Here is a 55,098-nt window from a genome sequence, read left to right as displayed (position 1 = left end):
CCAACCAAAAATATGATGAATTACTCCAGTGTGAGTTTTAAAACGTTCAGAGAACTACTAATTATATATCTCAAATGAATCAGAAATCTAACAAAACCCCTGCCACTGCTATCATAAATTAAAGGTGTACTAATAGCCGATGATTCTTTTGTGAGGTATTACTCCACAAATCACAGTACTTTGCGAATTGGTCTGCGTTTTGTGCAGTGTCGCCCCCTATCGATGAGATACACAGCGACGCGAGGGACATACGAAGGATGACATGGCTTCGTTATTGAGTCTTCTCCTGCGTTATTAAAAGTGAACTTGACCGATTCAGCACACTCCCAGTGTTCAAACACAGAGGTTTAAATATAGTTAGAGTTTTTATTCTTGTCGACGACACCTTGATTTGTCTAAAACGTCCATGACCTAAGTTGTATGAAAGTTTGTACTGCAACCAACGGCACCCAAAGTCCCATCAACTGTTTTGTGTTCTACTGAATTATTTGATTATTTTATGTAGGCTTTTAACAGACCACATTACTGTATTTCTACACAGAAGGTTTGTTCTTTGGACAATAAAAATATATATCTATAAAAAAAACAATTACCCCATATTTACAAAATAAAATATATTTTTATAATGCTAATTTTAAATAATTTCTTTAGCTGACACTGGAGGATAAGCCTGACAAAAGAGTGGCCGCAGACATTCCAGAAGTGACATAAGTTACCACAATCCAAATCCACAAAACACGTCCGTATACAAGCAGGAATTCTTCCCCGTCTCCACCCGGCACTCCCACTATTTGGGCGCATTCGCATGTTACACAATAGACCCGCTGAATCTGCAACGTGTGCAGTGCCATTTAATGGACAGTTACATTTGTGCCGTCGCACATGCTAAACATAGAGCCATGTCTGATGTGATGAGTATAGATGCAACCTTGTATTTCACTAACAGCACCCCTGGGTGTCAAAACTCACTTCTGCATGCAACTTTTGCACAGGCACGTCCAGTGACAGGGCCGACATTGTGTAATATACTGTCATTAGTTTTCAATGTTTTGATTGCTGCAGTTCAGTAAAGGGACTTTTATGGAATGGCAAAAGGACATCTGGAATACTCATTTGTGCAGAACACAATACGCAAGACTTAAAGCCTCAGACCCAGCCCACGTAGACATGTGAACCAGTCACTAAGTTTAGTAACCCCTACCATGTGCCTACGCTCACTAGCCACTGTATTAGGCACACACATATCTTACAGGTGCATTGAGAACAAGAGAACAATTACAAGCTATAGTCCATGTCATCTCAGCATACACATCAGCCACCCTCAGGTTCATCAGTGGACAGTTTCAGACTACTGCTGAGCAGGTATTTGGATGGTGGGCCAGCATATCATTACCACCGACACAGAGGAGACATAGTTGTGGGTGTAAGGCTGGTGCAAGGTTATCAGGCACGGCAATAAAGCCGAGGTTGTTCCACATCATCACTGGATGAGAGTGATCTAGCACCTAAAAATATCCAGCAAACAGCAGTTTAGTGGTCAGAAAATGACCACGGATGACATGCTGGAGCATGACTAACATAAGCTGGGTAGGGTTAAACCTACAGACCCCTATTGTATATGTAGACTATTTGTGAAGTTTTGTGAAATTAAATTAAGGTGCATGTCCCAACAACCAGGTGAATGAGTTGAGTAGCAAAAGAAGCATGACATAAAAACCACAAACCCAGACTCAAACAAGGTGAAAGCTGAAGTGAATGCTCACGGTAGCATCAGAACACCACCAGCCACGCTTCTTAACACAGCAAACCAGTCATTTCCCAGGAGAATGACTGATCCCAGAACAGTGCATAACTCTGACAACTGCATCTATTAGGGTTATTTCAAACAGGAGGGAAGCAATGCTACTTTGTGTTCAGAAAGGCAAAAACGTCATCTAACTGTAAAGACGTCTCTACAATAAAGTGACAGACAGACCTACATCCTACCTAATGTTTAATGTTACATAAATCTTTTATATACTCCAGTACCACTGACAGGATAAGATTTTATGGCAAAATGAACATCTTTCAAAATGTTTTAATGAAGTCCACATGACACGTGAACAGAAATGGCAAAATAAAGGGTTAGCAATCTGCTGCAAATAGGTGAGACTGAATTTCACCCTTCTGTGGCACTGGCCCAGATTTGACTGCCTTTAATACGTTCTGCCTCTGGCAACAGTCGGCTTATCATGACAGCGATCTTGGCACTGATCCTCCTCTAAAACACACAGAATGTACAGAGATGCTGGACTGTCAAAAGGTAGGCCTAGGGGCCCCAGTAAAGACAGGGCATGTGCTTTACAAAATAGCCGAGTGCAGGTAACACGGAGACGCTGATAGAGAGTTTCAACTAATGTGATCTGACACACACATCTAATCCCATTCACACATAAGTAACTAGCACAATAAAGCTCCTAAGGAAGGAATTTGGCTTGGCACCACATTCCATACCTACAGCCTGCAGTGCCCAGTGGGGAAAGAGACTCAAGAGTCCTACTGTAATATTATTTCTTGTCAGACAGCATTAAGATAAAGTATATAAGTAAAACACACAACATAAAAGAAATGTGCTCTCACAGGTACCCAAGTTAAGCCCCTACACTCTCCCTAAACCATTCAAGACTTGTTAAGAAGCATATTGTGGGTAGCAGATTTCATTTTAAAGCGGTTAGATGACAAAAGGCTATAGAAGGGCAGACGTGGCCACTCGCCGTGCGGGAAGCATTTCCCATGTGCAGTCACATTTCCAGTGAACACTTAATAGGAAAATATCAACCTGCAATTCACAACACTAGTACCATATCATCAGGTCTATAATCCGCACATTACAACGTTACGTTACAACACCAACATACTGCGTGCGAGGAAGTAAAGCAAAAAGGAACCTGCTACCGCAAAACATGGTGCATGGTAGAATTACCTGCTTATTTGAGTAAACAAAAAATACAATAAAACATTCATCTGACATACTTGTGTGTGTGTGTGTGTGTGTGTGTATTAATAGGTAAACCTATTTTGCTATACAGCTCATTATATATTCTTAGAACTAAAATCTTTTGTTGTAAAATCTGTCTCCACCTGCAAAAAACAAAACAAAAAAAGCTTTTAGAAAAGAAATATAAGCAGAAAAAAATGTCGGTTTCAGATTTCTATAGCTAGTTATAACAATGAGGTGGTATAAAAATGACTTAGATATCAGCGTAAGGTAATGGAATTTAGCCGTACTATAAATATACCTCAAACCAAAATGCACCCACTTCATCAGGGGCAAATATGAGCAGTCCAATAATTTGTCTCCATTCGAATGATTGTGTGTGGGCTAAAACAAAAATTAATGGTAAATTCTCTCATACATTTTAAATAGTAGGATCCTAGTTGGAGTACTGGAAGAGTAATGGCCTCATCTCTCGCCGCCATCTCTGGTGTCAGCTCTCATGAGTTAATAGTGGAGATGAGAGTGGAAAGAAAAAAAAATATCTGCACTTTTCTGACAGGGAAGAAAAGAGTGCTTTCACAGGTCCATGTATCATTAAGCAATTGAGAAAGCTAATTAGAAACGGTGGTGGGGGTGGAGAATAGATCTTGCGCCTAATAATTGCCATAGCAACGGCATCTCTCAGGTTTAAAGACGTGCCACTCTACTGGAGCAGCGAAACCTTATAATGGAGTGAGAGAGCCACCTAGTGTCAAAGAGTGAGATTACACAAACATCATAATGCGAACACCTCGACACCCTAATTCCACTCAACTTAATACAAGAACTTTCAATGCCCAGTAATGCAAAAGTAATTAAGAAAAATCATTTATTTTGAAGATAAGCAAACACTTTCAAGTACTTTTATGTCCGCTTGTAATCCAACAGCAAGTTTCTACTGTTTCTTTGTCATGTAAAAAAGATTGTTCGTAAAAAACAGGCTCCAGTTTGGCAAGAAGGGCATTTCACTGCATGACATGTAGATTGTTAAAATGTAAATGAAACACTGCTCTGTTTAACTCAAGGTCTGAAAAAAGGTCTTGATTTCTTTTCTCCATTTGATTTACTTGCTACTATGTAACAATGAGGGATCAGCTTGTTACTATGAGTGGCAGACATACAGGCTTTTACATTTTGAACAATTATAAATAGATATTGTGTAGTCTTAATCTAATTTCTGGACTGGTTCGGTTCAGTGGTGATTCTGGTGTTCACATGAGTCTTTTAGGATCAATCTTCTCCAGGTGCACCAGTGGCTTGAGCTGCTCTGCAAAGCTGCGCATATCCTCAGATACCATGTCCTGTCCAGCTGGTGCCAACACACTCAGCTCCACTAGGTAGGATAGAGACAGCGGTTCTGTGTTGTCCGTGTTGCCGGGCACAAGAACACGAGATAGCTTGCTTACCACCACCTTGAGTGCACCTTTGCGGAAAATATGACCTTTCGCCACAAACTCGTGGTCCATTCGAAAACCCATCTCATTAAGGAAGTCCGGGAGGCTGTGGGAAGCTGCCACGTCCACGCAGTTCCGTACCAGGGCATGACGGCTCTTATCACCCACCTCAGGCTGCCCAAGGTACCGTAGGTGCCAGGGTGCAGTGGGGTGGGCAAGAGAGCGCCTGGCTCTCAGGATGAAAGGGTTTCCCTGCTGTCCTTTAAGGAGGTACACTAGTTCGTGGTCGGCAAAGCTTTCAGGTTCCATGTTGTCACACAGCCCTCTTAGACGATGGAGCAGACTGTCCAAGGATTGGTCCAGCACACTGCCTGCGCAAACACGATTATGTAATGAATGTGTGCAGACTTTATGATTTATGTGTGTAAATATTACGACTGGCATGCTCTGTAGCTTGAAAACAAATGCATTTACCTTGCAACAAATACTCCATCATGTTAATCGTCCCGCCTGTAACTGGCATTACGGTGACCGGCGGCGCTTCCATCGCTCAATTATCAAAAAACAAACGCTACAGAACTTCTGCGAAGGTAAAATAACATCATTACAGCAGCTAGATTAAAAAAACTGACTACAGAATAAAAGCCAGGTTAGCTGTCGTAGCTAATTAGCTATCTAGTTAGCTAACGTTAGCTTCTGTGCTGAAAAAAGGAAACCTAACAGTAGTGTTATGTAGCGAAAAAAAGCGCACTTACTCCTAAACAATATTTTTATGTACTTTTGCAGTTCAGTTTCCAGAATCGGTCGTATCGTACTGGCTATGCCTGAATCTACCAACCTGTATGGCAGCACGACGACGTCCCACTCCGCTAAACGCTCAAGGCCGCACCGACTACAAAGTAATACGGGTCGACCACCTGCTAGCTAACTGTAACCTATCAATATTGTTGTTAACACATGTAACTGTGACATATGAATATTATTCTCATTTACTGATTTAAATACTCTGTCTCAGTAACTTCTAACTAAGCAGGCTGGCTATTATATAGACGACCGTGCGACGTGCTCCATACGTATAATGTCGGCGTTTGAATATGCCTAAGTACGGTTTCTTCAAAATAAAAGTTTGAATGTAGTTATTTATTTGTTTACATTTTAAGTGATTTTCACATTTGCGTATTTTTTTAGAGTTTTGTTTGTTTATTTAGTACCCACCTAACAAGTGTGTACTAAATATTATTGTGTTTTCTCCGGTTGATGGGTAAGACCACACGTTATTGCTATAGACCAGGGATGTCAAAGTCAAATACACAGAGGGCCAAAAAAACAAATTTGCTACAAGCCGAGGGCCGGACTGGTTCAATGTTTATTAAAACATATTAAAATGACTGCACATAGCCTATTGAACCAAGACCTAACACAGTGTATATTATTTAATGCTTAAATGAATAAAGCAATATTTTCTTATGGATCTGTCAGTAATTTCAAGTGAAAACATTTTTCAACAAGCAAACAGATAAAAACAAACTTCCTTCAAAGAAAATAAATATGAATAAAGTAATAAAAGGTTTGAAAAGTGCTGGAATTTAAGCGAAAGTACTTGAAAATGCTTGAAATTGTAACTACTTCGTTTCACAACAAATAGCTATCTGACTGAACAGTTCTCTTATATTACGTTAACAAATACGAGCCTCTTGTAATTCCAGGACGAAACATGAGAGAACGTGAAGACGTTAATATTGGGCGTTTTGAAAATAAACAACCATTAAATAATGTGAATAAAAAGCGAATTATTTCGAATCATTTCGAATATATGTATAAATATTTAACTTAATTAAGTTTAACGTGCTGGGAAATATTGAAATGGACCTTGAAAGTGACGTACAAGTGCTTGAATTCCACCTTGTAAAGGTGTATGAACCCTGCAAACATGACTTTGTTCATTGCGCTGAGGCGCGGCGCGCGCAAAGTACAAAATTCGAGAGATGCACGACCTCGCGAATCAACAGCGCGCGAGACACTCGCGCACGAGCTGAGGCACTGCGATTACGTCATTTTCGCCGCGCTGACCCTCGCCGCTTGTGCGCGCTGGTTCTGGGCGGGCTACCGTTGCATTGTGGGGAATTTAATGTTTGTGCGTGCAAAACACCAGCGGGCGGCTGTGGCCTGCGGGCCGGTACTAATAGTAATTAAATATCATCCAGGGGGCCATAGATAATCAATTCGCGGGCCGGATCTGGCCCGCAGGCCTTGACTTTGACATATGTGCTATAGACCATAGAATGAGCATTAAAGTATTTTATTCTGTATCCCAATGAGTTTGGGAGTTTATTCTATATTTAATACATCTAAAAATAAATCTAAAATGTATTAGATTTCAAGCTGAGTCTATATAAAACAGTTTGTTTTAAAAGGAGGCACATATTTGCATTAATAGCTTCAGCAATTCATAGGCCACTAAAATTCTTCCAACGACTAAAGATAGCAATTGAGAATGTGTGGTGTTGTGTCAAAGATATATGCTGTCAAACATGGCTGAAGTTTTTTTTCCATACCTCATGACTAATGCATGGTGAGAGCAGCAAAACCACAGAATGCAAAGCGGTTTCAGTGTCTCGAGTGACTTCAAATAGATCTAAATCACTCATTGGTTCACAAACATCTGAAAAGCAGTAAATGATGTGGATTGGAAAGTACCTGAATCACAATTACCTGATATATATATATATATATATATATATATATATATATATATATATATATATATATATATATATATATATATATATATATATACCTGATTATACACACACACACACACACACACACACATATATATATATAAACATACATGTTATATTCTATATATATTCTATATCTGTACCTATTAGGCTGCAAAAATATTTTTTTCCTTTTGCATATTAGTTGTATTTTACATCTTTTTTACATATTCTTTCTTTGATTATCTAGTTTTGACCAAAGAACCAGGTATGTCAAAGATACATCTGTACATGTAAAAATAGAATGTAATTGTATCAAAATAACTAGATAAATATAGTCAAACATAGCTAAGGCCCTAAGTAACTGAGCAATTTGTTTAGTGATGTCACAAACAACAAGTTATTTTTAAGATTATATGTGCCTAACAAGAGATTGTTTAGTTATGTTACAAAGACAAAGTTCTCTTTTAAGATTAAATGTTAAATGTAGGAAACTTCAAGGACAAAATATTTACTCATTTGATATGTTGCAAAATTCTGGAAAAAACTAAAACTGATGCAGTCTTGAAATGTGCTTCAGAGATGTGTTCATTTAAAATACAACAGTCAAGAAAAATATGGAACCTATTATGAAAAAATTACATCACTGTGTTTTAAGACATGCTGGTATTACGTAACTGCTATCAAAATGTAGATTGAGAACATGACATGATACAATAGAGACGGGAAGATACTGACATATCTGGGGTGGCTTTACAAAACACACAAAGAGTTGCTGATACTGTAGCTAGAGGAAAATTGTTGCGTACAGTAACTGCACAGTAACTGTGATGTTCACAAAAGGTCAAAGCACACATAAAATTACATCAAATGCAATGTCTCCCTCACTTTGTTTAGCTACTTCTGTTCAAAAAGTTACAGCCAGCTAGCTGTATAAATAGCAAAACGTAAAGGTCAGCAGCTTCTTCAGTTCAGAATAAAATTTAAATCTGTTATACAATACAATGCAAGTATTACATTTCCTGATGTGGCAAGATCATGTCAAACAATGCAAATGCAAATTCTGAAAGTTTTCCCCTTCTAGAGGTGTCAAGTATCAAGAGTCAAGTAGAGGTGTAAAGCATTGCACTCGTCAATTCTCATTTTACAGGGCAATTGGATTTAGCATTTTTGCTTATTTTCCCTGAAATTAGAATTGCTTTTTGGTTGCAAAATATTTCATGAGTACCAATGCACAATAAACACATAACATTTATATCAATCATGTTTTCTTAAAATACAATACAGAAATGGTCTCATGGATCCTGTGCTTTAACTTGACTATACACACATTCATTTTCAGGTGTTATGACATTCTGATGTTGATATCGTCGAACTTCCAGAGTAGAATAAACCAAATGAGACTGATTTTCACCCTTTACAGATAGGAATAAGCAAAATAATAAAAGGAGTCTTAGAGTTAATGGTAACAGACATTATCAGAGCTGTTATAATCTTATATTTGGATGCAGAAAATGATTCAAAAGCAATATTATACAGACTGTTTAACATAATTACCTCTGAAGACCTGGCTGCTTGATGTATACCAGAGTTTTTGTCTGCAAAATAATACAAAACAACAATTATGCATACACATACAAACCAACATACAGTGATGTCAGTAACGCGTTACTTAGTAACGCATTACTCTAATCTTACCACTTTTTTCGGTAACGAGTAATATAACGCGCTACTATTTTCAGTCCAGTAATCAGATTAAAGTTACTTATCCAAATAACTGTGCGTTACTATTTTTATTTTCCCTAGTAAAAATATATATATTTGCTTTCTTCTTGGCTCGCGTTATCAATAAAGTTTCCCTCCTCGGGATTTTTGGATTAAGCAGTTTCTGCCTCGGTTACCGAACCTGCTTCAATACATTGTTACTCTTAAAAATGCACTTCCAATAAAGTGAGTATTGGAAAAATTTATTTTGCTGCTGAATGTAACTACTAAAGTAACTTGTAATCTAACGTAGTTACTTTTAAAATCAAGTAATCAGTAACGTAACTAAGGTACTTTTAAAAAGAGTAATCAGTAATCGGATTACATTTTCAAGGTAACTTAGCCATCACTGCCAACATACATGGTTTGAATAATATCATGTTCCTCTCACCTGCATTTGCTCTTTGTTGTAAAACCCATAAACATATGATAACTATAATGATGAGGATGAAAAATACAGCTGAAGCCATGCTTATGAATATAGCTTTTTGTGAATGGGTGCTGTATGCATCATCCACTGTAATGCCTGCAGTGATATCTGAAATTCAATTAAATACAGGTCAATAAATAAATCTCATTCATCTTGACCAAAATCCATTAGATTACAAAGGAGATGAGACATGTCAGTTAACGTCCAACATTAGGTGATTTAATTAAAAAGCATTAACCAATCCTAATTACCAAGAGTAGTTACCTGATTGTATTGTAACATGGGCCTTCTCAAAACTAGATCTGTTAGTCTCCATATTGTTACGATGCAAGTTGCAGTTCACAGAGTGCTTTGAATTGTTTACAGTCCCAGTAACTGAAATGTTCCATTTATTCGTCACATAAATTACTGGGCTTCCCTTTGCTGCATCAATGTCCATGTCACAGTGAACAGTACAAATCTGGGGTGAATCACTCAGCTCCATATCTGTGACTGTGAAAAGCATCAAACAACTGTACCTCTCACAGAGACACCATGAAGACATATTAACTTATATTTTTATTGATTCTGACTGCAAATTGTAGCTATGTAAAAACACCAAAATACAGTAAAAATATATTAATTGTATGAACTTGTTTTTTTCTATAATTCAGAGCAGCAAGAATTGATTTGATACATGTTTTTTCTGTTTAGTTCTTATTGCCAGTGAGGCACTTTGTAACATTAATACCATTGTTGAGAGCTCCACATATTTCAACTTAATATGTCATCTAATAACATCTAATACATTTGTAGCGATACAATCGAAGACATGCTTCACTGAGTAATCCATAGCTAGCGATTTTGAAATTGTTAGCTAAGTGGCTAGTCAGCTAATATTAGCTCTCAGTTAGCTTTCTGTTTAGCTCATATCAACATTACAGTTGATAAATGTTATGGTTTGTGATGTTCATGCACAAATGTATTGAAATATGTAATGGATTTCTGTAGTATACCTGTAGTCCTACTTGCTATTTAGCTAATTTAGCTAGTTAGCTGAAATACTATTGAGGAAATATACTATCACTTTAAAGCATAAATGTAAGTGACATAAGTGGTAAACTGTTAGTTTCCTGTCAATTGTTCTTGTGTGTTTGTATTTGTAACTGGCAGCAGTACCATGCAAGTAATGCAAGTAAAGATATAACTGTTCATAAAATCTTCAGTCTAGTTTTGTTTAATCTTATTTGTTGTTAAGTGACTAACTGATGATGTTACAACAGCTCTCAATATGAATAAACACAGATGGACTTTCAGCGTAAAAAAGTATTATTGTGAGTGTTAAGTTAATTTAAAAAAACCTTACCCTTAAAAAAAACACAAGTTACATGGACCTAGCACTTAATTTTGACTTTATTAGTATATAGTATAACCTAAGCCTATTCCACATAAATACATAAATATAATGCGTTGATTGTTTTTTTTTTCAAGTTGTGATTTTAGTACTTGAGATATAGTGTTTACACAGAAAGACATAAAATGGAGTTCAGATATAAACATTAAAAAGCTAATAATTGTAAATACTTTAATTAATTATCTATGCTGATTAGACTACTGGATCCAATCACAAAACTTAACAATGTTAAGTTGAGACTCAGAATATCCAGTTATACCAGAAACAGAAATTCTCTTTAAGTGTTTTGCTATAACTGATGGCAGAATAATTTTGCACATAAAATGTGATTTTTGTCTTATATTAAAGTTATGTCAACAAATTCTACAATTAGTTTCCCTAAAATACTATTTTAGCAACTGTGTTAAGTATTTTTGAAAGCACTGACTTAAGTTTGATCTACATTTGCAGAAATATTGTAAATTGACAATAAAATTTACATTTATTACATTTAGGACCTGACATTACATAGTTTCACATTATATACTGATGTATTTGAAAGAATAAAGTTTTAAAAGCTGTATTATGACATTCAATACACCTGAGCATCTGTAGGATGAAACTAGGGCTTGGTCCTAAATAAGGATGCAACTTGTTGACTGTTGGCAAACAGTAAATTAAGACTCTAAAGCATTTGTGTAAAAACCTTTATGCAAAATCGAATGCAATTAAAATGTGGAACATGTTCAGTTTCAAATGATGAAAATTGAAATAAAAACAACATAGATATGCTACATAAAAGTATATTTAATAATTCCAAAAAAAATTCCATCCTTATTTGCATAATAATTTGATTGCCTCTAACCAGAATACGTAAGTCTTAATATTCTAAACAAAATTCATTATTTCTTCATTTAATACTGAGTGAATTCATAAATGATATTTGGCAGTGTATAAGGTGATAATGATGCTTACCTGTAAGTACACACAGAAACACGGAGCAAACTCTGTGCTGTTGCCCAGTGGATGTCTCTCTCCAGCAGGTATACTCACCTGCAGCAGATGGCTGAACATCCAACATGAATAAGAAACTTGCGTTTGTCAGTTCACGTTTTACAGGAGTGACAGTGCTTTGACCATGTGCTTTAAATTTCCAGTTTAACTTCAGACCCATATCATGGAGACAACTAAAGCTAAAACTATGACCTTTAATGATGAATTGTCTTCTTGCTGATGGACAAAATGTGTCTGAAAATGAAGAAAAGGTCAGTGCTCTCTAAAGCACAATTTTCATCTTATAGAACACATTTTAGGGTTGATTTCTACTTACCATATTGAGTTATCAAGGATATTTGTTTAATGTAAGTATATTGCTTTCTGCAAACTTCACAATAATATGTCCCTTCATTGAGATGTGAGAAGTTATTGATTTGTAAAGTAAAGTTTCTGAGAATATTTGTCCCAGATTGTTTAATCAGTTCATTGTAATAGATTTTGTTTGTAACTATCTTAACAAGAGATTCAATCTTATCTTCTCTTTTGTACATCCATCTGACATCTAGGTTACCAGCATAACCCTCACAAGGTATCGTTATTGTGCTTCCAAAAGGCACATGTTTGACAGAGCCTACAGACAACAAAGACAAAGAAAAAGTGTACCATGTCAATACCTTTTCAAATAAGACAATATTATAAAAATGTATATTCTGATTGAGATTCCTTTTTTGAGGTTTTAAAAATTAAAGTCAATGTTGAAGTTATAATAAACATTGCTAGTACAAATTAACAGTCAATAAAAGGAAGCTATAATAAAAGTCTTAGCCTGATATTCAAACACATAATTAAGAATTCTTGTAATAAAATTTGTTCAAATCTGAACTTGCCTGCTATCAGTACTGGAAAGTAATTTCAGTGATTGGAGCTGATGCAGTTTGCAAACCATGATTAGAAAATTGAAATAATTAAGAGAAGTATACTACATAAATAAATCAAAACATCTGCAGAATAAAACATTGGTATGGTAAATGATAAAATCAAATTCTAATAATAATGTTCTGATAAAGTATCACTTAAGAACTTTAATCAATAATTGAAGACTTTATTCTCTGTAGTATTTCTAATCTAACCTTGTCAAATGCTTTAGTTAAAATATTGTGGAAATCTGGAAATATAGGGTTTTAATTTTTGTTTATTTACTGCCAACATTCTAAAGATGTATTTGCAAAACTGATATCATGCTCACAGAAATTAATCCACTGAGATTGTTTGAGTCTAATGAAATCTAAGTCTAGATCTATAGTTTAAATCTAGACTTACTGGTTTTATTTGGTTCTGAATTAAAGTCTAACTCAGACTTTCCAGTGGGTTAAATTCTCTGTAAAAATATTTTAAAATATATAGTATTAAATAGCATAAAGTATGGCAAAGAAGTTGAACATTTGAATTATAATGTAAAAGTACTGATATCAGACTTACAAAATCATAATTATGAAGTTTAATAATGATAAAATTTAGGGGTGAAACACTTGTCTTACATGTATGTACATTATGAGGTACAGTTTGATCAATTCATATTGAAATTACACCAAATAAAAGAATATCAACTTTCTCATCTTTAGAAATTAGAAAAAAAAATTATTTGCATAGTTTTAATTTTAGCATCTTCACTTGAATTGCTGATCTTGCAAAGTCTGTAGTTCAACATTATTCATCTGAATTTGGTCAGAATGAATTGAACATTTGAGCTTCAGTAACAAAGCAAATTTAAAATAAGGGAAAGATTTACTTTATCATTCTTGACAAGTGACTCTCAAATCACTTGAAATATAATAATTAGCTATAATTATGGAAATTGTGCATAGAAAAATATATTCATATTAAGCAGTATGATGCAGATATAAACACTGTGTTTAATAAACACATTTGTTTATGTTTTTCATTAGCTTTATCCCATGTTAACTGCAATTAAACATGACCTGTCAGCACTTATGGTGAGATTTGAAATAGAATTAAAGATGGGATCTCAGCGATGGGTTATATGAAGTGTTTCTTACCTGTCACTGAGTCAGCTGAATACATTTTGATAGTAGGTAAGAAAAATATAAAATAGAGGATTTTTCTCATATTTAAAGCAGTCTGTTTAACATGCAAACACAAAGCACTAATACCACACAATAGCTGAGGATCTGAATGCTTCCTGAGATGTATTTCACAGAAGGTCAGTGCTGTGCAAAAATAAAAAATGGTTTCCACTCCAACCACCCGGGTGTGACTGTTTATATCGTGTCAGACGCGAAAACCACAGAATGAGATGGTGCTAATGTTTACAACTGCATTCACTCTTTGTGTGGCTTAACTAATTGCAAGGGTAGTAGAGGAAAAGGTAAAGAGGAAAATACCCAGTGCTGAAGAAAGTATTTGCAATAATGCACAAATTCTGCTTACTGATTTTTTCAGCATAGCCTGCATCAGCAAATAATGATGTTGAATTATGTGTGTATGTATGCCTGTTGCTGCATTATATAAATGTATGTGAAAGAATATGACTAAAAATTGTGCTGAGCAATCATCAGCGTCAAAGCTAACGAGTTGTTAAATTCATTACCATAAACATCAACATAGTATACACTGACATTAGTTCCACTTAGATGAAGATCTTGCTATATAGTTGACCAAATTATTAGATTTACATTCATCTGATATCATGGTCTGGTAGTTAGGGAACCGGTCTTGTGACCAGAGGGTCATGGGTTTCATTCCCAGCTAGGCCCAGCTGCTTAACCCCAGCCACTCCCCTGGGTGCTGGGTGTAGGGTTGCCCACTGCCCTGGGCACATGTGCACCACAGCCCCCTAGTGATCACTTGTGTGTGTGTGTTCTCACTGCACAGATGGGTAAATGCAGAAGACAAATTCCAATTGGGGTGTAAATCACAATTGGCAACTTAACATGAAAAAGATACGAGAAGTTCTAAATAATTTTGTTGTTTAACAACCTCCTGAAATTCCAACAAATTAAACATTTACCTAAACATTTAAACTCATGTCTGGTAATGTAACAAAAACGTTAGCTCAAGTAGAGATTTATAAATTTGAGTTTATTACCCATTCAGATGATTACTTTTAACATTTGTCTAATCTAAAAGTTAAAAATGACACTACGATCATATTAATATGCAATACCAAATGCATGCAACCAAATTCTAAAGTTAACAATGTTTATTTCCTTGGATTTTAATACGGCTAATTCTTTCAAAAATACAACTAATTTTACAGTTTGGGCTAAAATCTGGCAACCATTACAAAATCATTGACAGTCAAAGAACAATACTTATTTAAAATTGTGTTATTTGATTCAATACAAGGGATTTTACTTATTCTTTTGTCCCCAGTGTACACAGTGGAGCTAAGATTTGTTATATTTGGTGCTGAAATATATTTCACATAAAATAAATTTTAGACTATAAAATCACCTTTTTGCAGTCTCATGTAATAGCTAGATTAGAGCTAGCTAAATTTTGGTTTATTACAAAAACAATATCATTGTATATATTTCCTGTGATGGGCAGGGTGAGCAACTAAAAAGGAAGAGATCACGCCAAGTCTCAGGGGAAAAGGATGGTTTAATAGAAAGTGCGCAATCCAAAAACCTGTGCAATAGTCCAAATTAAGGATATAATGACCAGCGGTCAACTGGTACAAAGACAAGACATATATAGGCAAACAAACGACCCTCAGGTGAGACGGATCACGGGCTCCGCCCACCTGAGGGACGCACACGACGTCACAAAACAACAACAACAGCCGCTGTGGATGGAGGCGACCGGTAGGGGGCCGCCTCACCATGACATTTCCTCTATATTTAACTGAAACAAAATTTGATGAACATGTCAAATTGGATAAACATGCTATGGGTTCTAGTAAACATTTAAACATTATGAATTACTAACTAAAGCTCTTTAAACACTGAAAACTAATCTGAGTTCATTGATTCAAATTTATTATTCAAGATCCATCATTATAAACTTAGACCCACCTTATCATTTGTCTTCCTTTGTAAAGGAATGACTGGACATTTGTTTATGCACATCCCTTTTCCCCAGGTCCACGTTTACCTCATTATTTAATATATTTTATTCAATTATTTGGTTGCCACAGATGTTACAGAAACAGAACGTGACTGAGTGCATCTGTTTTTAATGTTCACAAACACCACAGAACATCAGTTTCCTTTGGGGGTGAGATGGAACAAAGGTAAAAAATTATTTCCTCAGCCCACTGTACACCATAACTGGTTCTGAGTCAATTTTTATGTAACACGTTTAGAGTAAAATGAAAGCACGACCACTTTTGCACTGGCAGTCAAGCCTTGCAACACACTCCTAGCACTCATGACTCGGTTTTAGCATTTTAACTGTGAGTCATTTCACGTTTGACACAGACATGGCTGTGGGGTTTTTACATGAATATATCATCACCTTGAAATTAAAACTATGGTTGGTAAACATCTGAAAACTAAGCTAGACAAAAAGTCAGGGATGTTATAAGTCAGGGGGCTGTAGTGCACATGTGCCCAGAGCGGTGGCAGCCCTACACCCAGCACCCAGGGGAGCAGCTGGGGTTAAGTGTCTTGCTCATTAAGTCATGGTGGGGAGGCCGGCCCGCCACCAGAGTGGCGGGTGTAGATTGTTGACGTGGGGGGGGGTGTCGAGTGTAGATTGTTGGAGGGGGGGACAAAAAATAAGTATTATATCGTGATCTATCGATCGCCAGTAGTTGGCGAATTAGTAACTCGTGTGAGCGTGTGAAGACAGTCAAATGCGTGTTTTCCACTACGCCAGTATGTAGCAGTGTAGCAGTGTGTCGCCCTCAGAGCTGATGAGGTAACCGGGCCACGACACAGACCGTTTGTGCCGGTGAGCATGCAGACCGACTGGGGAGCCGCATGAAACCAGGCAAAGAGCCACAGGTTGGCCACTCCTGGAGTATAGGAAAGGTTAATACACATTATTTTGGTTAGAATTCTAACAAATCCTGGAATTTGCTTATAGGCTACGTCTGTTTTATTGTTACGTCTCTATACTGGGAGACATACTATTCCATTTAGAGTCATGGTTATACATTATCTTTGCTGTAGTGCACAGGTTTTCAACGTGGTCCATGGCCCCTTGATGGTCCGCGGCAGGCATGCCAGTGGTCCGTCACATGCTATTGAAAATACTTTCTGAAATTGTTTTCATTTTGTTTAAAAATCTATTTTAAATTAAAATGTAATAGAATTTACTTGCAGAAATTTAATAGGCCAACTTGTAGCCATTCATTGTGAAAATCTGAAACGCTATTAACTGCATGATGATGAATGGAGAGATTTAATTAAATATTGGGAACATTTCAGCTAATGCTAAATAATTCAAAGTAGTTGAATTTGTTGACACAATGTGGTATATGCGATGTAATTACTTCAAAAGAAAATAGGCTACTAGACTAATAATACACATAAACGCAAATGTTGTAATGCCATGCTTAAAACCAGCTCGAGTGAAAGTAGTTAAGAAGTATTAGTGAGTTACTGTCACGTAGGGCTACGCCTCCCTCTTTTAGCTGTCACTCCAGTGTCTCCGTTCCCCGTGTCTGTGCTATTCCTTGCCAGTTTATCCCGCCCTGCTTGTCTGTTGCCCTGGTTTCCGTCTGTCTGCCACGCCTTGTTATCATCGTCCTCAGCTGTGTCTTGTTAGTTCCATGTTCTTATAGTTCCTGTGTTTCCCCAGTCTGGTATCGGTGGTTTTGTGTCTCTGATCCGTTTATGTTTGTGCTCTTTGTATCGTGTTCATTCGTGCCCTTGTGAGTTTTGTATTCCGTCATTCGGTGAGTCTGCTCTGTATGTTCCTGCCATTCTGTTTCCCTGCCCGTTTTGTTTAATATGCCTGTGTGCTTGTTCGGACATGTTCGGACTCCCTCACTGATCTGACCTCCGCCTTTCTATTCGACCCTGATTTTGGAATTCCCTTCATTAAATCTCTCTCTCCTCAGCGTTTGTGTCCACCTCCTCACTCCACAGTGCGTGCTGCATTACAGTTACGAATGGGTACGAATATTCCTTAAAAATGACTATAAGAACGACGTAAGAGACCAATAATTCTGAATGTTGTATTATACACCCATTTATTGATATGTACTACAAAATGTACATATCAAAATGTACAAAAAGTTTACCAGCCAAATTATTAGATATGTGTATTCTATATCTATACCAATTAGGCTGCAAAAATCTTTTTTCCATTAGCATTAATCCTGAGTTGTTTTCAAAATTTTCCTTTGATTTAAACATATGAAAAATCCAAGGACAGACCATTTACACATTAGATTTATTGCAAAACTCTGGAAAATAAAGTCAAACTGATGCAGTCTTGAAATATGCTTGTCAAGTTTTTATGAGGCAATTTCATTTAGAATTTCTGCTCATCCTCCCTGAAATTAGTTTCTGTCTACACCAATGGTACAACAAGAATTGCTTTTTGGTTGCAAAACATTTTATGAATACAGACTCAAACCACAAATAATAATTAACATTTTTAACAATAATGTTTTCTAAAATACAGAAATTGTCACGTTGAGGACCCCGGCCCCTCCCTTTTGGGCGTGTGTTTACATTGTCTGCGTCTCCTAGTCTTCGTCTGTGGATCTCCGTGGGTGCGGTTGTGTCTTGTGCTGATTCGTCTCACCTGTGGCTCGTCTCGTCATCACGTGGGGTTAATATGGTTTGTCTACTTAATGTGTGTTCGTGCAGTGTCCTGTGCTCGTCGTTGTTTGAGTCATACGTGTTGTGAGTGTTATTGAATGTTTTACATGCGCCGTCTGTGCGATCTTTACACGTGAATTAAAGTGACATCTGCTGCAACAGAGGACTCGTGTCTCGTCCTTCACGCCGTGCCCACCGTCACAGAAATGGTCTCATGATTTCTGTGCTTTAAATTGATTGTACACACATTCATTTTCAGGTGTTATGACATTTTGATGTTGATATCTTATAAATTCCTGAGTAGAATAAATCAGCTGAGACTCATTTTCACCCATCACAGACAGGAACAATCAAAAGTAAAAAAAAAAAGAAGGTATCTTAGTGTTAAAGGTAAAGAATGTTTTCAGAGCTGTGATCATTTTATATTTAGATACAGAAAATTGGATTTGCATTTAAAAGCAATATTATACAGGCTATATAATATAACATAATTACCTCTGAACACCTGGTTATTTATGGTTTAAATAATATCATGTTCCTCTCACCTGCATTTGCTCTTTGTTGTAAAACCCATAAACATATGATAACTATAATGATGAGGATGAAAAATACAGCTGAAGCCATGCTTATGAATATAGCTTTTTGTGAATGGGTGCTGTATGGATCATCCACTGTAATGCCTGCAGTGATATCTGAAATTCAATTAAATACAGGTCAATAAATAAATCTCATTCATCTTGACCAAAATCCATTAGATTACAAAGGAGATGAGACATGTCAGTTAACGGCCAACATTAGGTGATTTAATTAAAAAGCATTAACCAATCCTAATTACCAAGAGTAGTTACCTGATTGTATTGTAACATGGGCCTTCTCAAAACTAGATCTGTTAGTCTCCATATTGTTACGATGCAAGTTGCAGTTCACAGAGTGCTTTGAATTGTTTACAGTCCCAGTAACTGAGATTTTCCATTGATTCATCACATAAATTACTGGGCTTCCCTTTGCTGCATCAATGTCCAAGTCACAGTGAACAGTACAAATCTGGGGTGAATCACTCAGCTCCATATCTGTGACTGTGAAAAGCATCAAACAACTGTACCTCTCACAGAGACACCGTGAAGACATATTGACTTATATTTTTATTGATTCTGACTGCAAATTGTAGCTATGTAAAAACACCAAAATACAGTAAAAATATATTAATTGTATGAACTTGTTTTTTTTCTATAATTCAGAGCAGCAAGAATTGATTTGATACATGTTTTTTCTGTTTAGTTCTTATTGCCAGTGAGGCACTTTGTAACATTAATACCATTGTTGAGAGCTCCACATATTTCAACTTAATATGTCATCTAATAACATCTAATACATTTGTAGTGATACAATCGAAGACATGCTTCACTGAGTAATCCATAGCTAGCGATTTTGAAATTGTTAGCTAAGTAGCTAGTCAGCTAATATTAGCTCTCAGTTAGCTTTCTGTTTAGCTCATATCAACATTACAGTTGATAAATGTTATGGTTTGTGGTGTTCATGCACAAATGTATTGAAATATGTAATGGATTTCTGTAGTATACCTGTAGTCCTGCTTGCTATTTAGCTAATTTAGCTAGTTAGCTGAAATACTATTGAGGAAATATACTATCACTTTAAAGCAGGGGTTCTTAACCTGGGGGTCGCGACGTCCAAGGGGGTCGCGAATGTGACACAAAATAAGGTGTTTTCTGAGTTAAATGTGCGACGAATCAGGTTCGGAGCTAAATTTTGTTGTTCTTTACTCAGCCTGGACAAGCGGAGCCACAACGTGCATGCGCGAACCTGAATCAAGACTCAGAATGAGGCAGGTTGATTCAGTAAAGTTTATTGAAAACTGCCTCATTGTGGCTCCGCTCGTCCAGGCTGGATTAACATGGAGCGTTTTGTAGAACGTCGAACTGAAAGTGGGGATGCAAAATGCCCACTTTCAGGAACTTCAGAACAGAAAAAAACGAAGAAAGTGAGAAAATATGAAAAGTACTTAGAATATGGATTTACGCAGACAAGCGAAGGAGAGGATGCACGACCGCAGTGTGTTCAGGGTTGCCAACTTTTCAAGATCGCTTGGAGTGAGATTTGAACCTGGAGGGGGTGGCGAGTGTAAATTGTTACCGGGCGGGTGTACAATGGACACAAATTAAGTGTTATATCGCGATCGATCGATCACCGGTGATTGGTGCCAAAGCGAACTAGTAACTCATTGAATCATAGATATGGATCAGAGGTAAATAAACTAGTTTTTTTTTCGGCGTGAGAGCGTGTGAAAATAGTCAAATTCGTGTGTCTCAGGCTCAATGCGTGAGAGTTGGCAACCCTGGTGTCTTGTTTGTGGCGAAGTGCTAGCCAAGGAAAGTCTCAGGCCCTCCAAGTTGCTACGCCATTTGCAGACGAAGCATTCGAGTTTGCAATCAAAAGCTGTGGAGTGTTTAGAACGTAAACGGGGGGGGGGGGGGGGGGGGGGGGGGTGGGGTCGCGAAATTTACCGGAGCCTAAAAGGGGGTCGCACAGCGAAAAAGGTTAAGAACCCCTGCTTTAAAGCATAAATGTAAGTGACATAAGTGGTATATATAAAACTGTTAGCTTCCTGTCAATTGTTCTTGTGTGTTTGTATTTGTAACTGGCAGCAGTACCATGCAAGTAATGCAAGTAAAGATATAACTGTTCATAAAATCTTCAGTCTAGTTTTGTTTAATCTTATTTGTTGTTAAGTGACTAACTGATGATTCAGATTCAGATTCAGATTCAGAAATACTTTATTAATCCCCTGGGGGAAATTGCAATTGTTACGGCTGCTCCTCTTAATAAAAGTACACTATATAAAAAATGCCAAAAATATTTACATAATTAAATAACAAATCAAACAGAGTTTAGGAGAAGAAATAGAAATAAATAAAAATAAATAAAATAACGTGTCAATAGAATAAAAAATAAAGTGTCAGTAGAAATAAAAATAAAGTGTGAAGTGTCAGATGCAATTGTTGTTGTTATTGAAGAGGGTATTGCACATTTGAAACGTAATAATAATATTGTATGATCTTGTAATAATAATAGTATTGCACATTTGAAGGTAATACTAGTAGTAAACATTACACAGATGAATATTGAGCATTATGCTTTTAAAGAGGAGTTGTATAGTTTAATGGCCACAGGTAAAAATGATCTTCTGTGGCGCTCTGTAGTGCATTTTGGATTTATGAGTCTCTCACTGAAAGTACTCCTGTGTCTCATTACAGTGTTGTAGAGTGGGTGGGATACATTGTTCATAATACCCCTCAGCTTAGACAGAGTCCTCCTTTCTGACACTGCCGTCAGCGAGTCCAGCTCCTCACCCACAACATCACCGGCCTTACGAATCAGTTTATTAAGTCTGTTGGCATCTGCCACCTTCAGCTTACTCCCCCAACATGCCACAGCATACAGGATAGCACTCGCCACAACAGACTCATAGAAGATCTTCAGCATGGTCCGGCAGATGTTGAAAGACCTCAGACGCCTCAAAAAATAGAGGCGACTTTGGCCCTTCCTGTAGAGGACATCAGTGTTCATACCCCAGTCCAGTTTATGGTCAATGTGAACACCTAGATATTTGTAGTGTTCAACCATGTCAACACTGACCCCCCTGATGGACATAGGGGTCACCGGTGCCTTGTCCCTCCTCAGGTCCACAACCAGTTCTTTAGTCTTTGTTAAATTAAGCTGCAGATGGTTCATCTCGCACCATTCAACAAAGTCATTCTCCTCACTGTTACAACAGCTCTCAATATGAATAAACACAGATGGACTTTCAGCGTAAAAAAGTATTATTGTGAGTGTTAAGTTAATTTAAAAAAACCTTACCCTTAAAAAAAACACAAGTTACATGGACCTAGCACTTAATTTTGACTTTATTAGTATATAGTATAACCTAAGCCTATTCCACATAAATACATAAATATAATGCGTTGATTGTTTTTTTTTTCAAGTTGTGATTTTAGTACTTGAGATATAGTGTTTACACAGAAAGACATAAAATGGAGTTCAGATATAAACATTAAAAAGCTAATAATTGTAAATATTTTAATTAATTATCTATGCTGATTAGACTACTGGATCCAATCACAAAACTTAACAATGTTAAGTTGAGACTCAGAATATCCAGTTATACCAGAAACAGAAATTCTCTTTAAGTGTTTTGCTATAACTGATATATTAGAATAATTTTGCACATAAAATGTGATTTTTGTCTTAGATTAAAGTTATGTCAACAAATTCTACAATTAGATTCCCTAAAATACTATTTTAGCAACTGTGTTAAGTATTTTTGAAAGCACTGACTTAAGTTTGATCTACATTTGCAGAAATATTGTAAATTGACAATAAAATTTACATTTATTACATTTAGGACCTGACATTACATAGTTTCACATTATATACTGATGTATTTGAAAGAATAAAGTTTTAAAAGCTGTATTATGACATTCAATACACCTGAGCATCTGTAGGATGAAACTAGGGCTTGGTCCTAAATAAGGATGCAACTTGTTGACTGTTGGCAAAGACTCTAAAGCATTTGTGTAAAAACCTTTATGCAAAATCGAATGCAATTAAAATGTGGAACATGTTCAGTTTCAAATGATGAAAATTGAAATAAAAACAACATAGATATGCTACATAAAAGTATATTTAATAATTCCAAAAAAAATTCCATCCTTATTTGCATAATAATTTGATTGCCTCTAACCAGAATACGTAAGTCTTAATATTCTAAACAAAATTCATTATTTCTTCATTTAATACTGAGTGAATTCATAAATGATATTTGGCAGTGTATAAGGTGATAATGATGCTTACCTGTAAGTACACACAGAAACACGGAGCAAACTCTGTGCTGTTGCCCAGTGGATGTCTCTCTCCAGCAGGTATACTCACCTGCAGCAGATGGCTGAACATCCAACATGAATAAGAAACTTGCGTTTGTCAGTTCACGTTTTACAGGAGTGACAGTGCTTTGACCATGTGCTTTAAATTTCCAGTTTAACTTCAGACCCATATCATGGAGACAACTAAAGCTAAAACTATGACCTTTAATGATGAATTGTCTTCTTGCTGATGGACAAAATGTGTCTGAAAATGAAGAAAAGGTCAGTGCTCTCTAAAGCACAATTTTCATCTTATAGAACACATTTTAGGGTTGATTTCTACTTACCATATTGAGTTATCAAGGATATTTGTTTAATGTAAGTATATTGCTTTCTGCAAACTTCACAATAATATGTCCCTTCATTGAGATGTGAGAAGTTATTGATTTGTAAAGTAAAGTTTCTGAGAATATTTGTCCCAGATTGTTTAATCAGTTCATTGTAATAGATTTTGTTTGTAACTATCTTAACAAGAGATTCAATCTTATCTTCTCTTTTGTACATCCATCTGACATCTAGGTTACCAGCATAACCCTCACAAGGTATCGTTATTGTGCTTCCAAAAGGCACATGTTTGACAGAGCCTACAGACAACAAAGACAAAGAAAAAGTGTACCATGTCAATACCTTTTCAAATAAGACAATATTATAAAAATGTATATTCTGATTGAGATTCCTTTTTTGAGGTTTTAAAAATTAAAGTCAATGTTGAAGTTATAATAAACATTGCTAGTACAAATTAACAGTCAATAAAAGGAAGCTATAATAAAAGTCTTAGCCTGATATTCAAACACATAATTAAGAATTCTTGTAATAAAATTTGTTCAAATCTGAACTTGCCTGCTATCAGTACTGGAAAGTAATTTCAGTGATTGGAGCTGATGCAGTTTGCAAACCATGATTAGAAAATTGAAATAATTAAGAGAAGTATACTACATAAATAAATCAAAACATCTGCAGAATAAAACATTGGTATGGTAAATGATAAAATCAAATTCTAATAATAATGTTCTGATAAAGTATCACTTAAGAACTTTAATCAATAATTGAAGACTTTATTCTCTGTAGTATTTCTAATCTAACCTTGTCAAATGCTTTAGTTAAAATATTGTGGAAATCTGGAAATATAGGGTTTTAATTTTTGTTTATTTACTGCCAACATTCTAAAGATGTATTTGCAAAACTGATATCATGCTCACAGAAATTAATCCACTGAGATTGTTTGAGTCTAATGAAATCTAAGTCTAGATCTATAGTTTAAATCTAGACTTACTGGTTTTATTTGGTTCTGAATTAAAGTCTAACTCAGACTTTCCAGTGGGTTAAATTCTCTGTAAAAATATTTTAAAATATATAGTATTAAATAGCATAAAGTATGGCAAAGAAGTTGAACATTTGAATTATAATGTAAAAGTACTGATATCAGACTTACAAAATCATAATTATGAAGTTTAATAATGATAAAATTTAGGGGTGAAACACTTGTCTTACATGTATGTACATTATGAGGTACAGTTTGATCAATTCATATTGAAATTACACCAAATAAAAGAATATCAACTTTCTCATCTTTAGAAATTAGAAAAAAAAATTATTTGCATAGTTTTAATTTTAGCATCTTCACTTGAATTGCTGATCTTGCAAAGTCTGTAGTTCAACATTATTCATCTGAATTTGGTCAGAATGAATTGAACATTTGAGCTTCAGTAACAAAGCAAATTTAAAATAAGGGAAAGATTTACTTTATCATTCTTGACAAGTGACTCTCAAATCACTTGAAATATAATAATTAGCTATAATTATGGAAATTGTGCATAGAAAAATATATTCATATTAAGCAGTATGATGCAGATATAAACACTGTGTTTAATAAACACATTTGTTTATGTTTTTCATTAGCTTTATCCCATGTTAACTGCAATTAAACATGACCTGTCAGCACTTATGGTGAGATTTGAAATAGAATTAAAGATGGGATCTCAGCGATGGGTTATATGAAGTGTTTCTTACCTGTCACTGAGTCAGCTGAATACATTTTGATAGTAGGTAAGAAAAATATAAAATAGAGGATTTTTCTCATATTTAAAGCAGTCTGTTTAACATGCAAACACAAAGCACTAATACCACACAATAGCTGAGGATCTGAATGCTTCCTGAGATGTATTTCACAGAAGGTCAGTGCTGTGCAAAAATAAAAAATGGTTTCCACTCCAACCACTCGGGTGTGACTGTTTATATCGTGTCAGACGCGAAAACCACAGAATGAGATGGTGCTAATGTTTACAACTGCATTCACTCTTTGTGTGGCTTAACTAATTGCAAGGGTAGTAGAGGAAAAGGTAAAGAGGAAAATACCAAGTGCTGAAGAAAGTATTTGCAATAATGCACAAATTCTGCTTACTGATTTTTTCAGCATAGCCTGCATCAGCAAATAATGATGTTGAATTATGTGTGTATGTATGCCTGTTGCTGCATTATATAAATGTATGTGAAAGAATATGACTAAAAATTGTGCTGAGCAATCATCAGCGTCAAAGCTAACGAGTTGTTAAATTCATTACCATAAACATCAACATAGTATACACTGACATTAGTTCCACTTAGATGAAGATCTTGCTATATAGTTGACCAAATTATTAGATTTACATTCATCTGATATCATGGTCTGGTAGTTAGGGAACCGGTCTTGTGACCAGAGGGTCATGGGTTTCATTCCCAGCTAGGCCCAGCTGCTTAACCCCAGCCACTCCCCTGGGTGCTGGGTGTAGGGTTGCCCACTGCCCTGGGCACATGTGCACCACAGCCCCCTAGTGATCACTTGTGTGTGTGTGTTCTCACTGCACAGATGGGAAAATGCAGAAGACAAATTCCAATTGGGGTGTAAATCACAATTGGCAACTTAACATGAAAAAGATATGAGAAGTTCTGAATCATTTTGTTGTTTAACTTATTGTAATATGACTGAACTGCTGAAATTCCAACAGATTAAACATTTACCTAAACATGTAAACTCATGTCTGGTAATGTAACAAAAAAGTTAGCTCAAGTAGGCTAGAGATTTATCAATTTGAGTACAGTTTATTTCAAGTTTATTTAAAAAATACAACTAATTTTACAGTTTGGTCCAAAATATGGCCACCATTACAAAATCATTGACAGTCAAAGGACAGTACTAATTTAAAATTGTGTTCTTTGATTCAATACAAGGTATTGTACTAGTTCTTTTGTGTGTATATATTCCACATCTTTGAATTATGTACCTGTGTAGCGACTACTACTCCTCACGGCAAATTCCCTAATGGACAGGCACTTGGTCACTCAAGGTGTCTTAGCCAGAGACCGTATATATAACAGAGACCGTATATATACGATCACTGGTCTTAGCCCTTTAAGTGACATTGGGGGAGCGGTGCCTGCGCACGCCAGGGAGGGGGAATGAGGGGGGAGAGCGAAGAGTGCTATTGTTCAGTTGCGTTGTGAATAAAGTTTCCCTCCGCGGGGTATTTTGGATTAAGCAGTTTCTGCCTCGGTTACCGAACCCGCTTCACCTGTGTACACAGTGGAACTAAGATTTGTGATATTTGGTGCTGAAATATATTTCACATAGAATAATCTGTAGACTATAAAAGCACCTTTTTGCAGTCTCATGTAATATCTTCCAGTAGCTTAGAGCTAGCTAGATTTTGGTTTATTACATAAACAATATCATTGTATATTTCCTCTATATTTAGCTGAAACAAAATTTGATGAACATGTCAAATTGGATAAACATGCTATGAGTTCTAGTAAACATTTAAACATTATGAATTACTAACTAAAGCTCTTTAAACACTGAAAACTAATCTGAGTTCATTGATTAAAATGTGTTATTCAAGATCCATCGCTATAAACTTAGACCCACCTTATCATTTGTCTTCCTTTGTAAAGGAATGATTGGACATTTGGTTATGCACATCCCTTTTCCCCAGGTCCACGTTTACTTCATTATTTAATATATTTTATTCAATTATTTGGTTGCCACAGATGTTACAGAAACAGAACGTGACTGAGTGCATCTGTTTTTAATGTTCACAAACACCAGAGAACATCAGTTTCCTTTGGGGGTGAGATGGAACAAAGGTAAAAAATTATTTCCTCAGCCCACTGTACACCATAACTGGTTCTATGAGTCAATTTTTATGTAACACGTTTAGAGTAAAATGAAAGCTCGACCACTTTTGCACTGGCAGTCAAGCCTTGCAACACACTCTTAGCACACATGACTCGGTTTTAGCATTTTAACTGTGAGTCATTTCACGTTTGACACAGACACTGCTGTGGGTTTTTTACATAAATATATCATCACCTTGAAATTAACACTGTGGTTGGTAAACATCTGAAAGCTAAGCTAGACAAAAATCAGGGATGTTATAAGTCAGGGGGCTGTGGTGCACATGTGCCCAGAGCGGTGGCCAGTCCTACACCCAGCACCCAGGGGAGCAGCTGGGGTTAAGTGTCTTGCTCATTAAGTCATGGTGGGGAGGCAAGCCCGCCACCAGAGGGCGCGTGCACCCACACACACAGCGCATGCCCCCGAACACCAAACCACTCCCCAGGTCCCAATCACCACAGTATTAGCACCTTGTCATATTACGTTTGCACCATTTTAAAGCTCACAAGTCGCGCAGTCCAGTGCTGTACATTATCTCAAGATATTGTCTCGCATCGCTGGACCTGCTCTCTCCTACTGCCGTCGAACCTACGGACTTGGTCTCCATTTGAGCTCTGTTTCGCTGCTTCGCAGCCCATACTGCTTATTGGTTACTTCTTTGTTTTAAAGTATGGATAATAAAGAGTGTGACATGCAGCCTTCGCCTCCTGCCGCCTCAATCCCAGCATCACAGTTAACAAGTAGCTCTTTCTTATGGAACCCTACTTCATAGTAATTCAGGCAGAAATATGAATATACACTTTATTTACAGTCCTCTAAACACAGAATCACTGATTTTCTGCCTGTGTATGTTAGGATCACTGACTTGAGTGACCTTTTCACTTTCTTTTGAAAATTCCAACGATCAAATAATTATAATTATTACTATATAGTAGTAGTATAACAGCAATCTAGATGTTTGTATAATTATAGGGACAATAAATGATTTTAATGATATAAGCAGACATGCCTCAACTTATAAAGTTAAGTTGTTCACACTTTGTTTTCCTAACTAGCTAATATTAGTATATAAGTATGAGTATAGGAAAGGTTAAAACACATTATTTTGGTTAGAATTCTAACAAATCCTGGAATTTGCTCATACGTCTGTTTTATTGTTACGTCTCTATACTGGGAGACGTACTATTCCTTTTAGAGTCATGTTTATACGTTGCTGTGGTGCACGGTTTTCAACGTGGTCCGCGGCCCCCTGGTGGTCCGCGGCAGGAATGACGGTGGTCCGTCACATGCTATTGAAAATACTTTCTGAAAATGTTTTCATTTTGTTTAAAAATCTATTTTAAATTAAAATGTAATGGAATTTACATGCAGAAATGTAAATGTACTTTACTTAATGTACAGAGGTCCTTCATCAGCTGTGCAAGCTCTGAATGATTGACATAAGTGGAGTCATTTTAGACAATCAAACATGTTATTTTCTGAAGACACCTCACAAGTAACTTCTTCAAATGGCATTTCGTGTATCTGCTGTTTTATATATCAGGCTTAATTCCCCCATGGTCAAACACAGTTCACTCCTCCACAGGACTGTGGATACAGCTTCATTTTGCCCAGAGAGACAACCATGTGGAGCACGGAGAGTTCCCTTAAGTCTCCACTGACTGAACACATTTGTATTCTGACATTTTTATCATCACCTGAACATCTCTCAGGTCCTCAGTGGCCTTTGTGTTATGGAGCACAAAGGATACAACTGCATCACATCCACGTATCTGTACCACCTCAGGGACATATTTAGACTATCCTTTACCCCTAAATTGAGCATATGTGCAAAACAAGGACAGATGTTGTCACCCTGATTTTTGCACTACAACTGCCAGGATTGCTCCATTTTCTGACACTACCTTCTCTGTCTTATTCATTTACATACTGACATTATCAGCTGTACGCTGTCTAGGAAAGGTTTTCAAAACAAAATCTTGCCAATCTTGAGTCATATGACATATAACTGTCACAAGTCCACATATCAGTCTTTTATATTTTATGGGGATTTTATATCTAGGATCAAGGGCTCTCACTAACACATGGAGACCCTCGTCTTCCTCTATGGACACAGGCTGGAGGTCTTTGGTAATCATCTCTCCCAGGAAACTTGTGATTTTCTCTGCTCTTGAAAAATCATCTACAAACAATACAGCACAAACCAACTGAAGCTGTTGGGGGGTTGTCAAATCTTATAAATGTAGCAGTCCCTCCAAAATCACTAACAACACTAGAAATAGGCTTGCTCATTCAAATGCTTTGTATATGAAACTGAAACAAAAAATGTTAACGAAAAAAATAAATGTATTAATCACTAATGGGCTAATTTATCAGCAGTTAGTCAGATCATATGTATGGTATAGAATAGTCCAAGAGTTCTGATTTGTATAGGTATTATATTTATTACCTTAATTCATATGCAATTTATTTAACAGTAATATTTATAACAAGTTGAATTAAACATGGCATTTTGTTATTCAAAGAATTATAGGAAGTGATCACAGAAAGCAAAGCTGAATAGGTGTGAATCAGTTCCCCACAGTCAGTGAAAAACACTGCCTCGTGATTTACACACTGCCTGGGTTGTTTGCCACTGCCCAAAGACTCGACTCCGTTCGGACATTCACCTCACGCGCCTACCTGTGCTACTTTTTCAACGTGCTTATGCGTGTGTGGAGCAGGGGGAAGAAGGCGGAAGGAAAATAGTTCCGATATTTCGCCATGTTTTATAATATCATTGTATTATAATATTTTTAAATGAATAGTCAGCTAGGATATCCAAGAAATTATATCAATATTTTTGAGCCAGAATTGATTATTAAAGGTAAACGGAAGAATCAGACGTATTGATTTTGGTATCGATCCGCCTATCCAATTTTCATACTACAGGATTCGAAGTAACCGACAGGTTCAGATATTCAGCTGATCTTCGAGCCACGATTTACCTCCGATCTGGAGGTCTCCTCCGCGACGGAAAATCAGGGATAACGTGTGTGAACTCGGCATAGAAATTACGAACTATGGAGATCTATGAATATTTTAACAGGGCAACGGAGTTTTTCCTTCAACAATTTGGCTTATATCACGTGTTGGTAGTCGTGTGTGTCATCTACATTTCAGTGGTACTATATAACTTGATGATAACCAGAAATAAAGGGATGCGGGCATTTGAGCAGTTCCCAGGGCCACCTGGCACCTGGCTGCTTGGACATGTCAAACAGGTAGGAATAAACTGGGCTTGGTTTAAATCTGAATAAACGTTTACGGATTATTTGACAATAAAGGAAAGAAATTCAGGCTCCAACTGTTTTCCCGCCATCTCAATCTTATTTTATTAAAGTAAACCTCAGGTCTAAAAGTTTTGAGGGCACTTTCGAATCATTTGTCTAGTCAGTGTTTAGATAAGAACCGCCTGGCACTATGACACAGACGAAATATTAGCCAAGCGGTTGACCTTAGTTGTAATAATTGGACTTTGGTTTGGTTAACAGCCAGCAGCTATTTCTTGTTGATTAGTAGCAATAGTGGGCAAATGGATCACTTTCACTTATATAGTTTATAGCTCTATATATACTCTGACAGAATCTTATAGAACTATCCTAATATACCGAATCCAAGTATGTGTCCTTAAGCAAGGTTTGTGTGAACACTGGCAGAGCACCATGTATGCTATGTCAATGCTTCAGTAAATGCACTATTTGTTCTTGATTGTTTATTGAGTTAAAGCTAGATTTAAATAACTAGGCTATCACAGAACCACATTGTAAGGGTAAGAGTGAATATCTGTCTTTGGAATTCTTGGACTGCATGGTATAGCCTTTATGAACGCACTAGGTATTTATAGAGGTTTTATTTGGAGTACTTGCATGAAGTGACTTTCGTTTTTGCACTACAGTTTCGGCAAGATGGAACAGATTTGGAGTTGATAACCAAATTCGGAGAACAGTATCCTTACGCCTTTCCATTACGGTTTGGCCCTACCAGCATCTATCTATTTATCCACCATCCAGCATATGTGAAGACCCTTCTGGCATCATCAGGTCAGGTCCAAATTTGTTTGAGTCAAAAAGTAGTTTAAACTATGATGTTTAACAAACTGATAAACTGAACTCAGGATTTAAACAGTACCTGAATGCTTTCTTATTTCACAGAACCAAAGGATGATGTTGCATATTCATTCCTCACCTCTTGGATAGGTAAAGATGACTCCCAATATAAAATATTATACTATTGTTTCTGTACCTAATACAGCTGTTTGCTGCTATGTGTCTGCAGGAGAAGGGTTACTTGTTTCTGCTGGTCAGAGGTGGTTTCGCCACAGAAGACTACTCACTCCTGGCTTCCATTACGATATCTTAAAGCCTTATGTGAAACTAATGGCAGATTCAGCTAAAATTATGCTGGTGAGTAAATAGCTCAGAGATTTTGTCATGCATGGTAAATGTATTTTTATAATCCTTCACCTGCATATTTGCATTGCCCTATTTTGTAATCTTTCTCTCAAAGGACAAGTGGGAAACTTATGCAAAAACAGAGGAATCCTTTGAACTTTTTCAGCATGTTAGCTTGATGACACTGGACAGTATAATGAAGTGTGCTTTCAGCTGCAACAGCAACTGTCAGACAGAGAGGTGGAGTACAACTTGGTCCATATGGTACCATTAAAATATAAAGCAGTACTATTGTAATCTTGCCACTCTCATTGCAGTGGATCCAACCCGTACATAAAGGCAGTGTATGAGCTGTGTTACCTAGTGAATCTCCGGTTCCGCTGCTTTCCATATCACAATGAGACTATCTTTCAACTTAGTCCACATGGCTACAGATACAGGAAGGCATGCCAAACTGCACATTGTCATACAGGTATATATGAAAGTTTTTGCTTTCTAGATGAGACAGTTCGACCTAATCACCCTTTAAGGCAGAGGCTATTTTGGCATTGTCTTATTTTTTAATAGTTTGAATGTATAATATTTTTGGCATTTATATAAAAATGTAATTTAACAAATTCATGATTTATCATGATTTTAAGCTTAGAAAATGTTTTAGGAATACATTTCAACATGTGCATACTCTTGCAACATGTGCATACTCTTGCAGTGTTATTGTTGATGCATTTTATAACATTTGATGTTAGGGGTTTACATAGCTTCATAGAAACATTTGCCTTTAATCTTCTATTTTACATTAATTATGCACAAGTTATTAAGTCATTATAATATCAACCTATCAGGAACATAATGTTGTTTTTTGTAGAGGAAGTCATAAGAAAGAGGAAAGAAGCTTTAAGTAAGGAGAAGGATCACGACAGTCTTCAGAAGAAGAGGAATTTGGACTTTTTGGATATTCTTCTCTGTACTCGAGTATGTCACCCCATCACTCCCTTATCACACTTTGATCACCACTCTGTGAACTTTGGGATACATGCATGTAATTTCTGCAGAGATCTTGGGTAGACCCACATATCCTGTTAATTTCAGGATTGTTAAGAGTTAGAAACCTTGGACTCTAGAACTAATTGTAGACTAGTGAGTGAGTTTCTGATGGTACTGAAGGGATTTACTTCAAGGTGAGTGGATATGATCATCAAAGAAATGTCTTAATTTCCCTTCAAATCTAAATCTTTTGTTTCTTTTATGTAGGCATTATTAATTACTGAGCGAACTTCATATATTAGTTTCAACTGTCAGCCCTGTTACTATATCATCCCATGACTTTATCATTCATGTTGACATTCACCCCAAACCACTGAGCTATTTTTTTATTTTTGAATGTGGATTTTCCAACACATAATCATGGATATACACTGGACTTGCTTTGCTTCACTGGATTCAATAATATCCCTGTTACCAGTTCCGATGTTGGTTTTACTGGACCCTCTGTCAGGACCCTCAATGTCAACCTGTGGCCCGGTGGCCCTAGCCCAAGTCACTCTGCTTGACCCAATGCTTCTTGAGTTTTGCAAGCTTCTTTAGAAGATTCATGAGGAATTTCAGCTCTTTGTGGATAGGTGTCAGTGCCATCCCAACAGTCGGGTGCTAGCCAGAAGCTACACCCTTGTGCTTACTTTTCCCATCGTCTCTCCCCTGCTGAACGGAATTATGATGTGTGCGACTGGGAACTGGAGTGGTGGCACTGGCTGGAGGGATCTTAATACCCTTTCCTGGTCTGGACGATCACTAGAATCTGGCTTACATTCAGCAGGCAAAGTGTCTCAACTCTTTGTTGTTCTTTGCCAGGTTCAACTTTGTTTTATTATACCGACCTGGCTTGAAGAATACTATCCAGATACTCTCTCCTGTCAGTGGGACCCCGTGACCATACAGTTGCCCATGACCATTGTTCCGTGTGGTTGTATTGTGGCTTCCATCCAACAGGGCATAGAAGCTGAGGTTCAGCAGGCTCTGAGGAACTAGCCAATCCTGGAGGGGTTCCTCGCAGTAAACTCTGATCTCACTGCCGTCATAGACAATGTGCTACAATGGGGACACTCTTCCCAGTTTATTACACATCTAGAGGTTTTTCACATTGTCGTTCCTGCGAAGGAGGTTCTGGTGGTCACACTTGGATCGCGATGTACTGCTGCATGTAGCTGCTTGTAGGGTGTGATTCTGTAATAAGGAACCCAGAACCAAACCACCTGAGCGAATTCACCCATTTCCCATGGTCCCACGTCTTCTTGGACTTTATAACTGGGCTGCCACCTTCTTTCTTGGGGCAACACAGTGATTCTAGCCAATGTGGATGGCTTCTCTAAAATTAGCAATTCATTGCTTTACAGAAGCCATTGTCGGCCAGGGAGACAGCCATGTTCTTTCTAGAGCACGTGGTGGGGCTCATGGGCTACCCAGAGTTGTGGTGTCTGATATGGGGCCTCGGTTTGCAGATTGCTTCTGGAGGACATTCTGCTGGTTGCTGCGGGTTGGTGCCAGCCTCTCTTCTGGTTTCTACCCCCAGTCCAACAGCCAGACTCAACGGGTGAACCAGGGTCTTTAGCGCATTCTCCACTGCCTGGCTTCGGTTAACCCTATCTCCTGGTCTGAACATCTGATGTGGGCAGAATATGCCCACAATAACCTGTGGCGCTCCTTCCTGGAGATGTCTCTTTTTGAGTGCTTCGACAGGTATGCACCAACTATGTTTGTGGTGCAGGAGCAGGAAGTTAGTGTCCCAGCAGCAGAGCAGCTTGTAGGCCACTGTCGACGGGCTTCGTAGTGGGCTTGTGGGGCTCTCCAGGCTGCCATCGGGGCTCATAAGAAGGACGCTGACCAACGGCTGCATCCTTCACCATCCTTTCATGGACAATCTGTTTCAACCCTACTGACTCCTCTATAATTTCTGAGATCGTTTGTAAGTCTTTCACTTCATCCTTCCAGTTTGACCCTGCTCTTACTCTTCTTCACAAATCATGCCTCTCATTTATTCATCTATTGCTCATTTGATTTATCAGTGTAGGCTCTGTTCCAGCCTCTCTCAAAATAGCAGCAATTACACCCATACTTTAAAAAACCTGGGCTTGACACTTCTTCACTTTCTAGTTACAGAAACCTCTCAAATTTTCCTTTCTTAGCCAAGGTATTTGAAAGAGTTTTGGGCCTCACAGCATCAAGATCATCTAATTAGTAACAACCTGTATAACCAGATCAGACATGTGACACGCTGGAGTATAGCAGGTTCTGGAGAGACCTGAAGAAAGGGGCAAATCACAGGTATAGGCGATGCATAGAGGAACAGTTTACTTATCACAATGGGGAAAGGCATTAGGATCATGATGGACTACAAATGCAGCTGCAAACAGCCCTGAGCACTATCTGACATTCTGCACCAGTACTTTGCTTAATTCAATACACAAGGAAGTCGAATACGTTCCGCTTACATCTTCGTTTGGTGGAATCCACACTGAAGGAGATTGATGTTACCATGGCTGCCAGGACAGACAGGGTGAGAGCTCGGCCACTAAAGTCATGCACAGATCAATTTTCATGAGTATTCCTGGATACTTTCAACTTCTCATTGCAGTGGACTGCAGTCGTCATCAGTCTCAAATCTTCTATCATTGTATCTGTGTCCAAAAACTCAGCTGTCCAGTCCAAAAACTACCACCCAGTTGTGCAAACTCCTGTCATGATGAAATGCTTCGAGAGGCTTATCCCGCAACACGCCAAGGACAGCATCCCCCTTACCTCGGTCCCCTTCACCCTTTTCACACACAAATGCACTTCCATCTATGCTTTCAACATCACTGTGAAGTTCAGAGACAACACCACATAGATCTCTTAATGAATAACGATGAGACCCACTACATAGTGGAGATCTTTCGCATGGTGATCAACAACAATCTGGTTCTGAACACCACCAAGACTAAAGAGGTTATTATGGATTACAGAACTAGAAGAACAGCACATGCTCCATTACTCATACAAGTAAGTGGAAGTGGAGTGTGTAGACAACATAAAGAACCTGGCTCTCCAGGAGACACAGCTGCCTGCATCTGAGCGTTGAACACCTCCCACTTGGTGAAGAAGGCCTAGCAAAGGCTCTACTTCCTGAGGAGGCTCAAGCAGACTGGACTCTCCTCCCAGTTAGTAGCAAACGACTACAGTAGTACCACTGAAAGCATTCTCTGACTGTAAGACTGTATGGTATGCCAGCTGAACAGCACAAGACAGTAAGTACTTGGTCCGGGTGGTGGTCTTCATTATTCATATTTTATATTTACAAGTATTTTATAATAAGAGCTCTTAGAAGTCATCATGGGAAAGCCACTTCCTATGTAGCTGACTTGCTCCACCATTTATTAGCCCCCAGGGATCAGAGGTCTTCAAATTGGATATGTTTGGCCATTCCAAGGAAATCCCAAATTGATTGTACCTTTGCAAATCATGTGCGTGAATATTAAATGTGCTCCCTCAATTACCTTCAAGCCAAAACTTAAAGTTTTATAAAATGTCATTTAAAAATATTTTAAGTAAAGTGGGTGGTCTGTATATATATTATTCCTTTGGGCCTGGATTTTGTATTTTGTTATCATACATGTTTTCAACTAAATTGCTGACTTTGTACAGCACATATATAACAAACATTGTATAATGTGTCTAATTAATGTAACGTTGGCGAGAGGCTGGACAATGCGTGGACGACTTTCAGGTTCACACACGGAAGTTTATTATAACAACGTTATATATGGTGTGAATGCACACAGAAACGACATGAAACATGCGCAGCAGACTCAGACAAAGATGAGCACGGGACACTGCTCATTAAATAGACAACATTAGCCCAGAGTGATAACGAAACGAGCCACAGGTGAGACTGATGAACACACTCACACAAACCCACGCCCACAGAAATACACATATGGACGGAGACAACATTAACACACGCCCAAAATAGATTAATAAAATCTATTTACTTTCTTATGATATTTGACCTGGAGTCCTAAAGACAGGTTTGGCAAAACACACTGTTATACTCTAATCTACAGGATGAGCAGCAGCAGGGATTGTCAGACGAAGCCATCCGAGCAGAAGTGGACACGTTTATGTTTGAGGGACATGACACCACAGCCAGCGGCATCTCCTGGATCCTCTATAACATGGCCTGCAACCCTGAGCACCAACAGAAGTGCAGAGACGAGATCCTCGAAGCCCTGAAGGGGAAGGACACTATGGAGCTGTACTGTCACTATTTATATCACTTAGAGAAATTAACGCATTACATACTATTGTACTAGAAGATGAAGGCGCTTATACCACAGTTAGCTAGATCAATGGTTCCTGCCTTACTCCCACCTGGTCTGCATTTGTTTGTTTGTTATATGACTACCTCAAAGCAGTGTGTTGGGAAGTGAGGGCTTTAAAAGGCTTTTGGAAGCTGGTTTTCCTATTTTCCTGTCTGTGTCTTATAGGGAGGACCTGAATAAAATACCATACACGACGATGTGCATTAAGGAATCTTTGCGTTTGTGCCCTCCTGTACCAGGAACGGCACGGAAGTTGACCAAACCCATGACCTTTTTTGATGGAAGAACGGTCCCTGAAGGTAAGGCCTGTCCACATAAGCATCTCTGTAGGGTTCCCTAAATTAGTTCTAAAATCATTATGATTTCAAGGAAAGGGATTCCTGAAAGCAGTGTAATTACTGCCATTTGTCAAATTGTTTTCTCGTTTTCTATTTGCTCATAGCAAACATGAGTGTTCTGATAAAATATTTGTAGTAGTATATTTGTAGTATATATACTATTTGTAGTATATATATAATATTTTTAGTATATACACATAAGTAGTACCTATACCTAAAGTGGTCCCTAAATTAGTTTTATAGGTGTCATCCTTGAAGGTTCTATTTGAACCATTAAACTGGTTTTCTCAATTTTTTTACAGGTTGTCTTGTTGGTATCACTGTTTATGGAGTCCACCGAAATGCCACTGTTTGGGAGAACCCCCATGTATGAATTCACTGATTATCATATACAACCCATATATCTCTTTTTATTAGACATTTAAGTAAGACCCTGTAAGGAGAACCTTCGTTTGCTAAAGCAAACTGCCTGAAACTACAGGAGGATTACTAAGTCCTGATTTTAAACAATTTCTGTGTGTACCACTATAACAATCATTTATTTCCATAGGTGTTTGATCCACTACGATTTCTGCCTGAAAACACTGCTAAGAGGCCGCCCCACGCTTTTGTGCCTTTCTCAGCTGGACCAAGGTAAATGCACAATAAATGCAGGTGTGACTCTATAATAAAATGCACTCTGGGGTTATAAAACCTCACCCAGAGAAAGTGGTGCTTACCTGAACAGAATTTGGAAATGTTATGCCTTTATGACCTTATTCTATCCCTAATACCAAAGGAGTTTGAAAGTGATGCAACATTTTGTACCACAGCCAATCCTGCATAAACAGAATAAACCTTCACTAAAATAAATTTTCGATTGTGATTGCACATATGAAACTAATTTAGTCCAGGTCTTAACTTTAATCCAAATCTAGAAAACTAGCTCTGAAATACAGGCTTATTCCAATTTATACAAAATACAGTTTATATTAAGGTGAATTAAAATGCTTACTGTTTATAGGACAACAAACTATTACTAATTCTTTACTTATTCATTACCACTTGCATTTGACATAGGAATTGCATTGGGCAGAACTTTGCTATGAACGAGATGAAAGTGGTGGTAGCAATGACACTGAAGAAGTATATTCTCATCAAGGACACAGAGCATACTCCAAAGATGATCCCTCAATTAGTCCTCAGATCCCTCAATGGAATATACATCAAGATCAGATTTGTGAAGAATGAACCTTGAGATGATGTCTCAATCAGTATTTTCTGAAACATGTTGTGGCATTAGTTTTAAGTGTAGTGAGCTTGGTGCAGCTTGTTGGACTTTTGTGGTTTCAGTAATGAAAACTGGCCCTCAAGCTGCAGTGACTCCTGACTAGGACTCACTCATGTAACATTTAATAAATGGTGTGGTAGTGCTGGGCGATAAAACGATATCGATATGTTTTGCAATACATTTTTCCTTGATGGCGATGATAAGCTTGGGTAGTAGAATTCAATAAACATTTTTTTCCATTTCCCACCCTGAGTAGTGAAGCCAACGGCAGCAATCTGATGACGTAGCACACTATCAGGCTGCACGCTGAACATGCTGCAAATACTCAAAGCAAATACAACGTACATTGTTCAGGACAAATTCTTTTATGCAGACACCCTAGGTTTTTAGCCATAAACAACTATTGTGTTATACAGTTCAGTTTCTCATTAAGTTGAATGGGACTTAAGTAGTAAAGCCCTTTATGTAACAGATCTATTAATAAAGTCTCATAGCTACAGTAGCTATTTAGATAGAAACTACTGTTTTAACTGCTGTGTTAAATGGGATTTTAAGCCTTAGTTTCTGTCTAAATACCTAGCTAGTTTGCTACAATTAAAGAGCATTTAGCTTACACGTGAAATAGCATGATAAGCAATTTTATCATGGGTAAGAAAAATGATGCAATGTCTCAAAACGATTCCACAAAATAGATTAAACCTGGTAAGAATAAGAGAATAACACAAGGTTTGTAGCCCTAGGATGCATGGACGACCAATACCCCCTAACTTCCATGGGTGGGGTCAAAATAGACCCCAATTAGAATCAATGTGTTTTTGCAATGAATTAAAAAAAATGCTTTTAGTTTTGGTTAAAGGTGATTATATTTATTATATTTGGGTCAACAAAACATGTCCAGATGGACAATATTCTGGATCCTCTACATCTGAGATGTCAGATTCTGAGTCAATCCCACCGATGGACTCTTCATCCCATCCGTTCAGGATCATATCTCCAGAAAGTGCTCCGGGTATCCTAGCAGGCCTCTGAGTAGCCATGATAAATGTCTGTGCATTTATATGTAAGTAAAAGCACAGACATGCATGTGTGCCTGCACACACACACACACACACACACACCCCATTCAATAATGATATAATTGGTTACCTAACAGGTTAGCTTTTATTACAAGGAACCATGAATACAGTGAGTCTCTACATAACAAACACAGTAATATCAGCGAACTTACTAATCTACTGTAATGGTAGCTAGCTAAGTAATCCAACTAACACCGTACTAACATTACTACTAACCTTATTTTGTAGTTAGCTAGTTAAAACCCTCCCAGGTCTATTGATGCACTGGTGCGTCAAAGATGGATTTTAGACACGTCCAAGTATTTTATTTCTATTAATTTTATTAAATACCTGTCTACTTTGCTGACCAACATGTTACTCTATGACAGAAAAGGCAAATGAGTTGATAAATTAAGATAATACCCCTCCTATCGTCCTTGAGGTCAATTTGTCCCCACTGAATGTTTATCATTCAAAAAAATAGTAGTTGACTTTTCTTTTGCTTCATATTTCATGACAATTTCTAATTTGATGGGGACAATTGATAAAGCATAAAATTGTCATGAAAATATTTTATCAATGTGCTGAACACATATTGCACGCAGGTCGTCCTCAGGGGTCAATTTGACCCCAAGCTGTTTTAGCTGTTAAAACTTGTCTATCAGTGTGTGTGATCTAACATGACCACACCTGTAGGTGCACTTGATAGATCTGAGTTGATATATTTTGCTGATATACTTTGATAATTCCCACAGTAGAACTATTTCATGTTCGACTACTATCATGTTCACACTGTTTCGCAAATGGGTGGATTTTCATGTTGTTTTCATACTTTCATACTTCATATCTCTATAGAGCTAAAGTTTACAGTGGGCATAAAAACCTATTCCATGTTTTCACTAGTATTTGACATGTTCTTATTATCCTTTTTCTGGCTCACAATTGCCCCCCCCCCCCCCCCCCCCAAAAAAAAAACACTCAAATAAACAAAAAAAAACATCTATTATTTTCTGTTGGTGGCGCTATAGTAAAGGCCCTATCCATCATCACCAAAACAAGACTTGTGGTCATTAATGTTGAGAAGTAAATTTGAGAAGATATATATAAAAAAATTCAAGATTTAAGATTAAAATTTAAATTCTATTTTAAAGGTTTGACCTGATGGTGGCGCGCTAGAGGACAGGTCAACTCACGGATTTTCAAGGGGTTATTTATGTATTTAACAAATAAACAAAGTGCCTGTACCAAAAAAGTGGTCAACAATGTTCTGTAAATCATTTTCTGGAGGTAAATATCCCTGGGGTCAGATTGACCCCAAGGACGAATCATATTACTATATTCGAGTACAATAATACTTACATGTATGCTCCTGGTGGTGGGAATGCAGGCATCAGATGTGTAAGAGGGACAGAAATTGTATCCTGACAGTCACAATTGTTAAAAATCTAAAGTTCCCAAAGCAAAGCCTTGAGATTCTGTACGAAATGCTTGGGGTCATTTTTGACCCCACTTATGGAAAACTGGGGTAGTGATACAAAAACTGCAATTTCTTAAAATGTATAAAAACATAAAAAAAAATTCAAATGACCTCAAGTCACAAACATGTTTTATGAGGAATACCTGGAATATGGAAGTGTAAAAACTTTTCATTTCAGAGATTTTGAAGAAAAACATCCCTTGGGGTCACTTTTGACCCCACCTATGCAGAAACAAGAGTTGTGTTATACAGTATCTCATTACGTAGAATGGGACTGAATTAATAAAGCTCTTTAACACTAGAGCTCCTGAGAATTCAGGATTCTGAGGACATCACCCCTCCTTCTTCTCCTTCTTGCCAGCAATTAGCAAAGCCAAACATCCCCCTTTATTATGTTGATTGCAAGGTTATTAAGCCTGAAAAACTATGTCATACTTTTCGTCTAAATACATAGCTAGCTACATTTAAATTCCTTTACTTGTGTATTTAAGCCTTAAAAGTTTTTTAAGCCTTATTTTTGTCTAAACATCTAGATATTTATCTAGCTACATTTAAAGAGCTTTAGAAATTCAGTCCAGTTGTGCTGAATTCCAACTCCCCAGCAGAATCCGACTCCCCTCGTTTGCACATGCATAAAGACACTACAGATTATATTTGAGAGTTTAATTTTGGCAGGCATTGTGTTGGCCTCACCAAAATCATACTCCCCTTTTTAAAATAACCCTTGTTGAACGTAGAGACGTGCTTCATATGGAATAGCCTACACATCCAGATAAGTCACAAAAATTACAAAAAGAGTTAACCAGGCATTTCAATCCTGTCACGGTACGCCGGGCCCCCTATTGGTCGCCCCCTGTCCACAGTGGCAGTTGTCTTCTTGTTGTTGTGTTGTGTTCGTCCCTCAGGTGGGCGGAGCCTATGATCCGCCTCACCTGATGGTCATTTGTTTGTCCATATATGTCTTGTCTTTGTACCAGTTGACCGCTGGTCATTGTATCCTTGATTTGGATCTTGTCACGGGTTTTTGGTTTGCTCACTTTATTCATCCATTTCAATCCATTTCAATCCATTTTATTTATATAGCACTTTAAAACTAAAAATGAGATTTAAAAATGGCGAGTGACTCAATCTGCCTAATGTGCAAAGGAAGGTCATTCCACAATTTTGGACCCGCAGCTGAAAAGGAGCGATCACCTCTGCACTTTCGCAGTGTCCTCGGAACAGTAAGGAGGCACTGATCTGTTGACCTAAGCGAGCGTGCTGGGCTATAGTGTTGTAATAGGTCGGACAGATACTGGGGGGCGAGACCATGAAGAGATTTAAAAACAAATAAAAGAATTTTAAACTGAATTCGAAAAAGGACCGGAAGCCAGTGCAATGATTTTAAAATTGGGGTGATGTGCTCTCGTTTTTTTGTATTTGTTAACAGCCGTGCAGCAGCATTTTGCACAAGCTGGAGTCTGGCAATGGACTTCTGGTCAAGACCAAAGTAAAGCGCATTACAGTAGTCCAAGCGATTAGTAATAAAAGCATGAATTAAAATCTCAAAATGGTGACGAGGGAGGACTGATTTAATTTTGGCCAACTGTCTAATTTGAAAAAAGCTTGCTTTAACAACAGTACTAATCTGCGAGTCAAACCTCAGATTACTGTCGAACTTCACACCAAGGTTTGTCACAGTAGGTTTAACATATTGTGTCAAGGCACCTAGATCACAGTCATTAACTCCAGTGTCATTTGGGCCAAACACTATTACCTCAGTCTTCTTTTCATTAAAATGTAAAAAAATTATTAGTCATCCACGCCCTAATTTCCTCAACACATTGTAAAAGTACTTCCAAAGAGTGGGTATCCTGTCGCTTTAGTGGCATATAAATTTGTGAATCATCTGCATAAAAATGAAAAGAGACACCATGCCTTCTTAATATGGAGCCAAGAGGGAGCAGATACAATGAGAAAAGAAGAGGCCCAAGAATAGAACCCTGGGCCACTCCACATGTGAGAGGGGCTATGGAAGACTCAGTGGCCCCCAGACGAACACAAAAGCTTCTACGTGTCAGGTAGGACTTAAACCACTCTAGGGCAAGGCCCTGGATACCCACACAGTTATAAAGACGAGATAATAGAATTTTATGGTCCACTGTATCGAAAGCTGCGGTTAAATCCAGCAAAATAACTCATTAAAACATGTTTAATTATTCATTAAAACATCCCTTTTCCTTGAGACTTGGCGTGACCAAGGTACACAAAGACGAGCAATGTATATATATATATATATATATATATATATATATATATATATATATATATATATATATATATATATATATATATATATTAGGGGTGGGCATAGATAAATTTTTTTAATCTAGATTAATCTCACTGAAATCTTGAAATTTATCTAGATTAAAATGGCTCATATGCGTGCTACCCAAGTAATGACTAATAGTCAGTCTTTGAGATAGGGTTTCTTAATACTTTGATACTTGAAGAAAAAAAAGATGCTCAATAAAATGTAGGCTACTCGTGTTCAACGGTTTAGTCAGTTAAACATGAATTTGTAAGCCTACATACTGTACATTAAAAGGGGTTGATAACATGTTTATTCTGCTAAACATGAGTTTAGAAATGTAAGCCAACATTTAGTACATTTAACCTGTTTTCGGCGGCGGCGACTCTTCCCCTGGGCTGCATCAGTGCATGACCCAGCGTTGATAGCTTGACCAAACGGGTGCTTTGCGTTTAAATGGTACTTCAGACTGGTAGAACTCCTACAATAAACTAATTCCACGTTGCATAAGGTGCAAACAACTTTAGTCTTGTCAATGTCTCCATTAGGAAGCTTCCTAAAAAAGAATTTTCCATGAAGCAAACCTGGCGACTTCTTGGCTGCATCCATGTAAGCACACGTGCGATTTGCTGTGGGTGGTAATTCCCAGGTTTGAAAACTCGTTCTCGACCCCTACTGTGCAATTTGGTTAGGAATACACCTGAGCTAAACTATCAAGGTGAAAGTCATCATAGTTTGCTTACCTATTTTGACCCAGTTCCCAACTCAACTTTAAGAATAGATTAATGGCGATATTTTTTATATCGCCCGATAAGAGTATCAAATTAACGAGCGGTCCACCACTAATATATATATATATATATATATATATATATATATATATATATATATTGTTATAAGAATAAGTATTAAAGTTTATTTTTGGGAGTTTTTTCTATATTATGTGTCACGGCTGTTGTTGTTGTTTGGTGACGTCATGTGCGTCCCTCAGGTGGGCGGAGCCCGTGATCCGTCTCACCTGAGGGTCGTTTGTTTGTCTATATATGTCTTGTCTTTGTACCAGTTGACCGCTGGTCATTATATCCTTAATTTGGATCTTTTGCACGGGTTTTGGTTTGCACACTTTCTATTAAACCATCCTTTTTCCCTGAGACTTGGCGTGATCGCTTCCTTTTCAGTTGCTCACACCGCCCGTCACAGAATGACCAGCCACCCTTCGGAAGCCGCCGAGTCTCTTTTTCTTTCTCCTTCGTTCGTGGTCATGTCTCGTGGTAAGTGTTTGTCTGCGTGGTGTTTTGTGAAGAGTTCCGCCGTGCTTTTGTGTTGTGTTTGTGGCACGGTGAGGACCAGGGCTGTCTGCCCTGGGAAAACTCTTCGTGTCTGTTGTTTGTTAGTTTGTTTGAAGAGCTCCGCCGTGTCTGTGTTTGTGGCACGGCGAGGACCAGGGCGTCTTCCCTGGAAAGGCTCTTCATGTTTTGTGTTGGTTAAAACGTGTGTTCATGTCGACGGATGTGTGGATCAGTGTGCGTGCTCGTTGTGTTTAATGTTACATGTTTTGTGTGTGACGCGGTCGCCGCTCATCACTGTCGCCTTGCTCCCCGTGTATCTTGTGTTAAATGTGGGGAGCGACTGCGGCTCTGAGCGGCGCGCGTCACTGTGTGTTTATGTCGAGCGCGCATGTGTAGGTCCCGTCTCTGTTTGTGCACCGTTTTTGTTTGTTTGTCTAGTAATAGCGTGTGCGTTTTGTCCTAGCGTGTTGTCATCTGTTTGCGTGTAATTCCACGCATGCTCCTCCCCTTGAATGTGTGTTTGGGGGGGGACCGGCTGTGGTCCCGTGCCATGGGGTGTGGCACGGAGGGCGTCGCTCCCGAGGGAGGCCCTGAATAGGGTAGGGCGCGTTTGTGTTGTGTGTGTGTGTGTGTGTGTGTGTTGTTCTCTTCTCTGTGCAGGTGCTTCTCCTTGGCGGTGTTCCTGGACCTTGTGGGGGTCTCCACCTGGCAGGAGCCCCCTTGTGTTGTGGGGTGACCAGAGCCCGGTCATGAAGAGCCCCTCCCTAGAGGGCTGGGGCCCCCGGATGTTAGCGGACCATGGGGCTCCGGTCTGAAAAGCTCCTGCTGAGGAGGGAGATCCTCCCTCCTGCCCGGGGTGACCAGGAGGCCCTTGGGGCTGCTCCCTAGCCTGCGTCGGGGGTGCTCTGGGCCTCGGTCTCTGGCGCTCCTGGGTTGGGTGGAGGAGTCCACCTTGCGATGAGAGGCCCCGGGAGGGGTTGGCTTCCCAGGAGGCTGGGGTGACCCCTAGCAGAAGGCAGGGGTCAGCTCTGGGAGGAGGTAGGTCCAGGAGGTGAAGTAGCCATGCCTTGGAGAGGTAGCCTGCACACACACACATACACGAGGGACGAGAGAGGAGCCGTAGCCCCTCGTCCTCACACCTGTGGGGCTCACCGGGTGAAGGCCGGTTAGGGCGTGAGGGCCCTGCGACCGACTGGGGCGTGGTTTTGTGTTGTTAACGGCCCGGTCGGTCCAGGGTCCCGCCCGGGGAGGTGAGCTGTTTAATGTTGTGTGTTTTATGTTCCAGCTCCCGGATGGCAGGGAGTGTGTCCCTGCCGTGTCCCTGCCTTCCTGCCCCTTCGTGTTTTGTGTGCAGCCCCTGTGTGCCACACACCCAGTGGAGGGGAGTGCGGCTTGGTGGGGGGGTCTGTCACGGTGAGGCGGCCCCCTACCGGCCGCCTCCGTCCACAGCGGCTGTTGTTGTTCGGTGACGTCATGTGCGTCCCTCGGGTGGGCGGAGCCCATGATCCGTCTCACCTGAGGGTCGTTTCTTTGCCTATATATGTCTTGTCTTTGTACCAGTTGACCGCTGGTCATTATATCCTTAATTTGGATCTTTTGCACGGGTTTTGGTTTGCACAGTTTCTATTAAACCATCCTTTTTCCCTGAGACTTGGTGTGATCGCTTCCTTTTCAGTTGCTCACACCGCCCGTCACATTATGTCTTAAAAGTACATCTAATATGTATTATATTTCAAGTTGAGTCTATAATAAAAATGTAAGACAAGGGTGGATTGCCCTCTCCGGGTCAGGAGTGAGTCCTTGACTCAAGTGGAGGAGTTCAAGTATCTTGGGTTCTTGTTCATGAGTGAGGGATGGATAGAATGGGAGGTTGACAGGTGTATCAGTGCAGCGTCTGCAGTGTTGCGGACACTGTGCCGAACTGTTGTGGGGAAGAGAGAGCTGAACCAAAAGGCAAGGCTCTTGATTTACTGGTCAATCTACATTCTGACTGTCACTTATGGTCACAAGTTCTGGGTAGTTCTGAACGAATGAGATATACAAGCGGCTGAAATGAGTTTCCTCCACAGGGTGTCCGGGCTCTCCCTTAGAGATAGGGTGAGGATTTCAGCCATCTAGCTTCTCTATGGGCCAGTTGATCTGATCTGGATGCCCCCTGGGCACCTCCCTGGTGAGGTGTTCTGGGCATGTCCAACTGGGAGCAGACCCTAGGGAAGACCAAGGACACACCGGAGAGATTATATCTCTCGGCTGTCCTGGGAATGCCTCAGAATACCTCAGGTGGCTAGGGAGAGGAAAACATGGGCTATTGTGTAGGCTATTGCCCCGTGACCTGGAACCAGATTAGCGGATGTAAATGGATGGATGGATGGAATAAAGATAGCACTTGAGAATGTGTGGCATGTCAAAGATGCTGTCAGACATGGCTGAAGTTGCTTTGGTATACCTCAACAAGGTATCAATGGTGCGAGCAGCAAAACCACAGACTGCAAAGTGGTTTCAGTGTCTCAGGGGTCTTCATTGATCTAAATCACTCATGGGTTCATAGAATAATTATACAAAGGAGTTTTTACTTTTTGCTTATATAAAATAGAAAATACTAAGTGTTTAGTGTATGAGATTTTACCACTTAACAATTCTGAATGTTGTATTATACCCCCATTTATTGATATGTACTACAAAATGTACAGGTTTAGCAGCCAAATTATTAGATATGTGTATCATATATCTGTACCATTTAGGCTGCAAAAATCTTTTTCCCTTTTGCATTAATCCTGAGTTGCTTTCAAATTTTTCCTTTAAATTAAACATAAAAAATCCAAGGACAGACTGTTTACATATTTGATTTATTGCAAAATTCTGGTAAATAAACTAAAACTGATGCAGACTTGAAATGTGCTTGTCAAGTTCATTTTACAAGGCAATTTAATTTAGAATTTTTGCTCATCCCTGAAATTAGTTAGTCTACAACACTGGTACAACAATGCTAAGAATTGCTTTTTGGTTTTATGAATACAGACTCAACCCACAAATAATAAATAACATTTTTAACAATAATGTCTTCTTAAAATGCAGAAATCGTCTTATGGTTCCTGTGCTTTAACTTGACTGTACACACATTCATTTTCAGGTGTTATGACATTTAGATGTTGATATCTTATAACTTCCAGAGTAGAATAAATCAACTGAGACTCATTTTCACCCTTTACAGATAAGAACAAGCAAAAGTAAAAAAGGTGTCTTAGTGTTAAAGGTAAAGAATGTTTTCAAAGCTCTGATCATTTTATATTTGGATACAGAAAATTGGATTTGGATTCAAAAGCAATATTATACAGACTATATAGTATAATATAATTACCTCTGAACACCTGGTTGTTTTTTGATGCATGCTTAAATTCTTGTCTGTAAAACAATAAAAAATAATTTTGCATACACATACAAACCAACATAAATGTTTTGAATAATATCATGTTCCTCTCACCTGCATTTGCTCTTTGTTGTAACACCCATAAACATGTGATAACTATAAAAATGAGGATGAAAACAGCTGTAAACATGTATATGAATATAGCCTTTTGTGAATGGGTGCTGTATGCATCATCCACTGTAATGCCTGCAGTGATATCTGAAATTTAATGAAATGCAATACAGCTCAATAAATAAATCATACATTTTGACTAAAATCCATTAGATTAAAAAAGACCTCAGATATGATACATCAGATTATGTCCATTAGGTGATTTCATTAAAAGGCATTAATTACCAAGAGTAATTACCTGATTGCATTGTAACATGGGCCTTCTCAAAACTAGATCTGTTAGTCTCCATATTGTTATGATGCAAGCTGCAGTTCACAGAGTGCTTTGAATTGTTTACAGTCCCAGTAACTGAGATTTTCCATTGATTCATCACATAAATTACTGGGCTTCCCTTTGCTGCATCAATGTCCATGTCACAGTGAACAGTACAAATCTGGGGTGAATCACTCAGCTCCATATCTGTGACTGTGAAAAGCATCATACAACTGTACCTCTCACAGAGACACTGAAGATATATTGAAATATTTTTATTGATTCTGACTTTTTAATGATTCTGTAGCTATTTAAAAACACCTGTCACAGTATGGTGGGCCCCCTGCCGGTCGAGCCGTCCACAGTGGCAGTTGTCCTGTTTTTGTTGCATTGTGTTTGTCTCTCAGGTGGGCGGGGTCTATGATCCGCCTCACCTGATGGTCGTTTGTCTATATATATGTCTTGTCTTGGTACCAGTTGACTGCTGGTTATTATATCCTTAATTCGGATTGAGTCACGGTTTTTTGGTTTGCACACTTTATTGATTAAACCCTCCTTTTTCCCTAAGACTTGGCATGATTGCTTACATTTTATTCCGCACCCCCTGCCTGTCACAACACCAAAATAGAGTAAAAATATAGTTTTTCCTAGACCTTTTGAGTTTATTGAATTAAATTATAAGCAAATTCAACAATCTTGTAACAATTTACTTATTTTTTTCTATAATTCAGAGCAGCAAGAGGGAATTGAGTTGATACATGTTTTTTTCTGTTCAGTTCTTATTGCCAGTGAGGCACTATGCAACATTACCACCATTGTTGAGAACTCCACATATTTCAACAATCAGCTCGGATTTGGAAGAACTAATTTCGGTATCATCTAATCTAATGTAATATTATCTAACAAAATCTAATATATTTGCTTCATCGTAATCCATAGCTAACAATTTGCTTTTGAAATGGTTATAGTGAAGTAGCTAGCTAGCTAATATTAGCTCACAGTTAGCTTTCTGTTTAGCTCATATCATCATTACAGTTGATAAATGCTGTGGTTTGTGGTGCTCATGCACAAATTTATTGAAATATGCAATGGATACTTGTAGTTTTAAAAATCCTGTTTGCTAATTAGCCAACTTGGCTAGCTAGCTAAAATACTATAGAGCTAATTTACTATTGTTGGGATATTTTTTCTTGACCCAGATAGGCCCCAACACTGCCCCAATGAACCGACTGGTTTTGACTGAGTTACCCAAGCAAAGTCTTAACACCAAAAGTTCTTTTAGATCAATTTATATGAAATATAAATGAGTACAAAATAGCCAAAGTATACGTGGTACAAACTCTCCAGTGCACTGGTGCTAGTTGCCTAGAAGTCTACCTAACCCAAGTGGATCTCAGCAGCGTCCGAGCAAAACGTCCCCCGTGCTGGGCGATGTCCTCCCTTTCATACCTCATCTCTAAGTTTCGATTCTTCTCTAAGTTTCGATATCTGCCCCCACCTTTGCTACTCTTCCTTAGAGCCCCCCCCCTGCTCCTCTCTAGCTGTCCGTCTCCTTATTTCAAACTGCTTGTTTTGCAGCTTACACTGAATAGGGCCATTCTACATAGCCTATTGCTTTGATGGTCAAAAGAAATGTTAAGTTGTTTGAGGTATGTACTTGTGATTTTAGTTATCCTATGGTAATTTATTTAGGTATAGAGTCAGGGACATAAATTGACTTACTTTACACAGAAAGTTAAAGCTCAGAAATATCCATCCAAACAGATTACTCTTTTTTTTAAAGCTATGTAACCCCCCCCCCCCTTTCTTTTTTTTTTACAGTGAGTCCTGTGAATTCTGCTGAATAAGGAAAATTGATGTAATAGCAGAATTGAGACATAAAAATGGACTTCAGATATAAACATCATTTATTTTGCCATGCTGATTGAACTACCCAATCACAAAAATGAATAATGATAGTTATAGTTAGGATAGCTAGTAACTGAGAAACTGGTGGCACATAATTTTGCACTTAAAAAGTGACATTCATCTTTGATTAAAGTTATGTTAACAATTTCTATAGTTAATTCCCCCCAAAAATACTATTTTAACAGTGTCACGGTGGGGAGGCCGGCCCGCCACCAGAGGGCTCGTGTCACAGTTCGCTCGTGTCACAATTACTAGCACCTGTCCCTGTTTATGTTGTGCACCTATTTATTCCCGCAGGTCGTTAGGTCCAGTGCTTCACATTGCCCCGCTGGAGCTCTACTCTGGACCGTCTCCCTGTGTCAGTGCTAGTAGAGTGGATGCTATTCGATTTTGCTGCTTTGCAGTGGTTTCAGTTTGGCTGTTTTTGTTTCCGTTGTGAATGGAGAATAAAGACTATTCAATGCAACCCTCGCCTTCGGCCACCTCTGTTCCCCCGTTACAAGCAGTTGTGTTATTTTGAAAGCACTGAAGTTTGATCAACATTTGCAGGAATGTGCTAAAATGACAATATAATCACAATTATGCAAATTTAAGACCTGACATCACATAGTTTCACATTAAATACTAATGTATTTGAAAGGATAACGTCACAAATTTTAAACAGTACTATGATATTCGATACAGTTGAGTATCTGTAGGATGAAATTAAGGCTTGGTCATCGTAAAAACGGATCTAATTTAAGTATTTTGAGAAAAGTCTAATGCATTTATGATTTAAGTAAAAAACATTCATGTAAAGTCAAAGGTAATTAGAATGTGGAACACGTTCAGTTGTAAATAATGAAAATTGTAATCCACAACAAAATAATGAGACTATACTACATAAATGTATATTTCATTACTCTAAAAAAGACGTTCATGCTTATTTGCATAAACAAATTGCCTCTAACCAGAATATGTATTTCTTAATATTCTAAACAAAAATCATTCATTTTGCCAAATTCTGAATTCATAAATGATATTTGGCAGTGTATAAGGTGATAATGATGCTTACCAGTAAGTACACACAGAAGCACGGAGCAAACTTTGTGCTGTTGCCCAGTGGATGTCTCTCTCCAGCAGGTATACTCACCTGCAGCAGATGGCTGAACATCCAAGATGAATAAGAAACTTGCGTTTGTCAGATCACGTTTTACAGGAGTGTCAGTGTTTTGGCCATATGCTTTAAATTTCCAGTTTAACTTCAGACCCATATCACGGAGACAACTATAGTTAAAACTATCACCTTTAATTATGAATGGGCTTTTCACTGATGGACAAAATGTGTCTGCAAATAAAATAAATGGTCAGTGCATAATTTCTCTAAAAGCATAATTATCACCTGATCTTATAGAACACCTTTCAAGATTGAGTTCTACTTACCATATTGAGTTATCAAGGATATTTGTTTACTGTCAGTACATTGCTGTGTGCAGACTTGACAATAATATATCCCTTCATTGAGATCGGAGAAGTGATTGATTTGTAAAGCAAAGTTGTTGAGAACCGTTGTCCCATGCTGTTTCATCAGTACATTGTAATAAGTTAAGGTTTTAGCTTTCTGAACAAGAGATTCAAAGTCATCTTCTCTTTTGTACATCCATCTGGCAGTTAGGTTATCAGCATAAACATCACAAGGTATAGTAATTGTGCTTCCAAATGGCACAAGTTTGACAGAGCCTACAGACAATGAAGAAAAAAGTAAAACAAAAAAGATGCCTTACAATAGGTATAAACATTTATATTCTGATTGAAATGCCTTTTTTTAAGTTTTAAAAATAAAAATCAGTGTTGAAGTTCTAATAAACATTGCTAGTACACATGAACAGTTATTAAAAGGAAGCCATGGTACAAGTTTTGTTTGACATTCAACCAGAAATAATAATTCTTCTGTCACAATACGGGGGCCCCATGCCGGCCGCCTCTGTCCACAGTGGCAGTAGTTTATGTGGTCCTGCTGTTGTTGCGTTGTGTTCATCCCTCAAGTTGGCGGGCCCATTAGGTAATTTGTCTGCCTCCATATGTCTTGTATTTGTACCAGTTGACTGCTGGTTATTGTTTCCTTAATTTGGGTCATGTCACGGATATTGTGTTATTATTCTATTTCTATTATATTCCTCCTTTTCCCCTGAGACTGGCATGATTACTTCCTTTTTATTTTGCATGCCTGGCCTGTCACAACTTATAATAATATTTCTTCAAATCTGAACTTTCGAAATTGGAGAAAATATTGTTATACGAAAATATTGTTTTTGTATCCTAAGACATAAATAAATGTACTTGAATGTCACTTGAAATATAATGATTATGTACATGTACACAATGTACACAAAATGATAAATGCTAAAAACCAATTATTTTTATATTCTGATAAAGTATCACTTAAGAATTTTTATTGAAAAATCAGGACATTCACTGTATTTCTAATATAACCTTGTCAAATGCTTTAGTTAAAATATTGTGCAAATCTGGAAATATAGGGTTTTGTTATCATGTTCACAGAAAGGAATCCACTGTGAGATTGTTTGTCTAACGAAATCCTCCTCCTAAATCCTCTAGAAAAGTATGTTAAAATATATAGTATTAAATACCATGTGAATTTGTTCAACAGAATGAACTGAACCTTTGAATTTCAATAACAAAGGACATTTTAAAAAGGGAAAGGTTAACTTATACTTTATCATTCTCGACAGACTCTCAAGTCACTTGAAATAGAATAATTATCTTGATTATTAGCTATAATTATGGAAATGTGCATAGAACAATATATTCATATTAAGCTGTATGATTCATTAGCTCTATCCCATGTTAACTGCAATTCAACATGACGTGTCAGCACTTATGGTTTGATTTGAAGTAGAATTAAAGATGGAATCTCAGCGATGGGTTTTATGAAGTGTTTCTTACCTGTCACTGAGTCAGCTGAATACATTTTGATAGTAGGTAAGAACAACATAAAGTAGAGGACTCTTGTCATATTTAAAGCAGTCTGTTTAACAGTCAAACACAAAGCACAAATACCACACAATGGCTGAGGCTCTGGATGCTTCCTGGGGTGTGTTTCTCAAAAGGTCAGTGCTGTGCAATTATTTTTTTTTCCACTCCAACCCACCTCGTCTGACTGTTTATATCGTGTCAGACAAAACAACCACTCATGTTTACAACTGCATTCACTCTTTGGCTTAACTAACTGCAAGATTAGTAGACAAAATGTAACGTAAATGAGAAAATACCCTAACAAGTGTTGAAGAAAGTATATGCAATATTAGACAATATAGTCAACTTAGTATACACTGACTTTAGTTCCACTTAGATTAAGAACTTGCTAAATATTTGACTAGATTGAATAGAGTGTAAAATGAGTAGATTTACACTCAGCATTCCATCTGCTACTTTAGTTTGTTTTATAAATGCAGACGCTAACGTGGAAAAGAAAAAAATAATAATTTTGTTAGATGACTTATTGTTATATGACTGAACACCTGAAGTTCCAGCAGATTAAACATTTAACTAAACAACATCTCAAGTAGAGATGTTAAATGTTAGATATGTTTTACAGTCCATAGACTGTAAAAGCACCTTTTTGCAGTGTCATGTATCTTCCTGTCCATGCTAGACTTACATTAAATTAATTACACAAAAACATTTTTTTAATCATTAAAAAGAGTCATTACATTTGAAAGTCTTCATGAATTTTAAAAGGTGGTTAATTTGTACCTCATAAAGGTTTTGCAGTATTACTGTTTATATGTTCATTAGTCTACAGGCTTGTCTGTGTCAGATGGTTACCACACATCTGTCATGCTGATGTGACCCAGTTTTCACCACAGCACCTAACATGACTAAAGTAAGAGCAAAATTTTATTCGATTTTGATTTATTTCATCAACAATATCATTGTATATATTTCCACATAAAGGGAATGCTATTCTAGAACATTTCTCTATATTTAGCTGAAACTAAATTTCAGCTAATCCTCCCCCCCCAATTAAATTATTTTATTTAATTATTGGATGGCCACACAGAGAGGATGCATGGTACAGACACAGAATGTGACAGTGCATCCGTTCAGAAATACCATAGAACATCAGTTTCCTTTGGGGGCGAGATGGAAAATTGGTAAAAACAGCTTCCTCAGCCCACTGTGTACTATGAATACTATGAGTCAATTTTTATGTAACACGTTTAGAGTAAAATGAAAGCACTACCACTTTTGCACTGGCAGTCAAGCCTTGCAACACATTCCTAGCACCCATGACACAGTTTTACCATTTTGACAAAGACACTGCTATCGATTTTTTGTTATGGGTTTTTTACATAAATATACCATTACCTGGCA

General features: G+C 37.8%; 4 protein-coding genes and 1 long non-coding RNA gene across 8 annotated transcripts; 1 reads left to right on the top strand and 4 right to left on the bottom strand.

Moving 5' to 3' along the window:
* Positions 1 to 3,794: 3,794 nt before the first annotated feature.
* On the bottom strand, positions 3,795 to 5,507 carry med18 (mediator of RNA polymerase II transcription, subunit 18 homolog (yeast)). 2 transcript variants are annotated; one of them, XM_076971816.1, is made up of 3 exons: positions 5,166 to 5,303; positions 4,885 to 4,992; positions 3,795 to 4,781 (listed from the first exon to the last, which is right to left on the bottom strand). In XM_076971816.1, the coding sequence occupies exons 2-3, from the start codon at positions 4,955 to 4,957 to the stop codon at positions 4,228 to 4,230; spliced, it is 627 nt and encodes a 208-aa protein (XP_076827931.1). In that variant the 5' UTR covers positions 4,958 to 4,992; positions 5,166 to 5,303; the 3' UTR covers positions 3,795 to 4,227. The 2 variants fall into 2 exon arrangements, with proteins under 2 accessions (XP_076827931.1, XP_076827930.1); XM_076971815.1 differs by having other exon boundaries at positions 3,797 to 4,781; positions 5,249 to 5,507.
* Positions 5,508 to 7,689: 2,182 nt separating this feature from the next.
* LOC143473606 (uncharacterized) lies at positions 7,690 to 13,897 on the bottom strand. The gene is made up of 7 exons (XM_076970673.1): positions 13,750 to 13,897; positions 12,027 to 12,323; positions 11,672 to 11,944; positions 9,589 to 9,816; positions 9,286 to 9,432; positions 8,688 to 8,728; positions 7,690 to 8,545 (listed from the first exon to the last, which is right to left on the bottom strand). Exons 1-7 carry the CDS (start codon positions 13,817 to 13,819, stop codon positions 8,426 to 8,428), a joined length of 1,176 nt encoding a protein of 391 aa, XP_076826788.1. The 5' UTR covers positions 13,820 to 13,897; the 3' UTR covers positions 7,690 to 8,425.
* Positions 13,898 to 22,771: 8,874 nt separating this feature from the next.
* On the bottom strand, positions 22,772 to 25,528 carry LOC143474276 (uncharacterized). Its single transcript, XR_013120720.1, has 3 exons — positions 25,380 to 25,528; positions 23,657 to 23,953; positions 22,772 to 23,574 (listed from the first exon to the last, which is right to left on the bottom strand). It is a non-coding gene; the product is annotated as an uncharacterized LOC143474276 (long non-coding RNA).
* Positions 25,529 to 29,831: 4,303 nt separating this feature from the next.
* LOC143474354 (cytochrome P450 4B1-like) lies at positions 29,832 to 51,160 on the top strand. Of its 3 annotated transcripts, none has more exons than XM_076971809.1 (12): positions 29,832 to 30,782; positions 31,457 to 31,601; positions 31,713 to 31,757; positions 31,837 to 31,964; positions 32,068 to 32,192; positions 32,270 to 32,424; positions 32,818 to 32,924; positions 37,046 to 37,236; positions 37,469 to 37,602; positions 37,944 to 38,008; positions 38,192 to 38,274; positions 51,019 to 51,160. In XM_076971809.1, the coding sequence occupies exons 1-12, from the start codon at positions 30,582 to 30,584 to the stop codon at positions 51,158 to 51,160; spliced, it is 1,521 nt and encodes a 506-aa protein (XP_076827924.1). In that variant the 5' UTR covers positions 29,832 to 30,581. The 3 variants fall into 3 exon arrangements, with proteins under 3 accessions (XP_076827924.1, XP_076827925.1, XP_076827923.1); XM_076971810.1 differs by lacking the exon at positions 51,019 to 51,160 and adding an exon at positions 38,701 to 40,009 and having other exon boundaries at positions 29,833 to 30,782; positions 32,372 to 32,424; XM_076971808.1 differs by lacking the exon at positions 51,019 to 51,160 and adding an exon at positions 38,701 to 40,009 and having other exon boundaries at positions 29,840 to 30,782.
* Positions 47,764 to 53,812, bottom strand: LOC143474357 (uncharacterized). Its single transcript, XM_076971813.1, has 7 exons — positions 53,668 to 53,812; positions 52,144 to 52,440; positions 51,776 to 52,048; positions 48,799 to 49,026; positions 48,504 to 48,647; positions 48,381 to 48,424; positions 47,764 to 48,225 (listed from the first exon to the last, which is right to left on the bottom strand). The coding sequence occupies exons 1-7, from the start codon at positions 53,735 to 53,737 to the stop codon at positions 48,106 to 48,108; spliced, it is 1,176 nt and encodes a 391-aa protein (XP_076827928.1). The 5' UTR covers positions 53,738 to 53,812; the 3' UTR covers positions 47,764 to 48,105.
* Positions 53,813 to 55,098: the final 1,286 nt, after the last annotated feature.

The sequence above is a fragment of the Brachyhypopomus gauderio genome, chromosome 13 (assembly GCF_052324685.1).
Source record: "Brachyhypopomus gauderio isolate BG-103 chromosome 13, BGAUD_0.2, whole genome shotgun sequence".
Classification (NCBI taxonomy): Eukaryota; Metazoa; Chordata; class Actinopteri; order Gymnotiformes; family Hypopomidae; genus Brachyhypopomus; species Brachyhypopomus gauderio.
This window is presented reverse-complemented; position numbering and strand designations above follow the sequence as displayed.

Excerpts from the sequence above, each read along its gene's own strand:
- LOC143474357 (XM_076971813.1), bottom strand. The coding sequence starts at position 53,737 with ATGACAAGAGTCCTCTACTTTATGTTGTTCTTACCTACTATCAAAATG. Across the intron at positions 52,441-53,667 it reads TTCAGCTGACTCAGTGACAG|GCTCTGTCAAACTTGTGCCA; the intron begins GTAAGAAACACT and ends CATTGTCTGTAG. Across the intron at positions 48,648-48,798 it reads CCATGTTACAATGCAATCAG|ATATCACTGCAGGCATTACA; the intron begins GTAATTACTCTT and ends ATTAAATTTCAG.
- LOC143474354 (XM_076971808.1), top strand. The coding sequence starts at position 30,582 with ATGGAGATCTATGAATATTTTAACAGGGCAACGGAGTTTTTCCTTCAA. Across the intron at positions 32,193-32,269 it reads AGCAACTGTCAGACAGAGAG|TGGATCCAACCCGTACATAA; the intron begins GTGGAGTACAAC and ends CTCTCATTGCAG. Across the intron at positions 38,275-38,700 it reads CCTTTCTCAGCTGGACCAAG|GAATTGCATTGGGCAGAACT; the intron begins GTAAATGCACAA and ends CATTTGACATAG.
- LOC143473606 (XM_076970673.1), bottom strand. The coding sequence starts at position 13,819 with ATGAGAAAAATCCTCTATTTTATATTTTTCTTACCTACTATCAAAATG. Across the intron at positions 9,817-11,671 it reads GTTTCTGTGTGTACTTACAG|TCACAGATATGGAGCTGAGT; the intron begins GTAAGCATCATT and ends TGCTTTTCACAG. Across the intron at positions 9,433-9,588 it reads CCATGTTACAATACAATCAG|ATATCACTGCAGGCATTACA; the intron begins GTAACTACTCTT and ends ATTGAATTTCAG.
- med18 (XM_076971815.1), bottom strand. The coding sequence starts at position 4,957 with ATGGAAGCGCCGCCGGTCACCGTAATGCCAGTTACAGGCGGGACGATT. Across the intron at positions 4,782-4,884 it reads GATGGAGTATTTGTTGCAAG|GCAGTGTGCTGGACCAATCC; the intron begins GTAAATGCATTT and ends GTGTTTGCGCAG.